We start from the raw sequence: 72089 nt of genomic DNA, 5'->3' as shown, positions 1-72089 counted from the left end.
CAACAATAAATAGTTATACTTAAAATTATAGATGACTACATGGTTAAAACTTTATATAAAATTCGAATTACTAGTCGCGTTAGCCACAACTGTCTGAGGGCAGTGAGTAATCAACCTAAATGGACTATCCTTGTACAAATACTCTTTATCAGTACCGAGTCTCTCTCTTTTATACGGGTTATCTAGACTAACCTTACAAGTACAAAATAAGAAAAAAACAAGAACTACGACCTGCGTCTTATAACCTTTTAAAAGGATAACGATCACCATGCAAGTGCAGATTGAAATTAAAAATAATAAGACCCACATGCAAATAAGCAGAACATGATCTCCAACCCCTAGCCTAGGGTAGAAGTTTAAAAAAGACATCCTATTCAGAGTGCTATTGTAATTAAGATGGAGATTATTAAAGGTAACCACTGATGGCCTATTGTTTGATATATAAGGTAATTACAGTAAACAAGAAATACCAATTGAACAATTTACGCTTCATTATTCCTATCCAAAACAAAAAGTATAACATTTATATATTAAAATATACACTTAAAGAAAAGTCCCTTCTAAAGTGAGGTAGCCATATTATGAGAACTGGAGCAAGGTTATTCTAAAGTACGTAAATGTTCACAGTCCATCAAATAATTGCGAAGCGGTAAGAAAACCTATAAGCAAATAAAAAATTAACAGCATGTTGCCAGCGCAGGGGATTTTCTTTTTGTGACCACCTGTGGCAGTTACCTTATTATCCAGTGATTTTATTAATACTAATGGATTGCTTAAACTTGCAATATGCCTGATGGATAAAGTTCGTGAACCTAATGTTTAGGGCCATGTTCTCTGGATTCAAGGCCACAATGATACTCTGCTTGCAGGTCCGGACCCCAGGTTTGTTCCACTCAGGCCTCAGTTTTGTTCTACGCAAGTCCAACAGTGCTGGGCAGAGGCATACCACATGCACCAGAGATTCCTCTGATTGTCCACAACCCCTATACACCATCTCACCTGAGGTACACTGCCAGGTAGGAATATGTTTTAAACAATGCCACTCACCCAGCCTAAGCACCAAAAATCTCTGTTTTAAATGTATAGAATTTGTGCAAGCAAGGTGAGGCAAAGGCGGGGCCACCTGATAAGATTTAACTACTGCCATTGCGTGCTTTCGTTTAGCTAAAGTCTCTAAGTCGGACAAACTGGAGCGCACTTGAGTTCGCTTCTTGGTGCATACTTTAAAAGCTTCTTTACTTGGGTTGAGAGCCCACAGGTCACTTGCTGATAATTTTTGCAGGCATTCATTAAAAAATCAATTGTGTGACACACCGGGGTTGCTGTTGCTAATGTCAGTCCATAACAGGGACTCGAGTGAGCCAGCGCTTGCCTGTCTCAACTTGTGGCACAGGTTAGCAAAGGCCCCCACACTTTGTGAAGAATAATTTACAAGACCAAACTCCAGGCGAATCTGGGAAGCAGACAAAGTTTTTGGTAACCGCAACACCATTTTATAGATTTTAGTCACATGTTGGTTGAGTGCAATACTAAGCTTGCCCAAAGAGATCTCATAGCCGTACGACAAGGTGGGACCTATCTTACCCCGCATTACCTCCAGCATTGATGCTAAGCAAGGTCCAGTCACTTTTTTAGCAAGTTTGGAGAGCCCGACTTGAAGTGCCAGGGCTTTCATGGCAATTTGGCTATGATGTTTTCATAAAGAGCCTCTTGAATAGCCACTACCTACTCAAAGTAAGTGCGATTCTTGAGAGGTATTATTTCAGGAAAAGGATACATTAACCTCAAGAATATGTGGAAAGCTATGTCACTATCTTGAGCAAGTTAAGTGCAACTTGTAAGTGTGAGGGTAGCACAGAAGAACGCATTTGTGACCAGTTTATGCTCGCATATAACATTGAAAAGGTTAAAGACGAACTGTGGGACAAGGGGATTCTAAACTTGATGATTTGGCATTGTTTGCCAAAAAGATTGAGCACTCCATGGCCTATGTAGACATCATTAGGAGAGAACAAAATTATGTACCGCAGTAAAAAGTACATGGGGTGAATACATTGCAAATTAAACCACTAACAAAAAATAGTGAAAAATCCTTTACAAGGAAGCCCTTCAAAGGGAAATGTTTTTGGTGTGGAGGTTTGAATCATCTGGCAAATGACAGAACTTGTCCTGCCTTGGTGGTCAAGTGCTGCATTTGTGGCAATGTAGGACACTTTGCAAAGAATTGCAGATTCCCAACTTAAAAGGAAGGTTAGGAAAGTGAAAGAAGTGATGGTTGATGAAGATGACGAGTATGAGTATGATGATTTGCATTGTGGGAATGTAGTACTTCAGGTCAGACAACGATGTGTGAAGTGTTCTATTGATATAGTCAATGTGAATGGGCAGCCTATTAACAGGTTATTTGATGCCAGTGCCAAGATCTTGTTATTCCCCAAGGATTAGGTAGGGTCAAGCTTTTCAGACCTGACATCAGGCTTTTAGCTTACGGGGGTCAACCCATAAAATTGCTTCGGTATTTTTTAGGTGATATTAAAACAAGGGGCATCTTATGACTGGAAAGATTTAGATTCATGCAAGGGAGACAGCATTATCAGCTGGCTTCATCTAAAGGATTTGAATGTCATCCTAGTCCCTAATAGTGAACCATGCATCATTTTAAAGCATTTACCTGCAGCTGTAGGTACAGATCTTAACATTAAGACCTCAACGGCTAATAATTCTGTGGATGAGGTTGTTGAGGTGGAAAAGATTTTCTTTGTGATTTACTCCAGGAATTTAAGGAAGTCTTGGATGATAAGTTAGGTTGCCTGTCCAGTTATTTCCACAGGATTGTGTTGAAAGATAAAGTTACCCCGGTAGCATGCAGGAGAGACAAGCCATGCTCATTAAACATAAGAAATTCGAGAAAGAAGGGATTTTCATTAAGATAGAGGCGGCTGAATGGTTTGCACCTGTACTGCTGGCACACAAGGCGTCAGGCGACATCAGCTTGTGTGTGGATTTGAGGAGCCTAAACAGTGCTGTTGTAGTAGACAAGTATCCTCTTCCTAATATCTCAAAGATGATTACCCGGTTAGAGAGTGCTGTTGTTTTCTCAACTATAGACCTTAAGGCGGTGTACCATCAGATCTGTTTGGAAGATGATTCCATGGGTCTAACTTCATTTATCACGCCATTTGGCATGTCCAAGATCACCAGGCTACCGCTGCAGCAGTCTTTCATAGGGGAATGGAGGATGTTTTGGAGAGTATTGCAGGGATAAAAATATATCAAGACAATGTTTTAATCTATGGGTCTGATCAGGAGGAATATTACATCAGATTATGGTTAGTCTTGGAAAGCTTCAAGAAAGGAGGTCTTACTTTAAGAAAGAACAAGTGCAGGTTTGACCAATTGGACATTAGGTACCTAGGTCATAGTCTGTCCAAAGAAGGTGTCAAGCCTAAAGAGCAGTTAGTCCACAACAATGAAAAAACTTATGTGTTCCTACTAACAAAGAAGAATTAATAACTTTCCTCGGAGTGGCAGAATATTATAATAAATTTGTGCCATCCTTTGCCAGCCATACGCATAAATTGAGGGCACTGTTGAAAAAGGGGGTGAGAATCTTATGGGCCTCAGATTGTGACAGTGAATTTCAGGATGTCAAGTCTGCCCTAAATAAAGCCCCGTCTTTGCAGAGTTTTGATGTCATGATTCGCACCACCTTAGTTACTGATGTGAGTTCCAAAGGGTTGGGAGCGGTATTCAAACAAGTAAGGAAGGGGTTGAGAAGAACTATCCTGTTAATTTCTAAAGGTCTAATAGGGCCAGGAACCAGATATTCTGTAATTGAACGTGAGGCACTTTGCACCTACTGGGCCATAAAAAATGAAAGAAGTTTAATGGCGGACAAACTTTGTGGTACAAACTGTCCATAAGCCCCTAAGGGATGTATATTACAAAAAGAGATTGGATGTGATTTCAAGACACATCTGTAAATGGGTTGTGGGATTACAAGATTACAACTTCAGGGTGGTATGAATCCCTGGTACAGAAAATAGGTTAGCAGGCTGTCTGTCACGCTTGGTCTCAGAACAACCAAGTTATGAGCTAGATGTGGAGGAAAATTCATGGGATTTGAATGATTGCAAGCGATGCAAAATCATTCAAGGCATTATCAGCGAGGCAGATTGGAAAACGTATGTCACTGAGGATGACGTTTTCAAGGAGGTGTTTAGCTTTCTTAGCAAAGGGAGGAACACAAAGAAAGGTGTGAGTGAGGGTGGCCTGACATTTTGGTTTTTGAGGAATAAGCTGTCTGAGAGTTAGGGAATGCTGTGGAGGGGCACTAAATTAGTGCCTCCTAAAATAGTCAAAGAGAAGATCATTACTTTGTGTCACCAAGGTAGCTTAGGAATTAAAAACACTAAGGAGAGGGTCAGGTTACACTTCTGGTGGCCAGGAATAGACACTCATGTTGAAAGGGTTGTCAGAGAGTGCATGGAGTGCTGCTCAACCGATAAAACTTATAAGACAAGAGTACATCCAATGCAGGTGATAGATATCCTGGAGAGAGGAGGTAGACTTGGACATCTTAGGTCCGGTCACAGGTAGGGCTGGTCCATCTTATGTGTTAGTCTTATTGGATATGTTCTCACTCTGGATGGAGATGTGTGTCACAAAGAGCATAGACACAAGTAAAGTAATTGCCTTCCTCAGTGAACTTTTCAGTAGAGAGGGACTTCCAGACTGCAGTCTAGCTGACAATGGAGTCCAGTTTGTCTCAAAAGAGATGGAAGAATTATTGACAGTCAGGGGAATTAGGAAATGTTCTCTATATCATCCCGAAACCAACAGGATGGTAGAGAGATTTTGAAGGAGTCTATACTAATCTCTAGGAATCAAAACAATGATTTAAAAGAAATATTTAATTGAGAGAGTTGAAATGTATCGCCTAACTCCTCATTCTGTGATGGGGAACATGCCCTTTGAGTTATTTACGAGAAGGGTACCAAATACCTTGGTGAACCCGTCCTGGATGATGTGTAAACAACATATGAGGGAGTGCTCCTGCAGGTATGGATGGGAGTGTGAAAAAGTAAGGAAAAGATAACAGAATTATGATGTGCAAAGCTGTAGAAAGCACAAAGGTGTGTGTAGGGCATACGGTGAAGATGAAACTCCCACAGAAAGGTGGAACCTCAAAATATTAATCTTCTTTCACTGTGGTCAAGTTGTTTCCAAATTCAGTTCAGTTCAGTTATTCTTTATTTCGATGGTTAAAAATCATCATAAAAAATCCATATTATAAAAAACATTCAACACATATAATCTTACATTAAATTAGCATAAAAAACAACCATCAACCAAACTGATACAATTCATGTAAGGTGCAATGTTACATACATATTTACTTAATCTCTTGTGTTCCTTAATCTTACTGCTACTTTTAAAAAACATATTACTGAGCATAAAGTGTGCATGGCACTTGCCCTTTGAAGGAACAACAGAGCTGATTTAGCGTTGCGAAATTTTCCTTCTTTTAAAATGTCAACCAAAAACATGCGCCTAGGAGAACGGTAAAATTGACACAATAATACAAAATGAAGGGTGTCCTGCGGAGACTTGTTGTCGCAGCCGCAGGCACCCTTCTGCTCAATAGTTACAGTAAAACCAGATAGATAAGATAAAATATTAGGTAACAAATTGAGCCTAAAACGACACATTAAAAACCTATCCTGCTGATTATACATCAAAAATAGATAGGGTTCCATACCCTCTACATCTTTGACTAAACAATGCGCTACTACTGACCATTTTAATGTTAATGCTTTGGTTTCTCTGGCCATTTCCAGTTTTTCCAGCAGCAATTTTTTAATTGGTGGTTTGCTGTTCCTGGAGATTACAGCCGGAGTGCTAAAGAGGATATGCTGATCTATAGCCTCTAAAGTTGTTTTGACATATTTCAGCCAGGGGATTTGCATCCCTTTATCCCTTTGTATACAGTCAGTGAGAATTTCTCTACTTAGTTCCGCCTCAGGGTTGGCCCAGATACTGAGCCAAGCCATAACCGGTCTAATTTTCACCTGATCTGTAATATATGCGATCCCGAGTTCTGAATGTGCAATTTCTGCTGGTATTGACTGTGGGATCTTTAGGATTCTACGGAGAAATTTATCTTCCTCTTGCTGTAGATGTTTAGCATCCCTAAAGCCCCACACCTCGGCTCCATATAATGCCTTGGTGGTACTTATTGAGCTATATAAGCTCATTATTTGTTCTGGTGACCAACGTCCCAACCTTTGGGCAAAATTTATGATTGCACCACATGAGGAAACCAGTTTAATACAATGTTCCTCGATCAATGCATCAAACTGAATTTTACCATCAAACAGAAGGCCTAAATAGGGAAAGGTACTTACAGTGCCCATTGTGTGTGTCCCAATTTTAAACACAGATTTCTTAATGGGTTTTTTGCCTGCAATCAGCGTAAAGGATTTGCTCAGATTTACGGACAAATCTACATTTTTCATAAATTCAACAAATCCATTGATTAGTGATTGGAGGCTTCTCGGGGTCCGTGCAAGCAGGACCGCGTCATCCGCGTACAAAAGTACCGGTATTTGACGCTTCCCTACTTTGGGGCAATCTACAGCCTGGGAGATGAGACTTGTCTCCAGATCGTTAATGTATAATGAGAACAAAAAAGGAGCAAGGATGCACCCCTGCCTTACTCCACTAGTGCATGGGAAAGAATCAGTTTGCCCCCCCTCCGTGCTAAAGCGTACCCTAGCTGTGGTGTTCCAATGCAGCTCTCTCAAGATGTTTGTAAGGCCCGGGTCTATACCCAAGGTATTCATCCTTACCCACAATTTATTTCTGTTCACATTGTCAAAGGCTGCTGCCAGGTCCATAAAACCCATATAGATGGTGCCATTGCTTGCCTTAATATACTTGGCAACCAATAAATATAGATTTAGGCATTGGTCACTGGTCGATTTTCCGGCTCTAAAACCATACTGTGTATCGGCTATTGTATGGTGCTCTTCAGTCCAGGTCATAGGACGATACAGAACCACCCGCCCAAGTATTTTGGCTGAAACATCTATCAGCGATATTGGTCTATAGCATTGGGGATTATCCCTATTTCCTTTCTTAAAAATTGGCACAATCAAAGCAGTAGACCACGATCTCGGGAGTCCTGTTTTAATAGCCGCATTTAGCACCCTCGTTAAAATTGGCGCCCATAGATCGATGTTACTTCAATACAAATCTGGGGGAGTACCATCGGGCCCTGGAGCTTTATTTGGTGTCAACCCTTTGATTGCCTGTATAATCTCAGTAAGTGTAAAAACTGGTACCAGACTCCTTATACCATCCCAGCCCCCTTCTTGCTTTGAGTCTCTAGAGTGATTATAGAGACTCTCAAAATGGGTCACCCATTGCTGCGGGAGGATGTTTGTACTAAGGACCGGGGCATTACTATCATGAAAACAGGGCCTATTTATAATCCTCCAAAATTCTGTAAGATCCCTGTTTTCTCCTGCCTCTCTTAAATCGGCCCAGACTTCTGCTTGTAAGGTGGCCTTCCTTTCTTTAATCTTAGTTTTATAGATTTGTCTTTGCTTTGCCACTTCCGCCTTATCCCTTGGGTTAGCCTTGAGACTTGATTTTAAATTTCTTAATGCTCGGGAACAGTTGGTGTCAAACCATCTTGGCTGTGTCCCTGACTTTCTGGTACCTTTTGCTTCTAATAATTTTTCGGCTAATTTAGTTAATTCCCTGAAAGCAGCAACTAGGTCAGCTCCCTCTATCTTAAAATCTAAGCAGCCCTCAACACACTTTTTCCCCTTAACAAGCAGTGTGGTATAAAATTCGGGGGCATTGATTTTCGCCCACTTTAAGCGTCTTCCCTGGTCTGTTGGCCGTAAAATAATATCCACTTGCTTGTTCATTTCGGAATGATCATTATAGGGTAATACTATAATCAGGGGATTATGATCACTGAAGGTACTCCATTTGGTACTAACCTCCATAATCCATTGTTTTGCAAAGGGGGATATCAATATATAGTCTATAATGGACGAACATCCTCTTCCTTTAAAAGTTGGTACAAGAGTACCCTCTGGCCCTGGAATTACCAAATCAATGGTGTGTACTAATGTATGAGTACCTATTAGTTTAGTTAGTGATGTGCCCTCAATACTGTGCTCAAAATGTGGCCCCTTCATAACTGGGCAAAGATCCCAATCTGCAGTTACCGGTATTAGATTTGAACAAAGGTGACAATTTAAATCACCCATTAATAACACAAATGGGTCTCCCCCCCCCTTTCCTTAGATCAGTTTCCTGGTTCAGTCTAGCATCTAGTTCCTCTAAGACGGCATTCCTGCCGTTTACGGAACCAGAATTATAAATGTTAAATAGCTGTACCCTCAGCCCTTGTCCTTGGAATGAAACTGCTTGCAAGTTATATGAGGTCCAAGATGGCAATGTCCATCTCCCCTTAAGGTTAATATCAACATACAGTATTAGGCCTCCTTTTGCCCTTCCTGCCCTACTCTCCTGGGCTGGGACAAAGAAAGACTTATAGCCCTCCAGATGGTAGAGGTCAGGCTCGACCGCCTAGGTCTCTTGTAAGGCTAGTATATGAAAGCCCCTTAGTTGGTTCCTCCAGTCAACATTTTCGAATTTTCCAGCTAGACCTGCTATATTCCAGGATGTTATTTTCACCCTTCCCCCCAGCACCCCTATCTTACTTAAACCCTGGGCATTTGGCTTATCTACCCCCCTCCCCTCTGGCAGAATATCTTGTATCTCCCCATCCCGTTTTAACGGGGTATCTTTCAGGGAATTCAATGTATGCCTTCCCTCAGGTGGTAATTCAATAATATCTATTGGCATCCTTCTTTCCTTCCCCTCAAATTGTGTCTCTAAATTATGTAGTCAGTCATTTTCATCCAAAAATTGAAGGGGGCTGAATCTGTTCGTCCACTGCAGGCCACCCTGATTTAGTAACGGTGGACCGCTATATTCAAGATTCCTTACCCTGTGTCCATCTACTCCTCCTTCCTTTCTTCCCTGAGTATAAATTTGGGGATGAATAACACCATTTCTAGGATAGAAATAGCCTAGTGGCATAGTTCGTATGGTGCTAGTTATGTTTTTATTGTAATTACCCAATATATACTCTACTAGCTTCGGATTCCTGAAATTTGCAATGATAGAATCCCCTTCAATATCTTTCTCTCTACTTCCCAACCAAGGTACTCTCCTCACATGTATAATTTCTCCAGTTTCCTGCCCTTGTAATGGCCTGTGTATATTTAGCCAGTTGATAATCTTATTTTTTAATTCCGTATATGACTCCTTCTGCCCTGTCCTAAGTTCGGGTACCCCGGCAAACACCACGACATAGGGGCATGATTGAGGGGGTAAGTTTACTCGTGGAGGGGAGAAATACGTTTTATCCTTGCACTCATATCCTTTCTGCTGGTTTTCGTTCTGGCTATGAGCGGCAACCTGCCCTATCTGAGTCTGAGTCGGGTTAGGCTGTGCCTGGTTTTTGTGATTTTCATGAATCCCATTTTTTTTAGTACTTCTATCCCCCAAATGCGCTGAAACTTTAGGAGGTGCGTAAACTTGTGCAATGGTACACGACTCATTACTTATACAGTTGTTATTTGCAGGGTTTGGCCCTGTCGGGGAAGTCACTAATGATGTTGGGTTTCCAATAGGGTTGGGATTTATAGTTTCCTTCATCCTAGCCTGTTTTTGTAATTCATTAGCAATTTTATCTAATTTGCTAATTAGTGGTTTTATTTGGGAAGTAATGAAGGTCTCAAGGTGTTTTTGGAGGTCAATAATTACAGGGTGAAGCCACCCTGGGGGGATTAACGGGCTTTGTGCTTCTGTTTCCAAAACCTCATCCTCTATTAAATGTATCTTCCCACCCCCGCTAGTTGTTTTCAGTTTCCTGGCATATGTATTCTTTCCACCCCGTTTATGCGATCTATTTTTTATTCTATTTGATCTTTTTTCCACCCTACCAGGAGGTGACTCAGCATCTGCTGCCTGTTGACCACAAGGGACAGCTCCAAGTGAGACGTCAGGGCTATCATTTTGTGAACTTTCACCAAGATTTATGTCTGGTGTTTGAAGAGGTCTAATTTGTGTTTGTGTATGGGAAATGTTTGTAGGGGTCATTGATAAGCGTCTCTGGGTACGTTCAATCTCCCCATTTACCGCCCCAATAACCTTCCTTAACATTAAATCTATTGCAGTTGGTGGTGCTGTGTGTCCTATTAGCGTATTAGTGTCAGGCCCTTTTTGTGTGGTAATAAGCGGAATACATGCTTTCCTCTTAGTGGAGCGTGTTTTTGGTTTAGTGGCCATACTACGATTTGTATCAATATTCCCTTGTCTCCCGATATGCTCACAACAATGTTGCTAGAAAATATTTAACAGCCCAATGTTGTAGGACACATAAATTAGATCATTAGCAATCCCCTGCGTGAGTAGTCCACTGACCGACTTATACAAATAGTGTGCAATGTCCATCAATCAATTGGAAGGTAGGATGAATGTTTTTTACATACAAGAGTTCCACGATACCTGGATTTCCAGCCAAGAGGAATGGCCCAGCCCAGTCTCCTCGTGCCTCTGAGGGCCTCAGAGGACCCGCCCTTTGCCCGGGCTTAGCCCGGCGCCGCCCGCGTGCGGTCCCGCGACGCGGGGGATAAGGTGTTGGTTTTATATCGCCTCCAGGTGCGGGTGGTGGGCGGGAGCTTCCGGCCTCAGTAGCAGGTGTACCTGGGAAATGTAGTCTCCCCTCCAGACCGCGGCGCGAGGATGACAAACGCGGTGGCGGGAGGGAGACACAAGCAAGCCAGGCAGGAAAAGCAAAGGTCACCGCTGGAAGACAGAGAGTCCACGCACAGGTCTCCACGCCACTAGACACTTGGTAAGAGATTGGCCCCCGCTCCGCCGAGGATAAGGTGTTTGTTTTATATCGCCTCCAGGTGCGGGTGGTGGGCGGGAGCTTCCGGCCTCAGTAGCAGGTGTACCTGGGAAATGTAGTCTCCCTCCAGACCGCGGCCGCGAGGATGACAAACGCGGCGGCGGGAGGGAGACACAAGCAAACCAGGCAGGAAAAGCAAAGGTCACCGCTGGAAGACAGAGAGTCCACGCACAGGTCTCCACGCCACTAGACACTTGGTAAGAGATTGGCCCCCGCTCCGCCGAGGATAAGGTGTTTGTTTTATATCGCCTCCAGGTGCGGGTGGTGGGCGGGAGCTTCCGGCCTCAGTAGCAGGTGTACCTGGGAAATGTAGTCTCCCTCCAGACCGCGGCCGCGAGGATGACAAACGCGGCGGCGGGAGGGAGACACAAGCAAACCAGGCAGGAAAAGCAAAGGTCACCGCTGGAAGACAGAGAGTCCACGCACAGGTCTCCACGCCACTAGACACTTGGTAAGAGATTGGCCCCTCAAATTCAGTTAAACTTAGCAATAATTGCATTTGGAATTGAAAAAGAATTGTGGTTGTACAACGTTGTCCGGTGGCTGGAAGTGTAAGCAGGGATAAGGACTGGAATAGTCCCCCTCTATACTTGAGAGACTACGTGTTGAAGTGACCCCTCAAGTCACCTTAAACACTTTTGGGCAGCTCTATGTGTTATGATCCTAACGATTGTTGTTTTCTTTCTCGTTTTGCAAAGCATAAGTTATTGTGTTAGTGTATTTTCATTTCCAACTGTTTCATATGATGGTCTGTGTTGGATACTCCATGTAGCATAATTGTTTAATTTTATCTTTGTTGTATGGGCAGTTTTTGTAACTCTTTTGGCAGGAGGACATCTTCCTTTTACAATTATATGTATATGTTACAAAAAAAGAGGGGAGATGTGTGGTATCCTAATGTTATATGAGGTAAGGTGTTATGCCATGCTTACTGTATAGAACGTTTGGGTGGAATGTAGAATGCATTACAAACACCCCCATGTCAGTTACTGGCTTGCTGGAGTGGTGACTGTGATGATTCCTATGTACTGTCTTACTGCAATAATATGAAATATATTAAAATAATGTTCGTGAACTACCTCCTGGTGAGCACCTCATCACAATAATACTATCCTTTCTGAAAAATGCCATCTTCAAGAAGGCTGACCAATCCGTACTAACCAATCACAACTTCCAGAGGACTAGTCCATCCTTCCTGATAAATGTCATATTTAGAAGCAAAGTATGTCTTTCCTGATAACCACCATCTTCAAAAAGACAAATATACGTTTCCTGATAAACATTTTCATCACGATCAGCCTAGTTTCTGGATATATGGCCCATTGTCTGGTGGTTATATGCCCTAGAAGTGATGATGAGACACCATATACTTTCAAACCGATCTTATTTACAAATGTATTCAATATTTGCTTTATTGAAAGTTTCAGTTGAATATTACAAAACACAAATGAATATTAGAAAATGATTCACAGAAAAAATGTAAGACATATTACTAAAACTAACTTGAATATCAACAAATTCTTCTCTTTAAAAAAGACCTTTTCAGAAAATGTACAAACAAATCTACACCTGTTTTTGCTCATCAATTCTGTGTCTCTCTGCTCTTCCTCTGTCTCTATTCTGTCTTCCATCAGTTTCTGCTCTCACTGCTACTTGCTCTAGGTAATTTATCCTCACTGTGATCCTTAGTACCCATACTTTAACAATTTTCTGCAATATTTCTTTCTACTCACTAACTACCACTGTAACTACTCCTGCATTCTCATTTTTCACTCTCTCATTAACTGCTGCTTCTTCTTAACCTTTTGTCAAAAGTCCTTGCTCTCACAACTTCTCCCTACCTGAGTGTCTGCTCCACATTTACACTCGTCTGCTTTCCGAGTTTCTACTTCTACATCCTAACTTTCTTTTTCCATTTTGAATTCATTCATTTGCTGTTACTTTCTTAACTTCCAACTCTCTAATGTTCCAATTTTCCTTGCTAAATTACCTCATAGCAGTTGTTGTTTCTTCTGAAAGCACACTCCCTTAGGGTGTACTACCAGAATATCACATTTTAAATATTTTTCAACAAAAATATTGTGTCCAGAATATTGAATGCTTGAGTACTGTGAAGGCATATATAGGTAAGTAAAGATTCACTCCTCATAGTCCTACATTGATGTACACTAATGACCCATTTATCTTCAAGGTATGTAGATATGGAGCTGAGAATGGTAAATATATACTTTATACATATTTACATTTACAATACAGTGAAACTCAATTAAAAATACCTAAATATACATAGCTCCCCATATTGTGGTAGTCAATATTCCAAGGTCAATTGTTTTTAAGGACCATATTTTTGTTCTTAACATTTTGACACACGTCTCCCTTCCCCTCAGTAAGCAAACATGACAGGAGGCTTGGCCTGCCATCAGCCCTGCTACTGTCCTGAGAACATTAGGCAGTTTGTGCCTCTCTGATTTCCACATGACATGAATTTGTTTTCGATCACGGCCGGGCAATAGGAAGTGATGTCCATTCTTGGGCAACTCTGTGCAGGCATGGCGGCAGGGGGTTATAAGACTCTGGTTCCAATGGTGACCTGCCCTTTTGCACTGGTGGTATTGCAGCTACTAACGATCTGCCTTCTTTGATCACTTCACCATCAGATCTTTTTTAGCACTTGGAGCAAAGCTGTCTACTCTGTGGCCTGGTTTCTTCACCTTCACCGAGACTTGTCACACCTGCCGTTGGCATGTATCCCCTCAACCAGCCATAGTGAACCACATTTTAATAATTTATTTTGGTGCTGTAACTCTTTGGTTAGATGGGAGCACCTCTGTACAGGGCCAGCATGAGGTGAGAAGTCCTTGGGTTCGTTGTTTTTGATATGGGTGTCTACATGGGGCTGGGGTGGTTAAGAGTTTTGATAGGATACTTTCTTTACTTTGCTAAAACACATACATTGGCTTTCAGTGTTTAGTCAACAGTCTTGAGTTTTTTTACTATGACTGTTGTAGTAAAATCACAACCAGAGGCACTACACCCTAAAGCGTTACATGTACAAGTTGGATGTTTTGAATCCTGAAGGATAGATAAATTAGGGCTCAGCTAAAATCGTTATCTGATCATAATTTTGTGTGAAGATTTGGTCAAAATGTATAATTTGAGGTTTAAAAAAATACATTAAAAGGAACCAGACTTCTCCATTTCTTTACAAAGTTATAACACAATGAATAATCAATATCATGAGGCAGACTTGTTGAAAACATATTTTATTATTTGGTACATATTAATTTTTATAGTACAATACCTTTGTTTTTATATATTTCGGACTCCCTACCATCATGGTCCATACTTAACACCAAACTCGTACACAGAACCAGTCATACACAATCATTCAAAAAAGCATCCAATCCACACAATGATAAAACATTATTCAGAATTCACACTAACATCATTAAATTGACCTATACATCTGTTAACATATACCACAAAGGTAATCTACATTAATATAATTCACTATGCATCTTATACATGTATCAATGTTGTCAGCATTAGATTATATACAGTCATATAGAGAAAATTGAATTGCGCTGATGCGCGTTTCAATGAAAAGAAGCCATGGTGGAAACCATGATGGTATATAAAAACTAAAGCATTGTACTACAAAAATGAATGTGTACTAAATAATAAAATATGTTTTGAACAGGTCTGCTTCATGGTACTGATTATTCATTAAGTTATACCTTTTAAAAGAAATGGAGAAGTCTGGTTTCTTTTGATGATTTTTTTGTTTTCCCCTGCTATTGTCTTCTCCTAGTATCAGTCTTCAGGCACCCTCTTGGGCGTAGATTTAATTTGAGGTTTTAGCCAAAATGTTCAATTGCCTTCATCAGGCTTCATAATGTGCCCCAAGGACAAGAAAAGAACGGATACTATTGGACCCAATTTAGGGTAGTGTTTTAAGGTGGCCACAGAGGATATGGAGAGGTTAAGGGAGAGGATGTGGCCTAATGGCTAGAGCGGAAGACCTTGGAGCTGGGGAACCGGGTTCGAGTCTTAGCAGGGACGCTCAACATCCTGTGATTTTGGGCAAATCACTTAATCTCCTCATGCCTAACAAAAAAATGTATGTGTCCTTCTGTCATGCAACTGGTGCTCATGTAAAGTGCTCTGATACCTTCGGGTCTAGTTTGCGCTATATAAAAGTCCCCCCCAAAAAATATATATATGGGGCAGAGCTAGGCCCATCTACCTTAGTCGATTTAAGATTAGAAGAGATACCCAGACTAGGAGTAGCCCTTTCTTTCTGATGCCTAAACATTTAAGAGGCTTGGCCTTAACGATGGGTACAAGATCAATGTCCCATTAGTCCTGATGCCTCGATCTAAAGATCCATCTGCGAATGCCATCTCTTTGGTCCTCACTTTTTTCCAGTGATCCTGGAACTCTGTTTTCCATTAATGATTAGTTGGTTCAAGTAGCAGTGGTTGAGCGTGTTGTAGAAGCATTTAAGTGGTTTTGAAGCTATTTCCTGACACGGTGTGTTCATGGTCTAGCATGATCTAAAATGGTATTGTGGGTCTGATGCTCTTCTAGGAGTTTATAATGTCTGCGCAATGGCTGACCATGCAATTGACTCAACTGACGCAGGAAAGATGGCAGTTGAGATATATTGTGCAGCACCTGATATGAAAAGACTAGATGTTCCAAAACAAAGAACTTTCTCAAACCAATGCTTGGCCTTCCTGATGCAGTTGTGTCGTCCACTGCATCAGAAACTGCTGGGGGATTTAATCTGAAAGGTTGCTATTTTTGCTATGGAAATAAGATGACAATCTTAATCTGTGAATTATTTTGATGTTGAATTTAGTATTTCTATTTTGCTTGTAATAGACATGACTTAAAAACCTCTATCATTTAAAAACAGTAGTCTATTTTTTCTCAGATAGGGATGGGGACTGCAACCTCTTTTAGTGTTCAGCCTAGGCCTCCTGCAAATCCTCCTCTCCCTGTTTCTTATTTAACCTCTTTGCAGTTCCTGTTTCTCACATCTCATTTCCGAATTCTTCTTGTCTTTGCATGGCTGCTCTCTCTGCTTCACCTGACCAGCAGTTGCTGAAACTCTTGGTGTCAGCAATTCCTGCTCTTCCAGTTTCTCCTATATCTGTGGAATCTGTTGTCTCTGCTTCTGTCTCTCAGCTCTGCTGGTCTTCCTGCTTTTCCTTTGTCATTCTCGAAGCAATTTTTGTTTTTGTTTTGTTGCCTCTCATCCTGCAGCTGTCCTTACTCGCCCTGCTTTTCATGTGACATCAGTTCCTGTTTCTCTTCTCAGTAGCAGTTGTTTCTCAGGTAGCAGCAGTTTCTGTCATTCCTGAGTCAAATTTTTCAGCAGCTCATGCTCGAATGATCTTATCTCCGACAGTTATATGTTGTCTACCCATGGGTCAGCTTGTAGAGGGTATATTCATTTGCTAATTTATTTGGGATGAGGTTAATTTTCCCCAAAAACATTGCCGGTTCCCAAAATGCTTCTTAGGAGCTTGCCGCCAGTGATGCCAGAAGGCAGGGTTCTGAATACCAAGGCTGGCTTGTCTTGATTCCACCTCAAGCCTCTTCTTCCAACAGTGCAGAGTTCAAGTTTTTATCTCTAGCAGATTTGTTTTTATCCCCGCCTTCTGCCTTAGTTAAGATCTCCCTAGGTTTTTCTTACGCCTTTTTTCTACTTTTTCTGCCTTTTTTCTACTTTTTCTGCCTTTGTCTCTCTTGCTCTGGCTCAAAGTAAAAATCCGTCCAGGTCCCCCAAAAATGAGCGCAACTGCCCACCACCTGAAGCCACTGGAAAAACATAAGTACGGTCTCCACCTCCCTTTCTTCAAAGAGGACTGCGTTAGTTCCAGTGTCCTCTTGTGTTACACCACACACTGTTTCCCTATCACCCTCTGTTCATCTGGACCGTACTTCTAAGCACTATCTCATCTCAGTGCTGGCCACCAACTCTTGCATGGCGTAGGATGATGAAGGTGTAAAGAACAGCTGCTGGCTGTATTTCTGGAAAAGTTCCTGCACCTCCCTGTGGCCATTGGAGGGCTGCATGGTCATCGTCAGTCCACCAGCGAAGAGAGAGGGGTACAGCTGTTGTGATGGAATATTGTTGTCCGGGGCCTGGAATGGAGAGCAGCTCCAGAGTGCATGGGGGTGGCTCACATAGGGATAGGCCACCTGACAGGAAGGGGACCCAAGTTGTCCAATGAAAGGGGTGAAGGCCATGAGGTCACCAATGTGGGCAGATCTATGCTGGTGCACTGGAAAAGAGTAACTGGAGAAAACACAAATGCACAACATTAGGTACAATCACTCATTTCACCTGCACCCTATACCACTGCAAAGTATCTGCCTTGCTTTACTTTCCCAAAAGGCTTCTCAGCCCCACACTTACTCCAGTCCATCAGTATCAACATCCTATACAAAATGCAAGGCCTCCTATCTTCCTGACCATGGATGCTGGCAACCTGAACTACGCCTGGGCTACTAGGGGAGATTTACTAAGATTTTACACCGTGTTTGCATCACAAAAGTGATGTAAATCAGTGCAAAATCTTTTTTTTCCCGATTTACTTTCCAGCGCCAACTTTTTTAGCGCTGGAAAAACGTGAAAGAAACACGAAGCAGCGCATAGCACTGCTTTGCATTACTTAGAGCCGAGGGGGAGTACCATGAGTGGTGCTCGGGCATTCCCATGCAACCACCCAAGATTTCTGACGCTAATCCTTATTTGCTAAATAAAGAAGACAGGGTTTAGCATCACAAAACTGCACCCTTTTGAAGTAGATGCAAAAAAGGAGAAATGCTTTCAGTTTTCCTTCCTTTTATGACTTTGCATGTGCTGCACTTTACAGCACACATACAAAGAAGGAAAAGGGCTATAGTTAGTCTAAGCATGGTATTTTGTACAGGAAGACACCCTTGCAATATGTCGCAAAGGTGTCTCTGTGGCGCACAGCAGCTGATTTCAACACCGGCGCTAGGGAAAGAGGAGGAGAGAGACATATTTCTGTAAATATGGCGCTCTCCTCCTCTCTCCTTTTCACGTACTGCAGCATTTGAGGCTGAATAAGTGTTAAATCTGGCCTCTAGTGTAATGGGGTTTGCACCTGGTTATTGTATTGTAGTGCATGCTGTGATCTGGCAGGTCCAAAGACTTCCTGATCCCAGAACTTCTAAGAGTTTAGGAAATGACAATGTGCCCCTACCAGCAGCGGCCGGCATGACTCGCAGGTAGGCGGGGCAGGGGGATTCGTGTGGGGGGGAGGGGGTCGCACAGGGTCGTGATTGCGGGAAAGAGGATTTTCTTTTTAAATCACTTACCTTGTCGCCGCCTGTTTCCACGTCACTGCTTCTGCTCTCCTGCTTCTCATTTCAGGAACAGGAAGCAGACAGTCAGGCTCCCTCCCCTAAGTCAAACACAACGCTGCAATTGCAGCATTGTGATTGGTCTGAGCACCGTGACACGGTGCCCAGCCAGGGGCTGTAGGGGTGGCCCTGTTCTCCATGCAAGCTGTAATGCAGTCTGCATGGAGAAGTGAGGAAGTGCTCATGACTGGTTTGGGTGGCCCGAGAGGGCAGACCAAACAGTCACTGCACACTTTTAGGAGTGGGCAAACCCCTTCTCCACTGCCTTGCTCACAGAGCAGAGCAGCCCCGCCCAACCTCCCGCCCGCAAGGCAGCCAAACATAAATGATAATAACTTTCAGTTATTATCCTTTTATGTTTTTGCTTCTGCACTGCTTGAAAGCAGTGGGGCGATGCTCCTCCGCCATAGTGGAGGAGCCGCCTTGTCCCAACAACCTCCTTTTGCTCTTCCCCAACACTCCCTACCCTGTCATTTTCAGCTGCTGTCTTTGGACAGAAATTAATCATTTAAAGGCAGGGGATGAAGAGATGTATTAATGTTTTGTCTGCAGTGATTGGAGTGCATGGAAATGAATGGGAACCCATTGAATTTTGGCACGTAAACCCTTGATTATTTCTTTGTCAGGTCCTTGTCTGCCTCTGAATGACACCTGTTTTCCCTGTCTCTATCAGACCCTGCTTTATATTGCATCATTACACATCTGCTTTTTGTTTTGTAGCCCTTGAGAGTCCTGCCTATGGGTGATTTCTTTAGTGTAGTGTGGGTTACTAACAACCACCATAAAGTACAAACACACAGCATACAACCCTGAGTATTCTCGCGTTCTTTTCTCCTTCCCTGGCCCTTCCTTTCTACTCACCAGCATGAGTCCATACACTTCTGATGCTGCGATTGGTGCACTTTGAGATAATATGGAGAAGACAACCCAGGCGATGGCATGGGAGAGCTGAGGTTCTTCTCTGTGCAAGGGCTGCAAGGCTCTGGCTTATGAGGAGCATGAGGGAGGCATGTCTCTTCCCCTCTGCTCTTGCCAGTGTCCAAATGCCTTCTCTCCACTCTTGCATCTGCTGTCTCTTGGATCACCTTGTCTGACCTGTCCCCTTGTCCTTTGCGCTCTGTGGCTGCAACCTCCGGTGGTATCAGCTTATTTCTTTGAAGGGTCATCTCATCCTCTGGTAGACGCAGCTCAACCTCTGTTGAGCTCAGCTCATCAATGTGTGTTCTTAGACCCTTCTCGGCCAATAGCTGGTCATCCTCCAGCTGTGTTAGTGCATCTTCACTCAATGGTACCCACATGTTCTCTGGTAGACTCAACCCATCTCTCAACTTCGTCAACTTGATCAACGGTGATCTCTGCTTGTTTTCTGGTGCTCTCAGCTTGTAGACAGGGCTTGGAGTCCTTGGATTTGATTTTTGCCTTTTACTTCCTAATAGGAGAGATTTAAGAAATACACAATGGTTACTTTGGCTCTGAAAGCTAGTCCTGAGGTTATTGAGAAGCTCCTCTTACTAATCTCCAGGGTCCTAGTGGAGTTCTCTATCAGCCCTAACAAACTCCTAGTGACATAGCCCAGAGCTCTACCATGAGCTACTTGAGCATTCTCTTCATTAACACCCAGTTACCAAAGCAAAAACCCTACCACATACCAGAAGCAGCAGATCCAACCACAAAGCCTGAGACATCCAACCAACACCTAGGAGCAGCTCGCCTAACAAACCCTACGAGATTCAACTAAGAAGGCTACACTGAGGTATACAAAGAGAGCTGGGGGCCAGATGTACGACCCATTTTTGCATGCGCGAACGGGTTAGCGACCCGTTTGCGCATGCAAAAACTAATAGGGCTATGTTCAAACCCTATTTAGCGAGTCGTAATTTATTTGCGACTCGCATTTGCGGTTGTAAAACTTTCACAATTTACAGCCCTCTTCAAGAGGGTGGTAATGTACTCGCAAACGGGAAGGGGTCCCAATGAATGTGATCACAGACAATAAGGCGCCATTAATTAGCAGGGTTTAAATAGCATCAGCCTAGATGTGAGGTTTTGTATAGTATAAACCAGCAGAGTGTCGTCCAGCTCATAACACAGTCGGGCATTAGCCTGTAAGAGGGCTGACACACTTGCATGTGGGCTGACAGATGTAGAGGGCCATTCTGTTCCCCATTTTAGTCACAATGAGTATGGCGGCCTTCTTAATCAGCTACCGATAGCGGATAATCTTGTAATGATAAATCCACAAGATATTGTTACCGGTCAGTTGGATTTTATGTTCTCTTCTGGTTCTTATTTTTCAACTCTTGATTATATTTTGGTTTCAGACTCAATCAGAAGTTACATTACCCAAATTAACACAAATTTTAATGCTTTTAGCGATCACGCTGCAATTATTTGTCATATCCCGTCCCTAGAAAATCCCAAACCTTCTGCTAAGTTAGCCATTAAACCTTTGATTGCAAAGAAAAATGGGATGACTTTATAGTAGGAAAGGGTGGATTCGGCCAAGTTTGTTGGGAATATAGTAGCTAAGCGGGCATCAGAAATATTGATATGTCTTGACACAATTACTAACATCGGAATGCCACTTGCCTTTGGATGAATCCTATTGGAAATTAATCATAATCTGCTACGCTCTATAGCCAAAGGGAATCGTAAGTCCTCCACTTGGTTTCACGATGATTGTGTGAAAGAACTTAAAAATCTTCACATGGCTCTGAAGGTAAAACCCAGAGATCAGAACCTTGTGAAGACATTACGGCAGGCATAAAAAAGCAAGGATAATAAGGATAAAGTCTCTAAAGGATGAGATGTGGGAAAAGTTGCACAGGGCCTCAGCACTAAAAAGCTCAAAGGACTTTTGGTCCGTGTAGGAGAGTGGAATCTGACTAATGGTTGCCCCCAACTTTTTGCCTGGTATTTAAGTGGTTTTTGACTAGTCTGGCTGGGATCCTGCTATCCAGGACCCCAGCCTATCTGCTTTCTCCCTAAAACTGTTGTGAGTACTCTAGGTACAAACATAATTGGATGCTGGGCATGCCCTACCAGTCCCTTGTAGATGGTACCCTAGGTACCCAGGGCATGGGTCCCCCAGTAGGCCTACCAGGGCTGCAGCACTTATTGTGCCACCCTGGGACAGCCACCCAAACTGACACCACCAGGCCACTACTGTAGTCTGGGTAAGGTGGTGCTAGCACCCCTTACAGGGATGTAGGTACCCTATGTCCCATACCATTACAACACATATACTCTCATAGGTCACCCCTATGGCAGGCCCTGGTAATCCTACAGGGCTGGGTGCTGAGGTATGTGTGAGGGGGGACCCCTACGTGAGTAGGACCTCTCTGCAAGCTTCGTAAAACCGTTACTAGGTTGTTTGTAGTGTAGCCATACCATATACTCTAAACCGCATTATAAGTGAATCGCGTCATCGCGATAACTTGAGAATGGCTACACAGAACCATATCGTGTTTGGTGTCAAACATGAAGGAATCATACCCCCAATCCAGCCATGGGCATGGGGGCACGATTCCCCCTTGCTAGGAGGGTGATATGGGAAAAGCGGTAGATTTTAGACACCAATTTAAAAGTGCACATGTACCACAAAATGGCTACTGTCCGCCACCTACACGACTCTGGCTGGCTGTTGCTGGGGAAAACCCCAGCCTCGCCAGCTGGACAATAGGGCTCCTGTGGCAGGGAGGTGCCAGCACCTCCCCAGACAGGATAATGTGGATTGGAACAGGGTGGGTGCACCAAATGTCCTTTCAGAGTTGCACGTAGGCAGCTGCAGAGCCCCAATTCTGCATACACCGCCTGGAACCGGTTCAGGGGCATCCTGCCCCTCGCCCAGGCGGGAAACACACAAAGGGGAGTGGGTGTAGCCACCCTTTCCCGCCTCTACTCTGATTGGTAGGCTCTATTTTGGACCATCCCCTAATCTTGGGGATATATGGGAATAACTTTGCCCTAGAGCCTTAGATTCGTGCAGAACTTCACAGAACTGACCTTCGACGAGCTGCTGCCCAGCTGACTGAAGAAATCTCCCTTGGGATAAAGGAGTTATCCCCCTGCTTGGCAGGCACCTAAAAGACTACAAGATACCCGGTTGGAACTTCATGGCTCTCACGACCTTCGACGCCTTCCAGCAACCTCGAGGTGGGTCTCCAGTGCATCCCAGCGTCCTGTGAGTGTGCCCAGCAAGTCTGAGCACCCTGGACCACGTGGGTGTTGAGATCCCCACATACCCCGAGACACCGGCCATCTCTTGTCTAGCACACGACCCCGACCAGTGGGGAAGTTGTGCTTTGGCCCATTCCTGAGCCAACCATCCAGCAGCAATTGTGCCAACTCTCAGCTCCCTGGCCCGCTCCGGTGGCCCGTGGGAGCCCTTTTACGCACTCCATTTTGCTGCCTTCAACGGTCCCTTGTCCCTCGACTTGGGGGCCCTGACGGAGGACAATCTCCCTTTCCAAGAGTTCCCCTGGTTGCTCCAGGCCTGCTCTACGCTCCCTGCAAAGGAGAGCACCCTCAGACCTCGTGGGTCTGCACCAGCAGCTGCTTTGTTCATCTTGCGTGGGTTGCGGTTGCCAATGCTTAGTGGATCCAATCGGGACACTAACACCGCAGCGACCCTCAGCCGACGTGGGACAGTCGCCCTCCAGAAGCTGGCCTTCCTTGAAGCCTCCCGGAGCCCGTGACTGCAGAGCCCAGCTGTACCTTCTACACCTGAAGCACCCGACTTCCACGAGCTCCTTGCTGTGAGCTCCCTGGTCACTTGCTGTGACCCAGACTCTGTCCCCTCTGCTTTCAGGTTCATCTTTATCTTCTCTTCAACTTTAATCTTCACGACTTCAACGACACTTTCAGCTAGCAGCAGTTTGGACTACTTTTCCATAGAAAATCAGCCCGCGACCCGACACCAGAATCGACCTATGCACCCGGCTTCCCTGGGGCAGGTAACAGTGGTACTTCGGTACTCCAGTGGTGGTGGGCTCTTCAAAGCCTTAAGTCTCAAGCCTTAACTTTGTACTGTTGCTAGAAGTGTCCTTAAGCTTTAAATATTCAACCGCGACATTCTCCATAGGCTAACATTGCGATCCCGATAGCAGCTCTTTGCACTGCACGCGTCCCCCGTGGGTCCCCTTCCTCTTAACTGTGGGTGGATTCTGAAGGGGCAAGCGATCCTGAATGCCCTAGGCATTGCCTGTAGAATTGTCGTGGTTCTTATACCACTATTTTAGTATATGGTTTCGTCCCCCCCTGGGGCCCATTGATTTCTGTGCTATTTATTGTGTTTATAAATGCTTGTTTGAATTGTAACTTTGCCACTAGCCACATAAAGTGACTGTGGGATTCTGTCTAGAATAAATACATATATTTTATATATATACCTGTGTGGGCTACTCTTTCATTTGGTTATTCAAGAGGTTATTATGGTAAAACAATAAGCTTAACACTCCTTCAAGACTTAGCCTGAAGGCTGCTCTCCACAGCTACCACTAGGATAGCTTTCTTTAAAGGTTGTCTTAAACCTATCATCAATAAGAGTCGAATTGGACTGGTGCAAGGTGTCCCTATAACTAGGAACAGCATATGCCAGGCCAACTTCTCACAGTCCCCTTCCTGGGACTGTGAGATGATAATATGATGACTACAGATATTAATATGGAGGAGGAGGCATAGATCGCACACTTTGAAGGTGTCTTTGGTAACACACACAATTTAATCCCCCAGCTACCGCCTTTGTTGCCATCTAGTTTAGAAGATAATAAACAAATTTAGGGTTCCTGTGGCACACCTTCGTATATGTAATAGATCTATATATATTTTAGATCAAATGTATAGAAACTGTAAAGGATAATTTTCCTTTTTCTTATTCACATTAGACCAAATACAATAACAGGAATTCAAAACATTGATTCAACACGATCCGATTTTGATAAAGATCTGTATTTTTTTTATTATTGTCCGCAAAGATATTTCATTTCTTTCATAAAATATTCCCAGCACATTATAGCCAACACGTGTTTCGTCTTGTTCTAAGACTTTCTCAAGGCCTTTAAATATACAACTGCATATCATATAGGGTAGTGGCCCAGTTCTTTGAAACGTATTAAGCTTTGTGAAATGACTCATATGTAGGTACTGGTATACCCTTCAGAAAACTCTCACATGGAGACACAATTCATCAAAACAATGCCATTATCAGGCTTCTTGTATTCATTAGTTTAATTTCCTTCAATGTTCCACAGTACAAATATGGTAAAATGTCACCGAACAGATATAAATGGAGACGCCAATCCGCGTGTTTACATGTCAAAGGTGACCTTCGACATGTAAACACACGGATCATTTCACAAAGCTTTGTTGGCTATATTGTGCTGGGAATATTTTATGAAAGAAATGAAATATCTTCACGGACAAGAATAAAAAAAAATACAGATCTTTATCAAAATCGGATCGTGTTGAATCAATGTTTTGAATTCCTGTTATTGTATTTGGTCTAATGTGAATAAGAAAAAGGAAAATTATCCTTTACAGTTTCTATACATTTGATCTAAAATATATATAGATCTATTACATATACGAAGGTGTGCCATAGGAACCCTAAATTTGTTTATTAAGTTGATGCACGGGAAGTCCTTCTTTTCATGCTATTAGAGCCCCTTGGTGGTGGGCTCTTTTAGGGTAGAGCACCCAATGATATCACTTATACATGCTTTACAAAAACAATAATTTTAATGTCATATTGAATGTGCGGATATTTTCCTCAGGGAACACCACCACCTTTGCTTCAATTCTAGTTTAGAAGATAGGATTATTTTTAGCCTGGAAGAGACACAGCTTGCTCTTAGCCAGTGTAAAAAATTAAAGGCACCGGGTCCAGATGGGGTCCCAATTGATTTTTTTCCTAGATAATCAAGAACTTTGGGTACCACTTCTTACAAATGTTTTTAATAAAATAATCTAATCAGGTGTACCATCTTTCTGGAAGAAGACAGTTGTCATTCCCATCTATAAAAAAGGGGTCAAGTTGGTCCCACAAAATTACAGGCCAATATCTTTATTGGATTCAACAGCTAAACTAATGGGCTGGCTACTTTTAAATAGACTGGAGGAATGGGCCAAGGATAACAGCCTAATAATCCCAAGCCTATATGTCTTCAGAAAAGGTAAGGGAACAGTGGACCAATGTTTGAATTTAAATCTACTTATCGGAAAATATACAGCGGCTAAGAATGGTCATTTATACCTTGCCTTTATGGATTTGTCATCAGTCTGCGACTGTGTGGTACAATCTAAATTATGGCTGTTCATTTAAGCCATGGGAATCGAGACACAGATAATTAATGTTATCAGTGACTTATATGCCAAAACCACGGCCTGCGTTAGATTCGGCAAGGATGGTGAATGCACGAGGCACTTTAGAATTACTAGGGGTGTGAGGCAAGGATGCGTGCTTGCACCCTTTTTATTTGCTTTGTATACTAATGCCGTCGAATCTGCTCTGTTAGGTTCCACTGTAGATATTCCCTATATTAACTCCTCCCCTGTCCTGATACTTCTCTATGCTGACGACGTCATGCTCATTGCACGTACCGTTAATGTGTTACAGCAATTAATAGAGGAGTATTCAAAATGTATGAACAATTTGGACCTGAAGATCAATTACACTAAATCCTTTGTTCTTGTGGCAGGGTCCAAGTGGCAGAGACAACCTGGATTGTATATTGAAGGTTCCTAGTTAGAGGTCGTAGATTATTTTAATTACTTGGGAATCATGTTTGACAGAGATAACAATTGGAAAAATAAGGTCAACAATAGAGGACTATTGATGAAAAAAACATTGGGGCTCTTTTGAAATTTATGAAGAAAATTGGGACTAAGCCAATTGAAATAATAAAAAAGGTCTATGAGGCAAAATCATTATCTGCTGCATCTTATGGTGCAGCCGTTTTGGGTATATCTGACATCTCTAAATTAGAGCTTATAGAGGATGGTTTTTTGAAAAATTTGATATCTCTTCCTCTATCTTGCTCTAATTATATCTGCCGCATGGAGCTGAGAGTTCCCTATATTACTGAAAGATTCGGATTGCTCCTACGATGATGTGGCAATTAGTAGGGCTAAAGGAAACTCTCCTGTTAACCAGAGCTATTATGAACAATTGTCTGAATTTAGATGGTGTAAGAATAAGCTGGCTAAAATATATCAGGAAAACCTTGCAAGCCGTTGACCTATATAACCTATATGAGGATCCAAAACTGTGCATGTCATTAACTAAAAGGGAACTGAAGATTTGCTTATTATCTTATTTTAATTCAAAGAGGTATGATTCTAACCACAAATTGTGTACAGTAAGACACCATCAAACAGTACCTAGCATAATTCCTCATATCTAACATTTGTGTCGCATCCCCAACACAGATACATCTTAGTGAGATTTTGCCTAAATTATATTCCTCTTATGCTAGCCTACCCGTCCAAAATGTATGTGGTTAGTGAACTTCCACCTTGCCCTTGTGATAAGCGATCATCTCAAAATGACCTGCATTTTTTATTTTTCTGTAAATTTTACGAAATTGAAAGGAAACGATGTATTGTCCCTCTTATCAGGGAAATGAATTTTAGACAATGTTGCGTAGCCCTATATTATCTTCTGTCATTACCAGACCCTTTTACATGTTTCTGTCTGGCTTCGTTTTTAAAATCTTTTTTAAATAGAAGAAAGTTGAATTTATTACCAGCTTTTTAATTGTAATTAAAAAACTGTGTCTGTTGGAAATCTGTATACATATATATGAATTACTGAAATGTTTTTTAAAACCTTTTTTTTTTTTATCCTTAAAACCAAAATTGTTGTTTTAAACTATGTTTTAACTATATGTCAGCCCAAACCTCTATTGATGAATGTATGTTTGCAGAAGACTTTTTATGCTGATATTTTATCTGTGAAATAAAGTTATACTGACTGCCTGTAAAAATCAATATCTGCCTTTTTGTTTTCAAAGCATCTGTGAGCACACTTTAACCTCTTTGTGCACAGCAAGAAGTGAGGAGATGTGTGGGCGCCCAAGCATGCACATTAAAGGGGAAACAAGAGGAGAACCATTAATTACACAGGTAGGTGGTCTAGAGAGGTGTTCAGTCCTTGGCTTCTGGAGATGAATTCCTTACTACCACTAAGACCAATGGCAAAGCGCCCTTGCTATGTCAATGTGGATTTTACTACAGGTGACGTGTACTATTACTGACAAAGGCTGGCATAGTCATCCCATTACTCACTATCCTTACATCTTGTTCAGCCAATACTGACTAAATGAAAATCTTGGCTTCTCTCCCCTTGTCAATGTACTAGCTCACTCATGAGGACATTGCCACTACCTATTTCCATGATAACTTTACTCTTCTTTATTGGTTTCCAGTGGCGAGTTCTGTAAAAAAAAAACCCTCATGCTTCGTCATTACTAAAACACCATACTGCTCCAAAACCTGACCTCTAATCTTCCAATGTAACACAACTGCTTCTGGACTCATAGGGCACCTGAGGAAATACTAGTTTATCTTGAAAACATGTTCTCTTGTGTGTTAGAAACAATTGTCCCTCTGTCATCTTGCAGGCCTATTTCTATGAAGACCAATACATGGTTGACAGAAAATCTTCACTAACAGAAAGATCAAGGCAAAGCACTGAAAGACACAGAAGTATAGCAAAGCTACTATTTCATTGTGCTTCTTGGAAACTGCACGCTAGGAACTACACATCAGCTTGAACCATAGTTGAAAAGAATACCTTCAAGCCCTGGTGATTGGTGCAGACAATTGAACTTAAGAACCTTGTTTATATTTGTAAATAGACAGTAATTCTTTGTCTAATGGCAAGGTTTCTGGCACCCTCAAATGAACTGTGTGTCCTAACATTCTTCCCCAACAAAGTTGGTGCTCTAAGAAAGAACATATATTACACCGTTGATCTTCATCAGATAGTGCTTGCATGCTCTTCCGCTATTTGAGCGTTCCCACCAGGAACTGAGGATGAGATTATAAAAACTGATGTCCTTCTAACAAATCTACCCGATCATGGAATGTGGGTTATACATGGGTAGTTAGACGGGGTCTCATTGCACTGTTACCTTTCATCACCAGATTAACCAAAGACTCCCTCTTATAGGATCAAGAACTCCAAATGCTATTATCATTTTAATGAAACCTCTAGCAGGCCGAGAAATCTTTCAAACTACAGACCAAACTCAGACTTATTCTGTGTTACAAAGGAAATTGAAACACTAGTTATCTATCAGCTTACCTTTTGCCTGTAATCAAAAGGCCTTCTTGGTGTCTTTTAGTCTAGTTTTCTACCGTGCAAGAGTGCAGAGTGGTTCAGCCAGGGGCTGGAGGGGTGGGCATGTTCTTCATGCAGGCTGTAACGCACCCTGCATGGAGAACAGGGAAGTGCGCATGACTGCATTGGGCGACCCGAAAGAGTCGACCAAACAGTCATTGCACACAGGAAAGTTCTACCACTCAGGGGCGGCCGGCACGGCTCGCAGGAGGGGTGGCCGGGCTGCTTTTAAAAAAACATACCTGCCCGCCACCAGGTCCCGCGTCTTCTCTCCTGCTCGCCTGTGTCCGACTCCAGGTCGGAACAGGAAGCAGGCAGCCAGGCTCCCACCCCTAAGCCAATCACAACACTGCAATGCAGCATTGTGATTGGTCGGAGTGCTGTAACACAGCACTCAGCCAGGGGCAGGAGGGGTGGGCATGTTTCCTTGCAGGCTGTTATGCAGCCTGTTCGGAGAACAGGGAAGTGTGCATGACTGTTTTGGGCGGCCTGAGAGGGCCGACCAAACAGCCAGTGCGAACAGGAGTGTTCTACCACCCCTCCCCTGCAGCTCCGCCCCGCCCCCTCAAGCACTGCCATAGCAGGAGGAAAAAATAAAATGATAATAACATTCCGTTATTATCATTTCCTTTTTTTCTTTCTTTGCTGCTACTGGCAGTAGGGCGACGCTCCTCCACCTTAGCGGAGGAGCCGCCACTGCTACCTCTCCTACCCTGCAGTTCCGCCCTGCCCCCTCATGCACTGCCGCAGCAGGAGGAAAAAATAAAATGATAATAACATTCTGTTATTACAATTTTATTTTTTCCTTTCTTTGCTGCTCCTGGCAGTGGAGCGACGCTCCTCCGCCTTAGCGGTGGAGCTGCCACTGCACAACACCCGCCCAAACATAGGCATCAAACTAGCCTAAACACGACAAAACCGGCCCAATTACTGCTATAAAACTGATTCACTGATCTACTTGTAAGATTGTCCCTTTTGGCACTGTCATATTACTCTAAAGGCCAGTTCGAAGCTCAACCCTGATTACTTGTGCCCTTCCACTGCTGACATAAAGGGAAATTACTATATTTGCCTTTCAACACACAGTCGGAATACATCACTTTCCTCTCTCTTCCCTGTGCCTCTCCACCTGCTTCATTATATATTTATGTACAAATTATTTTTTTTTTTTCTTTGGACCAGGCAATAGCACACGGCCAACAGACCACCCACTTTTGTCCATTTTCTCCAGCACAGACAATGCAACCACCCGCGACCCTCACTAAACTTTTATTTTCTTGCTTGTCCTAATTTGTGCTGCATTAGGAACATATATGATTTTTTAATAATTTCTTCCATTATCTTGGAATTGTAAATTGAGAATAAAGTGTAAGAAATAATCAGGCCAAGATTACAGTAATGAATGAGCACACATGCACATACATGGACAGGGACGAGAAACCATCTTAGAATATTTTATTTTAAACTTTGAAAAAAGAATTCCAAGATGTCCACCCATGTGTCCATCAGGAATGTTCATGCATGGACGGCCATCTTGCAATGGGTTTGGCCCTAAGCAATACCAAAACCAACAAGCAATGGCAAAGCCAATAGCTCTGTACCAGAATTTAAAAGAAAACACCTGGGGCCGTATTACGCATTGGCATGGTTTGCGCCCGGCGCATCTCTCAAAAGGTGCGCCGGGTCGCAAACATTGCCAATGCGCCCTATTATGATCTATACACTGCCCCCAGGGTAGCTGCGAAATCGTGGTGCATTTTTACAGGGTAAAAGAGATCCCCTTGCTGGCAGATGCAGTCAGTGACTGCACCCGCCTGCAAGAAGATGTCTAGGGGGTCCATGGGACCCCCTTTACCCCCTGCAGAGGGTTGCTATCAGGAGGTGCATTGACAGTGCGCCACCTTTTAAATGGCACAATGTCAGTGCACCTCCTGAGGGCTTATTTGACTCTGCGCCTGCGCCTCTAATATGGCACCGGCGTAGAGTCAAAGCAATTCCCTCATTTGCATAGGGCACGCCCCTATGCAAATGAGGGAGCACCCTCTGAAGGTAGCGCTAGCGCATCAAGTGCACCAGCGCTATCGGTATTATAGAAGGGTAAGCACAAGCCTCTGCGCCCCCTTCTATAATACCAAGGTGCCCCGGGGGGCGTGCCAAGCCGGCGCAAATGCCGGTTGCACCCCTGGGGCACCTTCTGTAATACGGCCCCTGTTGGCTTTGACAGTGCTTGTTTTTACTCTGCTGTCCAGAATGCATTACCTCTAATTCTGCACAGTAACTGCCCTATGCAATGGTTTCTTCGGTAGTTCCCCCATTCCTTAAATGTCCTTATATAAAGTCCAAGTATTCGGAGCTTCCCCTGTTGACCATTCCAACACAGCAGTGTTTTGCCCCTGGATGACCTTGTACCACCACTCCTTCTCCCTGTCCAGGCTCGAAAAAGATGAAGGAAAGGACTGATTTCTACATCACGATAACCGTTTCTGTATATTCCAAACCTTACCATGTCTGTTCATCGCCGCTATCCGCCATGCATCACACTGATTTAACTGTCTTTAATTCCATCTAACCCTGAAACAACTACTGTACAGGTTCTCTGCATTTTGCAACAGCCTCCCAATTTCTTATAGTTAATTTGCAAGCAACGGGGCGATGTGCTGAATGCAAATAAAACTTGAAACGCGAAGTAAAATCTGTAAAGTGTTCGTATGCATTTTCTGCCAAGTGCTATGAAATATTCTTGAATATTTTATGCACGTGTGCATTTTTTTATTCGTTCCATGCACAGAGTAGGGCCCAGTATTTCAACATAACCACACTTTGCATCACAGAAAAGTAACAAGGTTGAAACAAATTGTAACAAAGCCATGCATGGGGTCTGACCTGCACTTGTTATTTCCTCAGACACTTCCTGCTTTCCCTCCAGCCGTTTCTTCCCAGACTCCACAATCTTCGCGTCATCTCTACTTAGAAAGAAATAATGTTAAGGTCATTATCAAGATGTGAGCGATCTTTCCACAGTATGCCTGGCCACTTACCCATATTTTTCAAGGGGCAGCACTTGCTTTGTAGCAGTTTCACAAAGCTTAATAAGTAAAACAAAGTGAAGGGGCCCAAAGTTCTTCTTTAGGAGCTGGTGCTGCTAAACGCTGGAGTTAACCAATACCAAGTCTGCCTAGTCTTGATTCCACCTCATGCCTTTCTACCACCTCCCCACCCCACCCCGACCCCCATCACTTCCTGTTACTTTATTGCATTGTTGTAGGTAAATTTTCATTTCTGCTTTCTCTCTTTGTCACTGTTTGCCTAGCTGTCTCTTCCTCCTTCCCCCCAACCACGCCCCCCTCTGCCTTTCACTCTCTTGCTCTGTGTCAAAGTCTGATGATGGGAATTATTTCCTGGAATTCAAAATTGAGGGCCAGTGACCAGCACCTGCAAGCACAAAGTGAGCACTGAAATGTCACCACATTAACATAAAGGTCATGATATGTTTTTGCATTCATTCCCCAGTCCAATCTCATGGGGTTTACAATCTTCTCATCAAAATCTTTTTGTCTGACCCAAAATGTCTTTCAAAATTGTGTTTTTTAATAAGATAGCTGAGGTCTGCCCAGAACGTCAACAGGACAGGAGCATTTCTTGCCACCGGTGTGACCAGTGATGGGCCCATAGTCTGAGGCTATGCTATACCTGACAGATCAGGCACAACCAGGACAATAATCTGTTTAGAGGACAAAGAGGACAAGGGGAGAATACTAAGAGTAAGTAGCACTTAATTGGTATACGGGAGGGAACACTTCTGCTTCAGAGGTGCCATAACCAGTGCCACTGGACCTATGTGGTTCGAAGCTGTGTTGTTTAACGCATAATTATGGATTTACAACGTTTGCCCCTTAAACCACCATCTTTATAGCTCAAATGGACAAGAAGTTGCTAAACAAAGCACCACGCTTGGTGCAGCGCAGTGGCAGGCCATTTGCACAGGTTAACTGGGCAGTTTTCATGTGCCGATTGCAGCAGTCAGGAGTTACCCTGGGTCTAAGTTGTGGAACCTTTGCGACAACAGTATTAAAGTGTGCTAAAATAGCAAAAACACCGAATGTCCCACATTACGTTGCATAATTTGTCTTTTTTTATTGTATGATTTGTCCCCCGCGCCCCATAGTCTGGTCCGCTTGGGCTATGTGAGTGAGCAGCACTGGACACTGTTCATGACTGTGATCTAGAGATAGAGCTACAAGTGAGTTCTTATATTTGGTGAGCATGCCAGCACATAAATGGTACTAATCTCAATGCACGGTCCCCAGCAGGAGGTTGAGTTAGACAGTGATTGGTGCATTGGAAGCACGGTCCCCAGCAGGAGGTTGAGTTAGACAGTGATTGGTGCATTGGAAGAGCTCTATGCCGATCCCAGGGCTTTAACAGCAATGGGCAATGCAGGTCAGCTCTGGAAATCTTTAATAGAGCTGTGAGTGTGGGTCCTAGCTCCTGGATATCTGGCATGCAGCAGGACAGAATTGTGTTGTTTGTTCCTGTTTGACCTCAATCATGTGGCACTGGCAAGGGGTGAGAAATAAGATACTTGGGTGCTCACCTGTCTCGATGGGATTTAAATTCCTTGATTCCCTTCGCAAATGGATTTTCTTCAATTTTTAATTGCGACAACTGTAAAACAAGGAGAGAAATACATTATACACTCTCAAGTCGTCAGAAACGAGAGTCGTATTTTGGTAGGTGCCAGTCTGTCAACAACCACCAAGCCGCAACTTAGAGTACCACCCATTAACAATCCTAGCCACGAATCAGCTCTGGAGATACTGCTCCACTCACTCATGCTGGAGTTTCATACCTAAAACCACAGAGCACGGGGCCAATGCTAGGGATCTGCCTTGACTGTCTAATGTATGGTAAATGGTTGTCTCTTTCAACCCCCCTCTGCTGAGTAGGTTGTGTCTCGGCCCAACCCTTGTTCTATGTAAATGTACTTCCATGTCTCTCACGTGAGTTTCCCCTCCAGTCTCGTAAACATTCAACCGCAGGAATGGGCTACAATTCGAATCTGCTAACGCAGAACCTGGAGTCCTGGCAAGTAAGGTTAACAATGTCTGAAGCAAGACAATAACAACCGACACACAGTAGCACAACTTGTTTACCTCCTGCTTATGCCTCTACCATAACGGGCCAGACTCCATTGTTAGTCTCTCTCCCTTTTTATCAATTTTTTATCATTTTGAGGAGTTCTAAGTACAGAACAGAGATGAAAAAGACTGTTTGATTTTTAATCAATTATAGCGGTGACTCTGTAGGCCTATGTCACAATGTCAGTGACACAATTATCAACCTGCACAGATATGGAGTTCATAATGGCAATTTACACTGTATAGGACTTTATAGATGTATTATCCTGGCATTACATCTACCTCCCTTGAGAACATTTTGGTAATTGATACAATGGAGTTGATATTTGTGCAGGTCGAAATTAACAACTCAATATTGTGACTTCTTACCACCCTGCCTGGATTGATGACTTTCTGCGTCTAGTGTCATTGGGGCCCTAGTGGCAGAGCACCTGAAAGAAACCTTGATAAGCAAGTGGTTCATCTGGAGTAGCTAAATCCCACTTAAAAGTTGTTCTCGGCTCTCTTTCGCTGATAAACAGCCATACATAACTACCATGCCGGTGAACTACACTAGCACAATCCCAGTCGCGCCCCATTGCTGAGTGAGCAAGCGGAACTTTGGTACCTTCTCATTCTGGTAGCTGGTCACTGCAATAAAGGATGTCTCTGGGAAATTAAAGCCGACCGCAGCAGCTCCCAGGCAACCTCCACTCTCAGATGTGCATACTAGGCAAAGACACAGGGTATATCGATGCATAGAGTGCAGGATCAGCTGCAGTTGCGGCAGGCGAGAATGGTAGAGGAGAAAAAAATTAACAAGGAACAAGAATCAATTGTACACATATTAATTACAAATTAAGTTAAATGTAGGACATATAGGACGGACAGCAAGCCTGCCAGGAAAAAGGAAATAAGACAAAGAAGATGGCAGCAGCAGAACCTTTGAACTTTACTGGATTCGGAACCAGTGCTGTACATTCAGCAGAGAGAGGCAGAGACTGAGAATGATAGAAGAGGAAGGCAAAAGAGCCCCAGAACAAACCCTGAACATCCCTCTTTCCTACAGCAACCTAAATGTCTTACGTGTCCACCTTGGTCCAGCATATTATTTGTGACTTTGAGCTTGCTGAAGGAGACAGGGCCAGCCATCCAGTGCTGGCCCGTAGCAGGGGCTTCTGGGTGAATATACAGCCGTGCAGGCAGGTGGGCCTCACCCTTTCCATTCCTCTGCCAACCCCCGCTGTGCCATTTATACCGGTGGTCATCAGTGGGAACAGCCTCCACTGACAGGACGTATGTGGCATTGGGATCCAGACCATACACAGAAACACTGAACTCAGGAAACATCCTCCTAAAACAGAAAAGCAGGTCCCATTAATGGTACTGTTTTTTAGAAAGTAAACACGATGCCGTAATGCGTAGAAAGCAGTTCATTTGCCAAGACAACCCCCGAGGCAAAGAGGTCCTTCGCTGTCCGCAACCGCTCTGACTCTCCCCTGGATTCCACACTCCAGAATCCAGTGAAGATGCCAAGTGGGAGTGTGGAACACAGAAAATGAAAGGCAGCTGCAATACAACACATCTTCCCCCCCAAAACAAAAAAAAACAAAAAAAAGTTGAAAAAACCTGAGCAAATTGGAAATGAAATGCAAAAGAATCCTATGCACATAAGTAATTTTTGTGCCAGCTTGGCTTGGATGTGATGCAATCCGACACCCTTCTGACCACCACATTTTCGGGAACAGAACTGCCAGACATGATGCGATTCGACAACCCCTTGACGCCAAGATTTTTGGGAGCAGAAATGCCGGAATCATTTTTGATGCTCAACCAGACATCACGTTCCAAACTGTTACACATGGTTACTTTCCACGTGTTCCACCTCCTCCCATCATCCAACCAGATACAATTACCTACAACTTTCAAAACTTCCTTGGGTTTGGACCACTTAGATAAACCTAATCTTTGATTTCCCACAAGGAAAGTTCTCACCCAGTCACCAACTTTGAAGTTGCGAACACAACCCCTCATTTTGTTGTTGTGTCTCACGGTGTACCTTTGTTCATAATCGTGAACTCTGCATGCCAACACATGCCTGGGCACCTGCTTGAAACCCACCTTACACATCCATGCCGGTGTCACCTTGTTACACACCACACGTCCCTTAAGACGGTTGAAAGGAGTTTCTTGGGTGGCAGTGTGAGGTGTGTTGCGATAACTCCAAATCCTTTCCTTAACAGCTCTTTTACAATCGACCCCATCAGCATCAACCAGATGTTCACATTCCTTTATTACACGGTTAAATCTCTCAACCATGCCGTTTTCCCTAGGATTGTAAACAGCAATAGAGCAATGTTTCACACCACACCCTTTCAAATACTCCACAAATTCACTGGCCAAAAATTGTGGACCGTTGTCGGTGGTAACACTCTCAAGATAGCCCTCTGTACGAAACATTTCTTCACAAAAATCAATGACATTTGAAGAACTAATCTCCTTCACGAACGCTACCTCAGGCCACTTTGTAAAATAGTTAATCAGAACTAAAGCATACTTGTTCACAATGCCATGAACACTAAATGGCCCACAAATGTCCATGGCAAACTTTTGCCAAGGCTTCTCAGGCAAAACAGTGGGAGTCATGGTGGTGTCTTGAGATCTGTGGGATTTACCACTGCACATACATGCAACACAGTTTCTCACACACCTCTCAATATTGTTGTCCATACCTGGCCACCAGAAATCTCATCTGGCTCTCTTCTTCGTGCTCAACATACCATTGTGTCCTTCGTGTAGAAGTTCCAATAACCTAGTGCGTAGCCCGACAGGTACAACCAACTTGTCCGCCCTTCTGACCACGCCACATTCATAGGACAGTTCAGACCACACCATCTTGTACTCCATCAAGTCTTTACTAATCAGCATATGGTGGGTAGAACAGTCAGATAAACAAGAAATTAGACGTAGCAACGTAGCATCATGCAAAACGGCCTGTTTCGACTCCTCCTCACTAACAGCACCCTTGCACGATTCACTCACCGTAGCCACTAACCATTCTTCTTCTACCTTATCATAGTTCTCACACTCATCCACATTCCCTGGTAAAGGTAATCGAGACAAACAGTCTGCATTGATGTTTTTAAGGCCAGGCACATATTTCAATTGAAAAGCATATTCCTGCGACCTGTATAACCATTTAGCTATCCTGGGGGTAGCTATTCCAGCATCTTTTGTAGTAAAAATGTCTATTAATGGTCTGTGATCAGTCCTTAACTCAAAATTCGTACCCCAAACATAGGTCTTGAAATAATTGACACCCCACCAACAGGCGAGAGCCTCTTTCTCAATGACTGAATATGTAGCTTCCTTCCGCCCCTCTGAGGGTTCGAGAAGTGAAAGCTACCACCAATTCTCTGTTGTCCTTCCTCTACATAAGGACTGCCCCCAAATCATAAGTGCTTGCATCTACTACAACAATGGATTTGTTATGTGGATCATAAGTCTTAAGGGCTACTGCCTTGGTAATGACACTCCTTACACAGTCATAAGCTGATTGACAATCTTGACTTCATACAAACGAAACACCCTTCTTCATCAAAAGTCTCAAACTGTGTACCTTGGATGCAAAATGTTGCACAAATTTTGAATAGTACTCCGCCAACCCAAGAAAAGAACGCAATTGTTCCTTGTCAAAAGGTGGTGGAGCCTTCTTAATGGGCTCAAGCAAGTTTTTATTTGGGTTTGACACCATCTACAGAAAGAGTATGTCCCAAATAATCAATTAGTTTTATACAAAATTTGCACTTTTCAGCAGACACAGTCAAACCTGCAAGTTGTAATTTCATCAAAAAATCGTTTAAGACAACATCATGATCCAGTTTGTTCTTCCCCCCAAACCAAAAAATAATCTTGGAAAACCATCATGTTATTAACGCCTTTCAGGATACTGCTCACAAGTCTCTGAAAAACTGAAAAAAGATAACCCGAAGGACATTCGTAGGAATTGGAACACTCCCTCAGGTGTTATGAACGATGTGAGATGGCGGGAGTTGGAGTGCAATTTTACTTGGTGATACGCTTTGGAAAGGTCAATGGACGAAAAATACTTAGCATCCTTGACATTGGCAATCATTTTGTTAATGCGTGGTAAAGGGTGACAGTCAACCCAGATGTTCTTGTTCAAATCTCTCAAGTCCACACACATGCGCAACTTGCCATTTGATTTGTGTGCCAAAACCACAGGACTTAACCATTCTGACGCCCCAATGGGCTCAATAACTTTGGCCTCGCACAACCTGTCCATTCTTGCTTCAGGTGAGGTCGCAAAGTAAACGGTACATTCCTAACTTTATGAACAACAGGAATGAAGTTGCTTTTAATACAATCCGGTGCTCAAACTTGTTCAAACATCCAAGTTTCGCACTGAACAAATCCAGATATTTCATGTGCCACTTGAAGATAACACTGTCCTGAGTTAGGAGAACTTGGTCCGGGTGATTAGGATCAAGTATCATGCCCAAATTTTTCTGTTCCTTCCAACCCAATAAGGCTCCGCACTTTTCAATAACATACACTTTAGCTTGCATGCACCTATCCTTATATAAAATGTGCCCTACAAAATAGCCCAACACAGGAAGCTTGGTACCACAGTATCCCACTAGTTCGATGTCCGGTGGCACAAGATTGCATTTGCCTGTGGATTCCCAAACGGCCCACAGTGACACGTTGACTTGGTTAAGATAAAGAACACACCTGGGAGGAGGATACGTCCCAGATACCTCATTAACTCTGTTCCCACATATGACCAGTACTTCGACATCACTGTCACTCTCTTTCTGTGATGCCACATCATTGTCCTTAACTAAATTCATAGAACGTTTCCAAACTTCACTATTCCCAGATCTACACATCTTGGAAAAATGACCTAACTTGTTGCACCTGAAACAAGTAGCTTTGGCAGCAGAACACCTTGGAGCTTCGGCGGTGTGTCTAAAACTGCCACACCTAAAACAACCATGTTTGTTGTTACCAAATGGCACTCTGTCAGAGAATTTTGCACGAAAAGGAACGTTGGCCTTTTCACTAGAAGAATTAGATCGAAATTGAACATTTTTAGCTTCACCCACATTTTTAGATTTGCGATTACTGATAACACTTATATCGCCTTTCTCCTTCTTTTGTTCGCTATTAAGTTCTTTGACACAGCGTGATGTGTTTTCAACCCTCCTGGCTATGTCAATGTTTTTGTAGAGAAGGATCCTTCAATTCTAATAATCTCCCTTGGATCTTACAATTGTTAGTTCTATTTATGAACTGGTCTCTAATTATCTCTTCATGAAGATCCCTAAATCTGCATGAAGCAGCTAATGTTCTTAATACAGCCACGTATTGCTCACCCGTTTCTCCAGGTAACTTTGCTCTGGAGAAGATTCTATGTCTTTGCACTACAATGCTGTTTTTTTCCATAATTATCTTCTAAAGCTTTCAATGCCTCCAAATATTAATCAAAAACAACCTCTCCAGAATTCGAACTGTCTTCCTCACCTTCACCATCACAGCTGGTGGAATTAGCACGTAATGGTTTAGGTAAGGTTTTCAATACTTTCCTGCCTTCAACCCCTAGATTATGCTTTAATAGGGCCGATTTGCGACAAGCTACAAAGATTTCTCCACCAATTGCCTCAAGATATATAATCAAACGATTCTTGCCAATCTTCCCATACCATGGTAGGAACACCGGGATTTTGTAAAATTTGGGCCGGGCTAACACAGATGTGGTATCCATAATTGCTTATAAATTATGAATATGAGACATGCGTTCCCCACAATATTATAGTGCACAAACATTATGCAGAAAGTCTTGCTAGATTAACAAAATAAATTTAAATAAATAAAGTAGTCACCGTAGATCCTGAAGACAGATGAAATGTCGCAAAATCTAAATGGTGAATTGCATGCAGTCCCCAATAGTCACAGTCACTGACATATTTTAACTTGGTAACACAAAAAGTTAATACAATAAAGGTAGACACCGTTGTCCAAAAACAGCGTTTAGGGAAACACCGTCTTCTTTTTTTTTTTTTTTTTTTTATTGGTGATGACCTATAAGTACCTTGTAGTGGAACTCACCTCCTCAGAAGAAATATCGATTGGTATGTTTTAACCGCATGTACTTAGTATTTTGGCTGATTGTGAAAGAAATGTAGTTAAAAAAACAAAAAGGATGACAAACGTTGCCAGGATACGAACGTGACACAACGTGCTTCAGGACTAGCACGGTACAACGTCATGACTCATGCGTAGGAAAATGGGCATACGCTGAGGAACAGGCTACATAGAAGTCAGGCAACGTGGTGACGCAACAATGCACAGTAGAAAAGGGCAGTCACTCAATATTAAGGCAGCGTTATGATTGGCTGACTGGGAGCCTGTATGTGCTTCCTGTTCAGGCCAGCGAGGGAGGATTACGGAGGAGAGATGCGGCGAGGAAGCAGTGAGAAGGTACGTTTTTTAATTTATTTTTTAATACCTGCTTCTCCCGTGCAGTGGTCGCTCCTCCATAGGGATGTGGGGGCATCGCCCCACTGCTTTCTTGCAGTGCCAGAGGCAGAAACATAAAATGGTAAAACTATCACTGGGAGAAAGCAGAAATGCCTGTAGTGCCTGGTTGTGGGCGGGTGGGTGGGCGGTCTCGCTCGAGGGCTGGGAGGGGAGTGGCTTGCCCAATGTTGCGGGCCCTGACTGCTTTGGTCAGCCTGGGGCCGACCAAAGCAGTCATGCGCACTCTCCCTTTTCTCTATGAAGGCTGCATGCAGCCTAGATAGAGAAAAGAGCCTCCGATTAGGCTCCTGGCTGGGGCGCTCTATGCTGCGCCGCATCAATCACAACGCTGCCATTGCAGCGTTGTGATTGGCGGAGGGGAGGGAGGCTGCCTATGGGTGGCAGCTTCCTGTCTGAGGAGAGCTGTGAGAGCTGTGGCAGCAGGAAAACGAAAACGTGGGAACTGGGGGTAGGTACGTTTTTTTAATTTTTGTAAACCCCTTTTGCCTCCCCCCCTACCCCAACCACGCGCAACCCCTTCACGTGATCCCCTCACCCACCCGTCATGCCACCCGCGACTGCATGTAAAGCATGCTTTAATCCTAGGGAAATACTCCGTCCTAGGCCGTTAAAATGCGTTACCAACTTTGAAGTGGGGCAGCATCAGTTTAAGACAAGACATTTCTGACACGAGGAATCCTTGTCCCCTGCAGGATAAGCAGTGATAATCATCAGCAGAAACACTAGCAGACCTTTGAAGACGGACTGAACAAACACAGGAAAAGAGGCCCCTCATCTGGAGGGGGCAGAAAGGTGACAGTCAGGCGTTCTTAACAAGCATTTACAATGCAATGGTCTCGGCATTGTTGAAGTTAGAGCTATTGGCATTGCTCATGACATTATTTTTGTTTTTAAAACATCTCTCTCTCTCTCTCACAAAAATAAGTCTTATTTTTGTGAGAGAGAGAGAGATGTTTTAAAAACAAAAACAAAAATAATGTCATGAGCAATGCCAATAGCTCTAACTTTAACAATGCCGAGACCATTGCATTGTAAATGCTTGTTGCTTGGACGACGGGGGGGCACAGCTTGGAAGAAGGGGTGGGGACTGCCGGGTGGATGGGGGTGACAGTGACACTTGGTCGCGGGCGGGCTCGTGAACTTTTGAAGGGGGATATGGGTGCGCAGATGGGAGACACCACCTGGGTTTGAAGGGAGGAGGGTAGGAAGGGCTCTGATTGTATCTGGAACAGAGCTGCAGTGGTGGGAGGGCACAGAGAGGGTGGGGTGGTCGTGAGGACTTAAGGTCGTGTGTAGTAAAAGGGCGCTTTCGGTGGGGGTGATCTCTTGAACTGCAATAGGTGTTGTTTCTGTGAGAGATACGATTGTATATAAAGGGGGCTTGAAATCACGGCGGAGGGGCAGCTTAATGCTCGACGCAGAAAATGTGCTTTATGCGGGACTCGCGAAGAGGGGGCGCTCGCGGCCGGGGGGGGGGGTAGGATGGAGGAAATGGCAGCTGCAGCAGAGGCGCCTTCGGGGGAGGCGGGGCTGGAGACTAGCCAAGGGACAGAGGTGGTGTGATTGTGAATGGATGCCACCTGCGGGAGTCGCGTCTCCTGCTGCTCAGGTGCAGTGAGGTTGGGGGTGCACGGGGATGGCTTATAAAGGGCCGCTGCGAGCACGAGTTGTTTTCAGATTGTATCTGGAACAGAGCTGCAGTGGTGGGAGGGCACAGAGAGGGTGGGGTGGTCGTGAGGACTTAAGGTCGTGTGTAGTAAAAGGGTGCTCAAGTGGGGGAGAAGGGGCAGCTGTGTCGAATGTACTGGCCTCCAAAGATGCGAGGTGCCAAGGGGGAGCCGTTTTATGATGGTGGACGGGAGGGCATTAGGTGGTCCCACAGCTACTCACAATGTGCTTGTTTTGAAAGGGGCGGGAACATATGGTATGGAAAAGGTTTGTTTTTAAGGAATGGTTGATGGTTTATTGGGTGGGGGCAAATTCACCTGCTTGGAAACTGCCTGTGCCCCTGTAGGGGAGCAGGGTAAGCACGGGCGCTCCGGCAGGTGTGCAGCTCTTCTGGGCGGGGGGCGTCTCTGATATAAGGCAAGCCCTTGGTCCAGCGGGGGTGGGGGCAGCACCTGGGAGGGGGGCGGGTGATAACCGTGAGGAGGGTTCCTTGGTTCTGCGAGAGGGGATGCTGGGGGTCGGTGCTCTTATAAGCGTGGGGGTAAGGGGACACCGGTGCTGTTATAAGTGTGTGTGGGGGGGGACACCTTGGCTGTTCCTTGGTTCTGCGAGGGGCGGGTTGTTATAGCTGTGGGGGCACCTCAGCTGGTCCTTTCTTGGTTCTGCCCGGGGAGGGGGTGGGGCACCTCGGCTGTTTTTTGGCTCTGCGGGGTGGGAAGCTGCCGACGAGGCAGTGTTGGTGATACGTGTGTGTGTGGGTCCCGCTACGGGTTGTCGGTTCTACGGGGGGGCAGCAGGCTCGAGGCTGGGGTGTGGAATGGACGAAGGAGCCCTTTGGGTGTACAACAGGTGCCCGTTCCTGAGCAGGGGGTGGGGCTGGGTGAGAACGTAGGGTGGAGATCAGTGTGGCGGCGCTCTCAGTGCCGAGGGCTGCCGGAAGGGGGCGCTTTCGGTGGGGGTGATCTCTTGAACTGCAACAGGTGTTCTTTCTGTGAGAGATACGATTGTATATAAAGGGGGCTTGAAATCACGGCGGAGGGGCAGCTTAATGCTCGATGCAGAAAATGTGCTTTATGCGGGACTCGCGAAGAGGAGGCGCTCGCGGCCGGGGGGGGGGGGTAGGATGAAGGAAATGGCAGCTGCAGCAGAGGCGCCTTCGGGGGAGGTGGGGCTGGAGACTAGCCAAGGGACAGAGGTGGTGTGATTGTGAATGGATGCCACCTGCGGGAGTCGCGTCTCCTGCTGCTCAGGTGCAGTGAGGTAGGGGGTGCACGGGGATGGCTTATAAAGGGCCGCTGCGAGCACGAGTTGTTTTCAGAATAGTGCTGCGTGAGTTTAAAAGTGAAAAGATGCGATGACTACGTGTTGGGGCGGCTATGGGTGGACTTGGGGCGGATGGGTGACTTCTGCGGAGAGGGCTCGAGGCAAGTGCTTCGGGTCAATGCGTCCCTTCCCGTTGCTTGTTATGTGTTTCCAACTCCTTGTGCGAGGGGCAGTCCTTTTCCGGCCCGTGTGAATAATCACTCCCCTTTTTACTGATGCCCGTGCAAGGCGTAGTCCCCTCTGCTGGTTGTCATGCAAGATGTAGGCTCTCTTCCCCAGTCCTTGTGAAGATGTACCCTCTTTCGTGATCCTCGTGAAAGAGGCAGCCTCTCTTTATCGTGTGACCCGCACAAGCGCTAATAATCTCTTTTTCCTGTTACGCATGAAAAACGTAGACCCTCTTTTCTGGTCTTCTCTTAATGGTCCCTGTGTGAGATGCGGAAATTTTTCTTATTCTTGGTGCAAAACACAGACTATCTTCCTGAGTCCTGCGCGAGATTTAAGACCTCTGGTTTGGTCTTCGTGCAAAACTTGGAGCCTATTACCAGTATGTTGTGTAAGATGTACCGCCTCGCGGCCCCCCGCAAAGCGTGCTAACGCTTTCTCATTCAGGCGTGATAGGTAACCCCTCCTTAAGGTCCGTGGGCAAGAACAGACTCCTTTTCAGGTCCTTGTGCAATATCTACCCCTTCTTTTGTAGGCTTCATGCAAAACGTAGCAATTCTTTAATGTGAAAGATGTAGCGCCTCTTCCAGACACTCGTGCAAGACGTAGCCCTTCTTTACTGGTTCCCGGGCACGTTCTAGCACCTAGTTTTCTCGCTGACATGTCACCTGGTAATCAAATGTCTGCCGCCATACTGCCTGCTCTCGAGGAGGCCTGGGTGTAATATTTTCAAGCTGGCTTCCTCAGCCACAGCAAGCTGTTTTCTAAGGACAGGTTCCACTTTTCAAATCAGACGCCGGGACACCACCGCCAAAGCAGAAATGCCTCGGAGAAACGCAGTGGCATTTTCGGATTCGGGGGCGTGTTTTTCTTTTCTCCCCTCTTGCCATTGGCTGGAGGAGATAATTAGAAAAGTTGAAAAAAACACGCCCCCGAATCCGAAAAGGACGGGGCCTGTTCGGAGTGACGGAGCTCTTCTTCAATGGCTGGCCAGCATTTAAGAGGCCAGCCAATGGAGAAGAGGGGAGAAGAGGGGCGGGTTCAAGCCCCTCTTCTCCAAAACATTAAATCTCCGACTTCCGGTTCTGCCTTCGGCAGACCGGACGGTCCTCGACCTAAAAAGGATTCTTTCTCGGGACCTCTCAGGAACTTTGGATTTCACCTACGACATTTTTAATATGTAATTTTCCATCTCCATAAAGTGTATATCCGAGAGACCATTTACCGCCAAGGATGCTCGTAATTAAAACAAATAAACGCAAATGAAATATTGAGCACCCACTTGCACATGCTGCAGTATGAAATTAAAATTAGATACAGTTTGCTAAAGGGTGTTAAAGTGGTGCAGCGATTACCCTCTTATTGAGCGCGCTTTGTAAAATGTACAAGAAACGTAAGTGTGCCGAATTGGATTATTCACGATGGAAAAAGGCATGGCAGGCACTTAAACATGGAGTTTAGCAGATTTACATGAGCTAATTCGTGGATTAAACTGCATGAGTGCTGCCAGGGGCTTTTTGCACAGCGGCTGGGCTCCAGAATATGATAATACATTTGTATTCTCTTGATCTGGGCCGGAATGGCACACAGGCGCTGGGTGGACTGCCATGACCCATCCATAAAAGCCACCATGGACACATTCTCCTCATGCCCTCATGCACTTAGCTGATTTGAAAATTTTTTGCAGGGACTAATTATGGTTTCAAGACAAGTTCTTTATTTCGATTTGATGGCAGGAAGCTACAGCATCCTGTAGATTCACTCAGGTGTCATCTTCCGTCATCTGTCTAAGTTTTGATACCTTTGCTCCTGATATTTGGTTGGGTCATTCGGTCTGTCCGTTCGTTTTAAACTCAAATGCTATGAGATATGAATCTAGGATAACTTGGGGGTTGGTAAAGATCTGTTACTATAAGGTAGGCTGAGGAAAGCAGCTTTTTTATGGGCCAGGGGACGCCATGAAAACGCCAGTTTGAGCAGGAAGTGCTCAGCATTAAAGCGCTAATTACGCTTTTGAAGTATAACACTTTCAACGTGAGATGAAGAGGTGTACAGGGGACTCAATGCTAAAATAAAAAAAATACAAATTACAAAGGCTGGGCAGTGAAAATGCAGATGCAGGCTGCGGGGCAGCCAGGTATGCTTTGAATGATGCGATTTGGTAGGACATGTTTCTTCACTTACCTTGCCCTCTGGCTGGCACATGGCATCAGGTATTTGAATAAAAACTCTATTTTCTGTGCAAATTGAAAAATATGCAAATTTATCCCAATGTTACGCATGTTTAGGAAACTGTCATACGTGTACACAATAACTAAAGGAGGCGTTTATATAGGAACTTTCGGCAAGTACTTCATTTTCCATAGAAATTCCCCTTATACGGTATGTACTTACAAAGTAGACATAGTCCATAGGTACAGAGATGTGCACACACAATTACAGCAATGTTATTTCCTTCCATCACAAATGGGAATAAAGTACTACATTATAGACACTGACCCCAGTCTTCCAACGCACTGAAGCACTCGGATGCCGATAAACCACTCATCCAAAACTTTTACGCCCGCCCACTTTCAAATGTTGCCAGCCGCCACTGCCCCCTCCCCCCCCCCCCCCGTCCTCCCACCCTCTGCCCCTGCCCCCTTACCTCCGATCCATGCTGGCTGCCACTAAATGTACCCAAATTCAAACAGAGCCTTTATTTGACCTGCTGATTTTGACTTTTCACACCACAAGTAAGGGAATGGTTACAAACAGGCGACTGACGATTTCGGCTCTACCTCTGTGCTATTTGCAGAATATGCAGGAGGATACATCATACTTTTGTAATTAATTAAAGTGCGTGTAGAAGATTACACTTCTCGTGGGCACCAATTTCAAACCTGTAGCTCAAATTATATGTATTTGATGCAACAGTGACATCTAGTGTCCAATGGTATAAACTACAGCTAGAATAGGAGTTTCTGAATTTCTTTACCACATTGTGAAATTGATAATAAATATACTCCGCCGGCTCGCGGATTGCCATGGAATTTTGCTGAGTTTTTCAGTAACTCAACAGAATTCCGCTTAGTGAAACTCTGAGCGCTCCACCTAGGCCTATTTTTGAGGTACAGGTGACTAGCTGTACAACATGGCTATTTTCTACTCATGGCATCTAATTCAGAGCTCCTCATGGTGTAGTACTTGCCCTGAATCACCACCTTTCTTTTATGGTGAACGTCGCCAGGCCTGGCCTGTAGGTGGTGACCCCCACGTTCATAGCCCTTGGAGTATTCCTCCGGCATTATCTAGGCCACGATCAGGAAGCAGTCTCAACTATGTAGTTGTAGCCCACCCGTAGGAAGCACTGGTTTGGCCCTGCACTGATCTCTCAGAGGGTGATTGACCCTCTACATTTATTTATTTTCTTATATATTGCTCCTTTCCACGTGCACTAGACACCACACAACGTTCACTTTGTCCTGAAGAAGCACCGCGGATCCTACGGGACCTTAGAGGCACGAAACATGTCGACCGCTTGAGTTACCCAGGCACATTACGCCTTGTTGGGTAACACTTAACCTACGGGTTTTTTACTTTGGCAAGGGTACCACCTTATTAAAACATATTCTCCTGGTAACCCTTAGTCAATTTTAAATCACTGCACGCACTTTTTCAACACTTACTTAGGACTCCCCCTGCACACCTGCATGCACCATACGGCAGTTCGCAGAAGATCTCCTACAAAGTGACCCATAGGGCATTGCAGCGCCGGCCCGACGAGGAGCACCTGCCCGATGATGAAGCATGACATCCTTCGGGTGTGTGAGGGCAACAAGGAACAAGACTTGTTCTTCCCTGTCACCAGTGAGGCCTAGGGTCCTCGCTTCTCTTTCTTCACCTTCTTTCAGGGGAGCGAGTGACACTCTGCACACCTCCCCGGGAACAGTGTCCCCTTGTTTTTAGGTCTCGTTGGAGCCAGCGCATGCGTTGCTCTGCGAGACATTTAATTAGTGCGTTTTCAAAGTGCTACCAGAGGCTTTTCCTGACCTCAAGCTTGCGTGTACGTGCGCGGCCGCCATCTGTCTTTCCTCCCTCATGGGTCGCTCTGCCCCTCCCCCACCACAGAGCGCGTCCCTGCGATAACTTTCGCTATCACGGCCGCGTGGCTAATGCTTGTTTCCCCTTCTTCTTTGCATTTTTCCTGATCCCTTCATTCTTAAATTCTCATGCATTCTTTTTTGTTTTCTTTACTACTCATGTTTCTTCCTTTAAGTTTTCTTTTTACTATATGTTTCACACTCTGTGAAACATATAGTATTCCTAGTGCGCCGAATGCGCCATCGCCCGAGCTGGCGCTGTGCTGCCGGACAGAAGCTTCAGCGCTAGTGAGGGAAGCGGGGCCTGCTGGACTCCCACCAGTACCAGCTGCAAAAGCACGTTACACTAACAGCTTCATCGCATCAATGTATGTATCACTGCTTGCATGTATAAAGCTGTGCATATACTTAGCTCCGTAGAGTCAAGTTCAACAAACCCCCGGTAGCGTAGAAATGGGGCACTGCTGCAGGCAAGCACCTTTGACCCGAATGCCACATGTCCCTTTGTCTATCAATGTGCCTAGTGAGTGGGGGCCTAGATGAAAGGGGTGGGAATCGAAGAGGCACAAACATTAAAATTAGATGTTGCAAAACTCACCTCCTTTTGGGGATCTGTTCAGTCCACCCCTGAAGGTGCCGCCTGGTCATTTTGCACATGTACATGTACATATCCACACACAGCTCGCAGTGTCATGCGCATTCATTGGGTCGTCTGAAGAGAGCCCAGTGTTAGTGCCCAACATGTCACTGGTCTCCGGTTTTAAATTCCAGACCTGAAGCAACAGGCAGGATGTATCTTTAGCAAAGGCAGGCATTATACCTACAAGGGAAATGCCCACTTAAATACTCTTTTCGAATTTTGGAACAAGCTGATGCCACATGTGACTAAACTCGGCCGCTATTGAGCGTGATCTTTTTTACGGGACTTACATGATCTTGTCTCTTTTTTTTAAATTTAGGTAAGAGACAATCCAAGACAGCTCTCATCTGCATTTAGAACGGCTGTATTGAGGGATTTATCACAGATAATCAAGGGTTGCATCAAGGACTGGAGTCAGATGGATTCAGGCCGCACAACATCAGTCATGTAAAGGGTTCCTTGTTAGGCTGCTTAAGAGACGCCCCTCGGAGACCCCTTTCGCTTTCATCTCACTTCAATCACTGCCTGGAGGTGTTGGTAAAACCGCACAAAGGATGCCACAGTGTCCATTGCAGTCTTTAAGTGGGGTGAAATAGGTGGGTGGGGTCCTCTAAAAGGGGCGTGGCCAAAGCAAAGTAACAAAGACTCCTTTCCAAAGGGGTGGCTATGTACCCAAGGCTGTGGCTTAAAACCTGTAAACTAGAATCTGTGATTTAAACAGCATGGCATCTTGCACAGTATGTGGATGTTTCTCTCACACAACAAACAAGCATTGGCATAGCCAATAGGTCTCGCCTTTGAGACCTTATAAGTCTTTAGCCATGCAACAGTTGGTGTTGTTGCACCAAGGATATTGTGCTGCATAACTAAACACTTATAAGGTCCCAAAGGCGAGACCTATTGGCTATGCCAATGCTTGTTTGACTTCACATTGTGCTGGGCTTCAGAACAGAAATGAAAACCTGTTTTATAATATATGCTTTTAGGAGGCATGATTTCTGTTTCCTTTCTAGTAGCTTTTTTGCAGGAAATTGCCCATCAGCCACATATTCTATGTGTTCAGGAAATTGGAGGGCTGCTTGACTTCACTGCACGCCATAACACCATTGTTTGCAAAGTTATTTCAAGCTAACTTACTTTTCCCCCAGTTCGTTAGGCCTGGTGACTTCCTTTATGGATGTAGCTCAGTCATCACATATGAGAACTGATCAAAGTGGGATGCTATTTTGTCTTGATTTGGGACAGAGCACATTCATAGCAGATTAATTAACAGGCAGTAAAATTGCCACCAGGGTGGCACTCACTTATTCAGTTGCAGGAGGAATGGAAAATGTATTAGGAATCAAGGCCGTACATGCAGATCACAGATGCTAAAATCAGATGCTCCAACCCACTAAACTCAATAATCTGAGACCTGCGCATGTGTGGCCTCACACAAGCAGGTGTTGCACTGTCCTGATGAGCAGACTTAGGACCTACCTTCGTTCAACAGTCAGGCAGCCCTGCCTTTCTAAGGATGGAATTAAACATATTTCATGAGCTCATTGTTATTTCACAGAAGGAATTTTGGGATTAATGCCAAAAAGGCAGTTGCCTTGAAACGCCGTTGCGAAAACCTTTCCCACAGTGCTTTGTAACGAAACCTGCACAACCTGCTTTTTAGCTGTCAAATCAATAATTCACCTTTTAAAAGATCTCTGTCAGTAGCCTATAAACTTTATTAAATCCACTATCCATTGGTGTAACGAAACTTGAAGGGCCCCGCTGCAAAGTCCACGGAGAGGGCCCCCATGCTCCGGACCCAGTCAGGAGCTCCCAGGTCCGCCCCTGCACAGTGACAGGGTGGGGCAGGGGGTTTGACCAACATGTTTAAAATGCCCAAGTTATTGTTGCTTTTTACTTCCATTGGGTGCCGCTCGTAGGCTTGGGACTGCTTGCTGACAACTGTGGGCTCTTCACGAGAACGCCGCGCTGCCCTGGGGGCGATACATACCGGACCATCATCATCAGAACGCGGGACTGCGAGGACCAGGCTGCTTGGCGGTGAGCGCAGCTGCATCCTCTTCCCGGCTCCTCCCCCAGAAGGTTCTTGACGCCTCGCGGCCCCCGCTTCACGGGTGCCGCTCGTAGGCTTGGGACTGCTTGCTGACAACTGTGGGCTCTTCACGAGAACGCCGCGCTGCCCTGGGGGCGATACCTACCGGACCATCACCATCAGAACGCGGGACTGCGAGGACCAGGCTGCTTGGCGGTGAGCGCAGCTGCATCCTCTTCCCGGCTCCTCCCCCAGAAGGTTCTTGACGCCTCGCGGCCCCCGCTTCACGGGTGCCGCTCGTAGGCTTGGGACTGCTTGCTGACAACTGTGGGCTCTTCACGAGAACGTCGCGCTGCCCTGGGGGCGATACCTACCGGACCATCACCATCAGAACGCGGGACTGCGAGGACCAGGCTGCTTGGCGGTGAGCGCAGCTGCATCCTCTTCCCGGCTCCTCCTTCCACGCCCCTTTGTCTTTATTTAGTAATTTTGCTACCGCGCGCCAGCGGGACGCGCGCGGGACTAAGCTCGGGGCGAAGACCGGGCTAAGAGCGGGCCGTTTGAGGCCGTTCGAGACTGGAGACACTGGGCTGGGCCACCCCCCCTATATCTTAGTAAGTGTATTTGACTGTGATCATCTTATCGATAGAGGTGGGAGAAATGTCTAGGAATAAAAGTGCCGCTGCTGGTACATCTATGGCAGGGACCCTGGATAATTTCATTGTTAGAGCTGCAAACATATTAGAACGAGAGATAGACCTTACCGAGCGTCGCTTATCGCTTGAACCCTTTACAACTAAACGCTCATCCCTAGGGAAAATCGCTTTATCTGCTACACCTGGGGTAACCACTACTAAATCTATATCAACTGAATGTTTGACTAGTGAGACTGAAAGCATAGACCTCAGCACGGACCTAACTATTGAAAGTAATAAGCGCAGAGACATTAGAAGGTCTACTACATCTGTAACTACCACGGCAGATGCTGCCAACAATTTAACTGAAGGTGTTTCTACTCGTGCACAATTACACGCAATAACTGAGGCTACCTCCCTTTCCTCTTCCTCTCCTTTAATTTTAGGAGCAAAACCAAAACTCAAGGCTGCTCCGCAAGCAAAAAAGGGGAGACAACCAAGAGTGTCAAAAAATAAAAATAAAACAAATGCGTCTAATATTACTCTGGGCGCTGCTGATTATCCCCTGAACGAAGTCACCTCAGACTTGACTAGGCAACTAGATGTTGGGTTTCACTCCAAAATAATAGAAGTGTTTGAAAATTCAACCCGTCTGATCCTGGATAGACTTTCCAAGATAGAGGAGCGACTACAGAAACTAGAAAAGACTGCCTCTACTAACCTAGAACACAATCAATTTCTGAGGACAGACTTACTTAGGGAGCTCCACGAACACTCTCTTCTTGCCAAACCTGTTAGCAACCCAAAAGAGAAAACTCCTCCCCCTATGGTTTTGCCGTTAACGGACAGGCACTTGGGATTATCAGGGGATAAATGTGCAAACACAGCCTGCATTGAAAAAACCACAACTAGTAGTGGCCTTCAAAATTCTTATGCAGGAGTAAAGCCCCAGCAGAATCTTCTGGAAGTTAATAAAAAAACCAATAATCTTATTACACAAGATAGAAATGCGGTAGAAAATGGAACTGCTTCTGCCCAAGATGTTGTTCCCAAATTACCTACTTTAGATCTTCCCCCAGAATCCTTACCCTACGTCATCATATTGGCGGGAGTACCTGGCCTGCAGGGAAAAACCAATGAGTCCTATCTCGAATTGAGGAACAAAACTATCCATTGGCTTAATATCAACCGACCCCTCCCTCCTCACATTCATACTAAAATCTTATTTGTACGGAGAGTTAGCTGGGTGGGTAGAAGGAGTAAAGATATACCGGGAGATTGTATAATTGTTAATTTTAAGGACACCCAGGCTGTAAAATACATCCAGCATGTACAATCTTCTGTCCTTAACACAAACCTCATTCCACTACCTCTCGATTACTTTTATCCTTATCAATCAACCAACAAGAGGTGGGAACAAGTAGGGAGGGCAAAAATACATACTAACCAGGAAAGAGGCATGTTGCCTATACCTAGTCAAGGCTGGTTGGAGACCATTCCACTGTCAAACAGGTACAGCTGTCTGGATATGGTCGACTGACTACCCCTAAATCATAATGTCGTCGAATTTGCGGGGGAAGTCGCAGTCGGTGATAAGCCAACTTCACCGACTGACCCACGGCCCGTACAATTGTCAACTTTCTCAGAGAACAACTTAGAAACTATCCCCATTAATACTGAGGACGATGAGTTAACTGATCATCTCACACTGACGAGCAGCGGATCTTCTGAAACTGTTGCTCCTGGTGCAACTCCTATTGTGTTCTCATCCTCAGAGGGCGACATAGGCCATTCTATCACATTTTTATCCTGGAACGTTGCAGGGCTGTCTTCCAGGCTAGGCGACCTAAATTGTGCTTCCTTTGTAAAACGGTTTTCGATTGTCTGTCTCCAGGAATGTTGGACGGTCGAGCCCATTCATATGAATGGTTATCGTACCTACCATACGCCAGCTGTACACACCCTGAGAGGGAGAAATAAAGGAGGCCTTTGTATTTACGTTTCAAACTGTTTAAAGGAAACTAAGATTTCTTTTTTCTCTAATGCCATCTTCTACCAGATTTTGCATATAACGCTGGGGGGCAATCAACACATTAACCTGATAAATTTCTATAACAACATAACGAAAGATGTATGGGCCTCGACCTTTAAAGAATTACTTGAGACCCTCAAAAATATAGACGAAAAAGAACGTACTGATAGTTGTGTGATTTGGATGGGCGATTTTAACTACTTCCTATGCCCATTGAGCGACCAAAACCTATGTGGACTGGGAGAGATGGACGGTGTTCCTGTGACACACTTTTCACATACATCTCTGGGAAAACACCTTAATGATATACTTTTCTCCCTGGACCTGGGCTTTGTGAATGAACTATGCTCCCCACCAGTCTCTTTTAACCCCACATTCATTGGACGGGGATGCAAATCAATAATTGACTTCATGTTAATATCCAAACGTTATTCTCATTATATTCTCGCGTTCGAAACATGCGAGGTAGCAATGAGTGACCACTTACCGCTTAGTATGTCCCTTACTACAATGCTGGGTAAAAACAACACTGTTACCATGACTCAGACCCTTTATGACTTTAAATTAGAACTTGCAAAGAAGAACGGTTATACCCTAAAATGGGACAAAGTGGAACCAGTGGCCTTCCTAGGAAATTTAATTCGTTCCAAGGAAGAGGAATTTAATATCTGTCTCACAGAGCACGTTGAGCCTCTCAAAGTCAATGATGCATTCCTTAGTATCTCAGAGGAAATTAAAAAGCTACTCACGAGACCACTGAATTCTGGGGCAAACAAAATCAAGAGATGGTTTGATAGAGAGTGTAGTAAGACCCACGCTCATTTAATGGAACAACTAAAAAGGGAGCCTAGGGTAATGGCTGATGTGAGATCAGCCAGATCTGCCTATCAACAGGCAGTTAAAAAAAGGAAAAAACAAATTAAACAGGAAGCCTGGAGTACTCTTCGGGAAACCTGTATTTCCAAAAACAATACCGCATTTTGGAAAGCGGTGAATGCTCCGTTTTTTTCCAATGATTTAACAGACTCTATCGTAACAGCTATCTCGGAAGAAGGTTGGTTGTCTTTCTTTCGTGAACTTTACACAAAGGACTCTCAGGTCGATATAGAAGGGGATTTTAACTCAGGCAACAAGGATGTAGTACCCTATCCAATAAATATCGATTTTACTATGGAGGAAGTTATGACAGCTATCAACAAGAGCCCAGCGGGAAAGGCCCCGGGTCCGGATGGTATTCCCGTAGATGTTTTTAAGGTTAACAGTAAGTTATGGGCCCCACTGTTAACTAACGTTCTCAACAGTTTTACTAAAACGGGCTTCCCAAAGACCTGGCAGGAAGCCATTGTGGTACCCATTTTCAAGAAAGGAGATCGCAGTTCACCGAAATGCTACAGACCGATCTCCTTACTTGATTCACTCATGAAGATCGCGGGGAGAGTTATACTTAACAAATTACAAGTATGGGTGAACGACACAGGTACTCTCTCCCAATTTCAATATGGTTTTAGGGAAGGCCTAGGAACAATAGAGCAAGGTCTGAATCTAGCACTCCTAGTAGCCAAATATGTCGAGGCAAAAAAAGAGAACTTATTTCTAACATTTGTGGACTTAAGCTCGGCTTTTGACTGCATCAACCACAATAAACTTTGGCTAACTATGCAGGATATGGGAGTGGACCCAAACCTCCTAATATTCATTAGAGAACTATATCGGGAGGCGGGTGCAAGGGTACGCTATGGGGAAAAGGGGGACTGCACTTCCAAATTTTCCATAGAAAAGGGTGTGAGACAAGGCTGTATTTTAGCACCTTTTTTATTTAACTTATATATTAACTCGGTCGCGTCTCACCTCCTGGAAAATAAGCAGGATTATCCCAAAATTGGTAACTCCTTTATCCCCATTCTTTTATATGCAGACGATGCTGTAATCATGGCCCGGACCCAAATCGGTCTCCAGAGATCGATTACTAGCTTTTCCGAATACATGGGCAGTAGAGGCCTAAAGATTAATATAAGCAAAACATTTAACATGTGCTGTACAAAAAAGAAGAATCTTAGCTGTAATTCATTTTTATCTAACACGAAAATCACGACTGTCAATACTTTTTCGTATTTAGGTATTACTTTTGACAAAAAGGGAACTTGGACAGCGGCAGGTGAATCCCGAAAGCTAGCATTCTCGCGAGCAATTGGGGCGGTCAAACATTTTTCAAACAAGGTTGGAGGCCGCCCGGTACCAGTCTTGCTTGATATCTATAGGGCTAAGTGTGTATCAATTGCACTATATGGCGCAGGAATCTGGGGGATTGTGAACACTCCAAGTATTCAAATTCAGATCTGTCAGAATGCTTTTCTGCGGTATCTATTGGCTTTGCCGGGGTCAACCTCTTCTTATGCCTGTCATCAAGAGTTGGGCGTGCCCTTTATTGCTGATCTCATCAAACTGGAGCCCATCTTGCTGTGGCATAAAGTTTGGTCTGGAACTGAGACAGACCTGAACAGGGACATAATTAAGGATTGCCTAGGCCTAGATGGAGCACTGAAAATTCCCTGGTTTAATTATGTAAGGAACTTCTTTACTGAGTTAGGCCATCAGGAGTTCTTTGACTCTCCAGCTAGCATGACGAATTTTTCTAGAAAGAAGCTTAAGCAAATTTGTCTGCATTTCCTTTCAGAGGAACGCTGGATGTCAGAGAAATGTAAGAGCTCTGTTATGGCCAATCAGCTACTTATTACTAACCCGGGTATCCAACCATATTTGAAACTAGTCCCCAGCTGCTATACTCGTATGCTGTTATCTCGTTTTAGGGCTGACATCTTTTTTAGAATGGTCACCTTTCCTGAGAAGAATTGCTGGCTTAAGGAACTTACTCCCTGTCCCTGTGATCAGATTTCTGTCCAATCTTCCCTCCACTGTATTCTTTTTTGTAAATTTTATTCAGAACCTAGAAAAAGCATTCTTCGACCCGTTTTAAAAAAGCTAGGGTTGAGACAATGTAGAGCGGCGTTGGTCAGATTACAAATGTTAGACGATGAATTTCTTATCTTTTCGGTCTCTATGTTCCTAAAAACCGTTATTAGATTCAGGATCTCCATGAATTAGATCATTTTTAATATGCTGTTATTTTTAACCTTCAAAGCTTGTCTCATTGAATGAAACGTGATACATGTTTGCTTTTATGGTTTTGTATCTTAAAAATCGAATAAAGCTGTTTCTGAATCTACTTCCATTGGGTCTAAGGATAGATAGCTCAACCCCATTGTTTGAAGTGCTAGCATCGCCGCCATTGGTTGACCTCTTAGGCCCCGCCCCCCACCTCTCCTAGTTCAGGTCTAGTTGCGCCCCAGGTGGGGAGAAATGTAAAGACGCCCTTAATAGCTCAGTGCAGCCCAGTGCCAACAGGGGCTAGTGGCAAAATTGTTAACCTAACACGTTACGGTTTTCCCTAGCCACTCCCATCTTTCATAGGCCTGGACCTCTCCAGAGTTATCCCCATGTCCCTATTGGCCGGTTTCGCAGCCTCCCCGTCGCTATTGGCCGGTTCGCCGGCATCCCTCAACGAATTAAAGACCACAAAGCAGGGAAGGGAGTACAATTGCAAGTATAGTAAGGATATCTTAAACCACAGTACTAGAAAGGAAAATTGCCTCTTGCCGACAATAGCCTAGTATAAACCCGCCATAAAAAGTGACCAGAGGGCCCCTAACACCCATGAGCCCCCGTACCACTGCACCTGGGTAGAGTGCCACTCACCTGCCACCTTTAGTTAGAATCATCTCAGTGCCCACGGCGCGGAACTTCTCCCACTGTGCCTTGTTCTCCAGCGTCGCAGTGACCTGAGTCTGGGCCTTGGAGACAGGCCGCAGGGGGCGCAGAGAAGCCGAGGCGGGAGGCGGGTAGAAGTTCTGGGCCAGTGTGGGGTACGGCACGGGGCAGCCAAGACACTCCTGAGCCGAGAGCTGCCTGCGCAGGGAAGCGCCTGCAAGAGAGGGCAGAGTGTGAGCGCCACAGGGAGGGGACGCGGGAGAGAGAGCGCGAGCACAAGAGATGATAAAGAGAGGGGGTGAGAATTTCAATGGGAGATAAGGTTAGACATGTAGAGAGAAGTAGGGGAGGGAAGAAAGAGAGAGGGGCTGCATGAGAAATAGGGGGTACACACAATGAGAAAGGGAAGCTAAGAAAGACATGAACGAATGGGGAGAGAAATGGGAATACAGGTACAAGCAGAGAGAGAGAGAAAGACAGACAGAGAAAGGACATGGCGAGGAGACAGACAGGGTGAGACACATAGTTAGGGCCCGGCGCCGAGAATGAGACAGAAGGGCAGAGGGAGAAGGAGAGACAGCAGACAGGAAGAGGAAAGGAGAGAAGGGGCGGGGCGAGCAGACAGTCGGGGTGAGACATAGTTCGAGCTGGCAGCGAGAAATAAAGAGATAGAAAGGGAGGGGGAGAGACAAGAAAGACAGAAAGGAAGAGAGAAGCAGGAAAAGGGCGTGAGAAGAAACAACAGCCAGACATGCCGGAGAGCGCACCCCACACCCAATTTACCTGCCGTCTGGGAGATCTCAAGGCTCACCTGTACCCCCAGAAAACCGGAAACTACTCGCTGACTGTTGGTTACCCAGCAGGGCCTTAACCAATCAGAACACATAATATAACAATGTATACCATGGAACATTCCTTAAATGAAGTGACGTTACATGACACGTAAATTCTAACATCACATAAACTATACAAATAACGAAGGGAAAGCGTATGCTTACTAATATGGGTGTCTCTTTTGGGCCACATTTGGCATTTATGTGTTTTTTAATGTAAGGTATAGTCTGCATATATTGCTTTTTATATCAGCAAAATGATTGAAACGAAACAAAAGGACATTCTCTAAGCCAAAACACATACCAAAGCAGCACAATTAAAAGCCATGAAATACAAAAAACAGAAACCTACCACATAAAAACACGTATGACGTAACATATAATCCAGCATCACTAATATAATCCATGAAAGCGTTTCCTGATATTGGCTTTATGCCGATCTAATTTGATGTTACTATCACCCGGTTTCATGGTACGCACAGTAACGACCTCATAAGGATGAAAGGCTGGGTTGGGCCTACTTGGGTTTACGTTGCTAAACTTCGGGTTACATCCAGACCTCTCCAACAGACCGTTAATCCCCATACCAATTCTACAGGTGACACCCGCATATCTGCAGTAGGCACAGCATCCTTCTGAGCGGAGTCGCGGGGACTGGACCGTGTGCGCTGAGAGTTTTAATGCGATTGGAACCTATGCTTCGCCCTATGGAAATGATCTCACTAAACTATTTTACTACATCTTGTGACCAGTAAATCACAAATACCCGTATGCAGGCCGCAGGCACATTAGCACACTGAGCTACCTACTGAACCTACATTTTACGTTCACAGTGGCTTTCTGGGTAACGTATTAGTGCTATACAACAGCACATATATCTTAACATCTTGAACATAATATAACAGCTTAGTTTAGACACGTCAGACACAAGAACAGACTTACGGACAGATATACGCATTAACAGGAAGAAAACCGACAAGCAGACACACAAAGTGTAAACATACCCGCCACAACTCAGACTTACGGCAGATATGCAGGCCAGGGAGAAATAATGTCAACATATAGTCAGACAGAAACAAACAGACACACATTGTGTTAAAAACAGACAGAAACAAACAAGCACATATTTTGTTAAAAGTCAATCAGAAACAAACTGGCGCACATTTTGTTAAAAGACAGACAGACACACATTTTGTTAAAATATTTCGCCTTTTTATTTGCATACAAAATGCAAGTGTCCCGGGAGAGGTTGCTTTAGCCATCAAACCACCATAAATACCAACCCCCCCCCCCCCCCCACAGCTCTTACCTGTCTGCGGTGCACACACCATATGCCTATACTGTGGGGGCCCGGGGTACCCAAAAAACGGACTGACGTACATGATGCCGGGCAGCGGTGTCAGCAGTCACGAGGGGCAGGGGAAGCGGGGTGCTTTATAGAAGAGGGTCTCGCGAAGGGGCGGGGGAGGGTGGGTGCGGAGAGCCCTCCGACGCCCGCCTCGCCCCACGTACCGAGACGCACCAAGTGTCCGACAGCTGCCACAGCAAAGCCGGGCCCGCACGAAAAGCAGTGAGAAATACAGCAGATCTGAGGGGGCCTAAGGCACCCTGGCCCGCGGCCGAGGGGGCGCTCTGCAGAGGTGTTAATTGGGTAATGATGGGGCCTAAATCAAACATAAACAGCACTACGCAGCGAGGGTAGAGGATTCCGCCATAAACTACACACTCCCCAGGGGCTGACAAGGGGAATGTGGCACCTGAGCAACCGGGCGACTAGGGGGTTCACTCAAAAACAGGCATGCCAGGGCGGTCACTGTTGGCTCTGTGCCGTGAGCCCTGGGTTTAAGAGGGCACAACCCACTCTGAAAGTGGCAACTCACTCTACGACTCTCCCAGGCGAACTTTGGGCCCATGTAATTATTACGTATTTGTGATTCACAAAGCATCCCATGAGTACTTCTGAAAAACGATGACAGGTGTACACGTTCATGCTTACTCCAATCTGCAAAACTAGTACAAGTGAAATTTCCTTACATTGAAAATCTGCAGACACAAATGTGGGTCTGTCTGCACACGTAACCCCGTTTTAATTCAGTGCTGAATCTTTCCCCCAGACTCCGATTAAAAGTGGGTGCGATGGGGGTTTCCACTCTTTGTCAACAGCACTTTCCCCTGCCTTTCACAGGAGTGCATTCATGGGCCTTTCCATGCACGCAAACTACATGCTAAGCATCTGTTCAACACACACACGCCAGAAACGATTACACAGACTCATTGACTAAATCCAAGACCAATGGTTTGTAAAAGTTTTAATTTTGGTATATTTATTTTAAAGAATCAAATATACTTTCTTGCACTAAAATGTCTTTTGCAATATCTCTGTTTTTCAATGTAAAAAGTGGACACAGTGCCTTTTTCATTGTATACCAAGTTATTCCTCAATCAGCAATTTGCAGAAAAGTAAACGATTCACGAAATATTGGTTTTGGATGAAGATTCAGTAGCAGGCAAGGTTCAGGTAAGTGACCTCAGTACACCACCAGCAACACAGGGGTAGCCTGGTGCAGAGGTCAAACTCGGTATCTGGGGCCAATGTTATCCAATGGAGAAAGGGGGCAATCAGAGTGGTGCTTCTTGCAGGTGAGTAGCATGGTTTTGGAACCCAGTCTTCGGGGTTAGAGTAAGCAGGTGGGGGCTCACAAGGCAGAACCAAACTTACACCTTCAGGGGCATAGGGGCGGCTGGGTGCAGAGCAGCAACACAGGGTCGGGCACCTTATGCAAACCAATAGGGTATCTCGAACTTAGAAAAAGGCTGCAGGCTCAGGCCAGGAGACCGATTAATGTAAACCTACAGCAGCACAGGTAAGTTGGGATGTGCTTGAGATTCGGGACACCTATATATATATATATACAGACATACATACATATATATATATATATATATATATATATATATCAGTGGTCGAAGTGGGGGGAAAAAAGTAGGGGAACTGTGGGCGGAGAATCAGAGGGTTGAAATAACTGCCGCTCGTAGTGCATAAAAGCGCTCCTGCCTATGAACTTGTGGTGCCTCACCTGACTCTGTTTTCCTGCTGCTGGGTGCGATTTCGCCATTCCTGGATCCGCGACTGCGGGACTGCGAGGACCAGCACTCCCTGAGCACAACCACTCACGGCGCAGCTGGATACTCTTCCCGCCCTTCTCCACCATCAATCAGGCAACGACTCGCGGCCCCCGCTTCGCGGGAGCCGCTCGTAGTGCATAAAAGCGCTCCTTGCCTATGAACTTGTGGTGCCTCACCTGACTCTGTTTTCCTGCTGCTGGGTGCGATTTCGCCATTCCTGGATCCGCGACTGCGGGACTGCGAGGACCAGCACTCCCTGAGCACAACCACTCACGGCGCAGCTGGATACTCTTCCCGCCCTTCTCCACCATCAATCAGGCAACGACTCGCGGCCCCCGCTTCGCGGGAGCCGCTCGTAGTGCATAAAAGCGCTCCTTGCCTATGAACTTGTGGTGCCTCACCTGACTCTGTTTTCCTGCTGCTGGGTGCGATTTCGCCATTCCTGGATGCGGGACTGCGAGGACCAGCACTCCCTGAGCACAACCACTCACGGCGCAGCTGGATACTCTTCCCGCCCTTCTCCACCATCAATCAGGCAACGACTCGCGGCCCCCGCTTCGCGGGTGCCGCTCGTAGTGCATAAAAGCGCTCCTGCCTATGAACTTGTGGTGCCTCACCTGACTCTGTTTTCCTGCTGCTGGGTGCGATTTCGCCATTCCTGGATCCGCGACTGCGGGACTGCGAGGACCAGCACTCCCTGAGCACAACCACTCACGGCGCAGCTGGATACTCTTCCCGCCCTTCTCCACCATCAATCAGGCAACGACTCGCGGCCCCCGCTTCGCGGGTGCCGCTCGTAGTGCATAAAAGCGCTCCTGCCTATGAACTTGTGGTGCCTCACCTGACTCTGTTTTCCTGCTGCTGGGTGCGATTTCGCCATTCCTGGATCCGCGACTGCGGGACTGCGAGGACCAGCACTCCCTGAGCACAACCACTCACGGCGCAGCTGGATACTCTTCCCACCCCCTCCCCCTTTCCCTATTTCAGTACTCCACCCACTCTCCGCGCCAGCGGGACGCGTGCGGGACGTAGCCCGGGGCAAAGACCGGGCAAAGAGCGGGCCGTTTGAGGCCGTTAGAGGACGGGAGTGGTCGGGCCAGGGCCATCCCCCCTGGAATTTTCCCGGACCTAGAGGGATATTACCGGTCCTACCCTGCAGAGATGTCGACTAGAGAAACAAGGAGTAAAAGTGCCACGGCTCTTGCGACTACATCAAAGGGAACATTGGATAACTATTTCGTGAAAGCCGGTTCACCGTTAATTGAGGACATCACGCTCCTTGAGAGGCGAATATCCCAAGAGCTGGACTGGGTGCGGAGATCGTCTATGGGCCCCTTGGCACAGGCAAAGTCTCCTGTGGTAAGCTCAGAACTCATTGCGTTGGACACAGGGGTGGATGGCATCAATGATCTCTCTGGGTCATTGAATATATCAAATTGTATTTCTCAGGCAAGCAGTAAGGACCCTAGTGATTCCGTAGATTTTAGCATGTTAACTCTTCCGCCAGCCCAACCCCACCCTATATCTACTATAAATCCCACACCAGACCCTGTTATTATCAACTCTTCAGGCCCCAAACCGAACAAGCGAAAGGGACTTAGAGAAGGAGCTATCCCGAAAAAAAGCGGAGGGCTTAAGGGTACGCGAAAGCCAAACACTTTAGTTCCACCCACGAACACGTTACCAAAAAGTTCCCGTTTAAACACTAGGGAAAAACCACAAACAGGTAGAGCTGAGGCTATGTGTTCTAACTCAGCAAGGAAGACAAGAAACCAATCTGAATTAAATCTACTTGAACATACTGAGGAGGATGTCACCCTTGCGGATATAGGTGTCCTTATAAGAAACCTTCTAAGTCCACTGGAAGAAAGGCTAATGAAAATGGAAGCCAGGCTAGTGGTTATAGAAAAATCAACAGTCCAACTAGCCGATAGTTTGAAAATACCCAATAAAGGTGGAATAGAGGTTCCCAATAGGGCAGCAAAAAGGGGTTCCCCTCAACCTATAAATCGGGCTAAAAGTGCCTCACACATAGTGCAGCAGGCAACATCCATCTCGTCTACAAGCACTAACATTGACTTGATGGTAGATGCTCCAAATAAACATGCAAATCAGTTTAATCACACACCTTCCCCCCCAATTAGGGTGGCACCGACTGGGGAAAGAAATTCTGCTCCTACCAATTTATCTAATAATGCGAAATCAACGATGGAGGGTGTGAGTGAGAGGTCAAACCCTGGACCAATACACCTCCCCCCAGAGGCAGCCCCATATACTGTTGTGCTGGTGGGGGTACCAGAATTGAATGCTTCCTCTAAAGAATCCACTATCTCCCTCAATAGTAAGGTGATAAATTGGCTATGTACATATAGACCGCTCCCGGAAGGTATAGTGAGCCCTGTTCTCATGGTACGAAGGGTCCCGTGGTTGGGTAATCTAACTAAATCCATAAACGGTGACTGTGTTATAGTCAATTTTAAAGACCAAAGGGCCGTCCTGCATATATGTGGATGGCCCATTGAGGAAGAGGGGACCAATATTCAATCTCTACCCCTCTCCTTCTTCTACCCTCCTCTAGCATATGATAGAGAGGACGAGAGCTGGGGGGCCCAGATACAAAGACCGGTCGGGTGGGGAGATTCTAAAAAAAAGGGGAGCCATTTACTATCCCAGAAGTCAATACTTAGGGAACCCTGAAATTAATATACGTCACACACATTTAGAGAGAGTGGGTGGGGGGCTGCCAAGAGGATGGAGAGTACCACCCAACTCTCGAAGACAGGAGCTAGCCCATTATACCTCCAGTATGGCAGACGAGGGATAGGAATTTTGCCATGGTAGAGGTGGCAATTGGGGCGCAGGCGAGCAAAATTATCATCCCCGGAGACCCCCCCAGCATTTCCATCTTCCAACCCAGAATAGATACAGCCAATTAGACATGGTAGACTGACTCCCCATATATACAAGTGGGAAGTCTAACTATGTAGCATGGGAGACTGCGGATGAAACTAGCCAAGAAACAAAGCCGCCCAATCCCCTTGAACACCATGTGGCTCTGAGCAATCCGACTGGTAAGGTATGTCATAATGTGGGGGAAGAAATAAGCATCCCCCTAACACACACAGAGACCATGACCAATGATAATGGGAATGTTTGTACCCACACCACTATTCGGAGTGACAGGCCCCTCTCACTAAAAATATTGTCTTGGAATGTGGCGGGTCTGGGAAATAAGTCCGACTCCCAGGAATGGATTGAATATACTGACTCCAAGGACTTATGTATGTTTCAGGAAACTTGGGTAAGAGAGGAACATGCGAGGCAGGGCTTCGCAGTATTCTCCATTCCTTCGAAATGGGGGGGAAGGGGGCGTCCATCGGGCGGACTTGAAACCTGGGTCGGAGTCCACTTGGGATGTAAGGCCACGCGTTTCCCAGTGGAATCAGAAGACATACTTGTGGTACTACTGGAATGGTCCCATTCCTGTAGACTGGCGGTGGTAAATGTCTACTCGAGGCCGGTTACCATCTCACAGGAGTCCCCTACCATCGACAAACTAGCGGATCTTTTGGCTGAGCTCCCTCAAGGGTTCCCTTTTGTAGTAGGTGGGGACTTGAATTCACACTATGAACCTTTACCAGGTCTTTTAGACGGGGCCTGTCTAGAGGAAGAGGTAAGATGGCGAGTACCATCGATAGTATCCATCCCGCCAAAAGCTTGGAGCCCACTGGCAGTGCAGATTACTGCCCTAACTCTGAGATATGGGCTCAGGGCTTGCAACGGGCGAGTTAAATCCGATATCCCGAGTAAACCCACATTTAACCGAAAAGGCAGGGAATCAAGACTAGACTACATTCTAGTGCAGCTTTCTTCCTGGTCGTATGTCGCTGATTTTAGGGTCATTGACAGAGAAGATAGCGATCATAACGCCCTGGAATTGGACTTTCTCCTCCCAGGCTGGGCCGGCGGTGAAGTAGAATTGCCCAAGTCAAACTCCGACCTAGTTCTTGAGAGTAACAGGAAAAGAATCAAGTGGGAAAAATTAACAGTAAGCACAGCTAAGCTCCCTCGGTTTTATAATAACCTTATTCCCACTTTGGAGAATATGGCGTTTTTAAGTGATAAACCCAGTTCAGAGGCCAATAACAAACAAATTTGGCTGTATCACGAAGAACTTGTAACGACTTTATCTGTAGATTTATTTAATAACGGTCCAAGGAGGGGGGGTGGAAGGAACCAGTGCACTTGGTATAATGCGATGTGCCGCAGTGCAAGGAGGGATCTCTTGTTGAGTATTAAGAACCGCAAAGGCAGGTCGGAGATCCAAACTAGGAGACGCGAATATAAGAGGCTGATTGCTAACGCCAAGATTGAATGGGACCAGAACAAATGGGAAGAACTCGCTAGATCCCTAGCCTCCATGGACTCAAGGAATTTCTGGCGAATTGTCAGCTCAGGTTCTGGGGAACTTGTCCCGGCAATAGAGCCAAATATTTCCTCTAAGACCTGGCAGGAGCATTTCCAATCTCTGTATACAGAGGTGCCAGGCCGTGGGGGTTGCAGCGCCATCCTGTCAGTCCATAATTGCAGGGAAGGGGATCCATTCACAATAAGGGAGGTTCGGGCTGCCATAACAGGTTTGTCATCCGGAAAGGCACCCGGCCTGGATGGCCTCCCTGGTGATCTTTTTAAACAGGAGCCAGATATATGGGCCCCTTATTTCCTGGTGCTATTTAATGCGATTCTAAAGGGTATGCAGGTGCCCTGTACTTGGCTGGGCGCAGAGGTGGTCCCGATCTTTAAGAAAGGTTCGCCCCTGCTCCCATCCAACTACAGGCCCATCAGCCTGATAGATGTGTCGCAAAAACTCTTTGGAAGGCTCATTCTAGACTGGTTAGAGAATTGGATAGAGGAAACCGCCACTATGAGCCCTTTCCAGGCTGGGTTCAGAAGGGGGGTATCCACTATGGATCAAATTTTTCGCCTTAATCTTATTTACTGGAGGACGGCACTTGTGGAGGGGGGCTGCCTGTACACGGTATTCGTGGATTTACGGGCCGCCTTCGATCTGGTGCCTAGATTCAAACTCTGGAGCGTCCTGGGCGATTTGGGAGTCCCGCCAGACATCCTGGCTATTCTGATCAAACTACATCAGGACAATTTTGCGCAGGGCAGGTGCGGCAGGATGGGGGGCTTAACTGAAAGATTCCCCGTTAACAGGGGGGTGAGGCAGGGATGCGTGCTCGCACCCACCCTGTTTTGCCTCTTTGTCAACGGGGTCATCGACCATCTGTCCAGGTTAGAAGACATTGACGCTCCCAAATTGAATGGCAGCAGGGTGCCTGCCATAATGTTTGCAGATGACAACCTGCTGCTCTCCAAATCCCCCAACGGATACTCGATGGGTTCTTAGAGTTTTGTACTGAGAGGGGCCTCGAAATTAATGCCTCCAAGACAAAATTTATGATTTTGAACCCTACCCCCTCCACACGCCCCAACCCTTTGCTAGGCACGGTGCGACTGGAGAGGGTTACCACATTCGAATATCTGGGGGTAACCCTGAATGAGAAAATGACATGGGGGACACATACGATCAAGGCAAATCTGAAACTATCGCAGAAGGCGGGGGGTGTCCTGAGAATGGCGGGTAAATCTATGTACCGCCCACTGGGCCCTATGATACAGATTTACAAATCCCAAGCTCGGGGCTCAGTTGTATATGGGGCGGAACTTTGGGGCCATGTTTCTGTAAAAACTTTAACAATCACAGAAAACAAATTTCTTAGGCAGTTAGTGGCCCTGCCCTCGAGTACCCCACTGCTTCCCCTCAGATTGGATCTAGGTCTAAGGCCAATTGCTGAGGAGTTAGGTTTAAAGCCCTTAGCTTTTTGGCGACGAATATGGAGCAGCCAGGATCTTGGTGATTATAGAAGTGAGCTCCGAGAGTTCTTGGCTCTACCAAACACCAGTAACATTCCCTGGCTAAAATACATAAGGAGCACATGCAAAAGCTTAGGTCTCCCGGAACTATGGACTGACCCTGCCAACTCAAGTAGGAGGACCTCCCGAAAGGCACTCTCACAACTTTACTACCAGTTGAAGTTGACTACTGATATAGGTAATACACGGGTGGGATCATTGACTCACACATTTATACAATTCAAAGATTCCTACCAAATGGAAAGTGTATTAGATGGCATGGGTCCCGTGCTGGCAAGAAAATTATATCTACACTGGAGATATGGCTCTTTACCCCTGAGGGCCTTCACTAGCTCTTGGTCCAAGCTCCCAGCAGTAGAGCAGTGTCCAGCCTGCACACATCCTCATGAGAGTGACCTACATGTGCTCCTCTTCTGTAAAGCCTACCAAAGAGCGAGGAGGTATTGGCTCCTACCTATTCTCAAAAATATGGGCTTCAGGAAATATTTGCCCGCGTTTAGAATCCTTAAAACTGACTTGTCGGAGGAGCCTAGCGCGCAACCAAGATGGCCGCGTAGGTGCGAGGCTCCCGAGGACCTCCGCGACCTCCTGAATTAATCCTGGCGATATCCTGTCCTTGTTGAGGGGACTGTGTTGGGGAGCCGGAGCTGAGGCGCCACCTGCTTTTCGGGCTCGAATCGGACCCCGGACGCCGGTGGGAGCATCGATCGAAGGTTGCGGCCTTCTCCTCGCCGGCCCCCCGGATTGGAGTAGTGGGGCGATCCGGGGACAAAGCGAATAACAACGGCGAGCGGGGCTGGGCCACTCGCGTACCCCGCACTTTCACTTTCGCTTTTGCGCCCTCCTGGCTCTCAGGCGGGGTCGGGCTGCGGAGCGGGGTGCGGCGGTGTGGCCTTGTCCAGGAGCCCGGTTGACCCGCCGGCGGTGGGTTGACCCGCGGTTCGGTGGTCGCCCCCACCCCCCCCTGGCACCCGTGATTTGGTATAGCGGCCCGCTTGGGGAGCTTGGCACGACGGTGGAGAAGCCAGCATGTCCACCAAACAAGATGGCGACCGGGCGAAGGTGAAGACGACCCACCGTGGCACGGCGCACCAGGCTAACAGTATGGACCGCTACACGCTCCAGAAGGGTTCTCCGGAGACATCGCGTGCATCCCCGGTGGGCCCGACGGAGGCATCTGCTCATCCGGTGGATCTGACCCTCCGGGACGTCATGGGCGCCATCGCAGAGATGAAGGCCTCGGTGGACCAGCGTTTCGACACCTTAGCGCAAAAAATAGACTCGGTCCTGGTGGATGTGAGCCTTGTGAGGGCAGACTTGTCCAAAACAAACGACCGAGTCGACTCTCTGGCCCACACCACAACGAGCCTCACGACAGACGTGGTGGCCCTCCAGAAGGAGGTGCGCCGGCTTGGCCAGGCGAGCGCCCTGATGGACCGGCGACTGGAGGACTCTGAGGGTCGGGCCCGGAGGAATAATGTTCGTATTGTGGGGGTGCCGGAGGGACGAGAGGCGGAGGCGGCGGATCTTTTCGTGGAAGAGTTGATCCAGACCCATCTCCAGCCCCGGGGGCTGAGTAAGTTTTTTGCGGTGGAGCGTGCTCACCGGGTCCCCGGGGGCAGACCTAAGACTGGTGCCCCGCCGCGGCCTCTCATTGCCCGGATTTTTAATTTTCGGGACAGAGATGCTATTCTCCAGACCTCCAGACAACAGGGACCGGTCAAGCTTGACAACATGGAGATACATTTCTACCCAGACTTTACTCCGGCGGTCCAGAAGCAGCGACAGAGCTTTCTTGGTGTGAAACGTCGCCTAAGGGACCTTAGCCTCAAGTACTCAATGCTCTTTCCAGCTAAGCTGAGGGTAGAGGTGGATGGTCGCACGCACTTCTTCGACCGGCCCGAGGCGGCTGGGGACTGGCTGGACACTCTGCCTGGAGATCGGGGCCGGGGGGGTGGGGGGGGCGCGGCTGGCGGGGAGGGCCTGCCGGATCAGAATTGAGGGGTGACTTAATATGCCTTGCTCTGGACGTTGTTCCTTCACCATTTATTGATTGCGTATGTTCCCCTCCTATGGAGGTCGTGTGGGGTCTGTTGGGGGCTTCCCTCCTCCTCTGGGGGACTAGTTAGTATTTAGCTATGGGGCGACAGGCACACTGCACTTTGGGGGGGCTGTCTGGGCTCATGCAGGGGTGCAGGGAGGGGGGAGTTCTGTTGGGACCGGGGGGTGGGGGGGGTGTGTTGTTTGTTAGCACCGCAGGGCAAACCCGCTACTATGTTGTTGTTTTTAGGATGCTCGATGGGGGACGACCGATTGTTTCGACGTATGATGGGGGGTAGGGATTTGACTGTGTTGTCATGGAACGTTAACGGCCTGGGGGATAGGATCAAGCGTGGTGTGGTCCTGCAGTACTTGAAACGTATTTCACCAGATGTTGTCTTCCTGCAGGAGACACACCTTATAGGTAACTCCTTTCATGCAATGAACCGGCGGGGATATCGTTTGGCGGCCCATTCCGGCTTCACCTCGGGCTCGCGGGGGGTGGGTATTATGATCAAGAACTCGCTCCCGTTGGAGATTGATGAGGTGCGCCATGATGAGAGGGGACGCTACACGGTTCTAGTGGGAAGAATGGAGGGCAGAGTGTTTATCTTTGTATCAGTGTACGTCCCGCCTGGGTTACAAGCCACCACATTCGTGGACCTGGGGCGCCTCCTTCTGGACCTTCCGAGTGGCCTGCTGGTGGTTGGAGGGGACTTTAATGCGGTAGCCTCTGGGTCTATGGATCGCCATCCCCCTAGGGACCTCCCCCGGGCACAGGCGTGGCTGCCCGGCCTTCTGGACACGCTGGGCCTGGTGGATTGCTGGCGATTAAAGCATCCCGCATTGCGACAGTACACTTTCCACTCGGGTGCCCATGGTAGCCTCTCGCGGCTTGATTACATCCTTGTCCCGGCGGCCCATGCAGGGAGGGTGGGGGAGGTGCGCCATCTGGCGCGGGGTATCTCAGACCACTCCCCATTGTTGTTGCATTTTGATGTCTTCCCGAGGGGGGATGGCAGGGTGGCCCCAATCAATGCATGGTATTTGCGCGACCCCACCATTCGTGCCGATTTGATCAAATCCTTACAGCGATACTTCGACGAGAATGTGGGGTCGGTCTCTTCGGCCATCTCCCTGTGGGAGGCTTTCAAGGTAGTCCTTAGAGGGGAGGCCCTCTCCTTTATCTCCCATGCCCGGCGGCGCGAGCGGGAGGAGGTGACCCGGGTAGAGGCCGAGATTGCAGAACTGGAGGGTGACCTGGGGAGCGGGGTAACAGACGCCAAGTTGCATGTTCTACACCTAAAACAGGCGGCCTATCGGGCCCTCGTTACGGAGGCGGCCAGGGGTCTCAGTAGAGAGCAGCAGGGGCGATTGTATGATGTGGGTGATAAGGCTGGCAAATTGATTGCGTGGTTGGATAAGAGGGAGAGAGCGAGCCGCGTGGTGCCTTTGATTGAGAGTGTTGATGGTGCGCGTGTCACTGAGCCGGAAGCCATTGTCTCCTGCTTTGCGGATTATTTCCGCGAAGTCTACTCCCCGGTTTCCCCCTGCTCGGAGGAAGATTCCCATGCCCTGCTTCGGGACATCGCACTGCCCTCCCTTACGGTGGAGGACAGGGATTCGCTGGACGCCCCTCCCACCTCGGACGAAATTGCCTTGGCTATTCGCTCGGTTGCATCCGGCAAGGCCATGGGCCCCAATGGTATTCCCATCGAGCTATACAAACTACGCCCGGATGTGTTGGCACCCCACCTGCGCGCGATGTTCCTAGCGGCCCACTCGCAGGGTTCCCTCCCGCCGGACCAGCGTCTGGCCACAATTGTGGTGATCCACAAGGAGGGGAAGCCCCGTGAACGGGTCACATCCTATAGGCCGATTTCGCTCTTGAATGCGGAGCCCAAAATCCTCGCTAAGGTGTTGGCCAACCGGTTGGTTGGTGTAGTGGGCGATTTGGTCCACCAAGACCAATCTGGCTTTATACCGCACCGCAATACGGCGCTCAATCTGCGGCGCTTGCACGGGGTGCTCGCGCGTGTCCCATTTGTGCGGGAGCCGGCCATCTTGGCGTCCTTGGACGCCACCATGGCGTTTGATACGCTTGAATGGTCATACATCTGGGCGATGCTGGCGAAATTCGGGTTTGGCCCGGGTTTCATTAGCTGGGTCAAATTGCTATACTCGGGCCCATTGGCGCAGGTGGTAGTGAATGGGCGAGTCTCGGCCCCATTCGCACTGGGGCCTTCGTTTCGTCCAGCTCAAGATCCTTCACCGGGTGTACGTGACGGGGCCAAGGCTTCTGCGTATGGGTTTTGCTGGTGACGGAATGTGTAAGCGTGGCTGTGGTGCGTTGGCGACTTTTATGCATATACTGTGGGAGTGCCCGAAGGTGGAGCGTTTCTGGCGTGGTGTGCATGAGGTCCTGCGTGTGGTGACGCGTGTCACGCTGCTGCCTGAAGCGAGGAGATGCTTGCTGAATGTATGGGAACCGAATGACTATTCGGTCCCGCAGACGCGGTGGGTGACTCTGGGATACATGATAGCTAAGCGCGACATTGCTCAATTGTGGGGATCCCAGAGGCCCCCTGCGGTGTCGGCCTGGAAGGAGCATATGGATTGGTGTATGTTTCATGAAAAGGTGGTGTATGTGGCGAGGGGTAAGCCTGGGGCGTGGGTGAAACTCTGGGGCCCCTGGAACGCCTACCGCGGGGGTATTTGTGAGCCACCACTGCTACCGGCTGCCTCGCCTGCTCCGTCTCCCTAGACTGCCCCCCTCCCTCTGCCGCGGGCGCGCGGTCCCCCAGTCCCTGATCTACTCCCATTCCCCTCCTCAGAGTTCTGCTGCTGGTTTGGATCCCCCACTTCTGGAGCACGTGCTGTCACTTTGGATTGCGGGTTGCCTTGCGGGTGTGGTTTTTTGTGTTGTTTTGTTTTGATAAAAGGGAACCGTACTGTGGGCATGGAGCTATGCGGCCGGCAACATTGATTTCTCCTGTTTTGCTAATCTGCACTGCCAAGAGACTCTTACTGTATGTATGTAATATGCTTTTGTCACTCTAGCGGCCGGCCAAGTGGTTGTCGGCCCATACCTGTAACTTTTCCAAACTGCAATAAACGGTTTCAAAAAAAAAAAAAAAAAAAAAAAAAACTGACTTGTCACCCCCGATTGTCTTTGCTGTAGCAAAGTATTTAATGGCTATGTGGCACACACGATCTCGCATTTTAAAAGAGGGGGGTATTGCATAAAGTTACAAGATATTGGTTTATCTTCATTATGGATTTTAACGTTTGAATTATGTAATTTTTAAGCTTGTGTGTAACTGAAAATCTTTTTTAAAACATTGTAAATTCTAAATTTTAAATAATGTTATGC

General features: G+C 46.0%; 1 protein-coding gene across 2 annotated transcripts; it reads right to left on the bottom strand.

Annotated features, from left to right (window-relative positions):
* Nucleotides 1-12403: 12403 nt before the first annotated feature.
* On the bottom strand, nt 12404-59006 carry LOC146811836 (uncharacterized). 2 transcript variants are annotated; one of them, XM_085618826.1, is made up of 8 exons: nt 58920-59006; nt 56766-56991; nt 34955-35222; nt 34497-34643; nt 33346-33416; nt 31635-31717; nt 19271-19838; nt 12404-17315 (listed from the first exon to the last, which is right to left on the bottom strand). In XM_085618826.1, exons 1-8 carry the CDS (start codon nt 58990-58992, stop codon nt 16967-16969), a joined length of 1785 nt encoding a protein of 594 aa, XP_085474952.1. In that variant the 5' UTR covers nt 58993-59006; the 3' UTR covers nt 12404-16966. The 2 variants fall into 2 exon arrangements, with proteins under 2 accessions (XP_085474952.1, XP_085474953.1); XM_085618827.1 differs by having other exon boundaries at nt 31635-31714.
* Between the last annotated feature and the right edge of the window lie 13083 nt (nt 59007-72089).

The sequence above is a fragment of the Triturus cristatus genome, chromosome 7 (assembly GCF_964204655.1).
Source record: "Triturus cristatus chromosome 7, aTriCri1.1, whole genome shotgun sequence".
Lineage (NCBI taxonomy): Eukaryota > Metazoa > Chordata > Amphibia > Caudata > Salamandridae > Triturus > Triturus cristatus.
This window is presented reverse-complemented; position numbering and strand designations above follow the sequence as displayed.

Coding starts and splice junctions, on each gene's coding strand:
- LOC146811836 (XM_085618826.1), bottom strand. CDS start 58,992: ATGTACGTCAGTCCGTTTTTTGGGTACCCCGGGCCCCCACAGTATAGG. Junction 35,223..56,765: donor ATTCTAACTAAAGGTGGCAG/GTGAGTGGCACT, acceptor TTTCTGTTTTAG/GAGGATGTTTCCTGAGTTCA. Junction 34,644..34,954: donor TGCTGGACCAAGGTGGACAC/GTAAGACATTTA, acceptor CCGCAACTGCAG/CTGATCCTGCACTCTATGCA.